Genomic DNA, 72,089 nt, shown 5'->3' with positions numbered 1-72,089 from the left:
CAATTATAGTGAATAACTTGAAGTCTGGGGGTTGATTCCCATGCATTCTATCTAATATCATTTAAAACTAGAATGAAAAAGCCCAGTGTCTATGAAAAGATGTATTTTTAATATTCTTTTGCATGTACCCTTTAATATCTTTTGATATTCCATGATTATATTCATGTTTATATGATAATTATTAATGATCAAGATGCATGCTATTATTTTCAGCTAAAGCCATTTAGTACTTCATCGTTTTAAAAAAAAAAATCTCTCAGATTTCCTATGATAAAATGGTGCTAAAACAGAATCACTTTTAAGTACTTGCCAACAGCTCATTTCTATTTTAGTTGTATAAAAATATCTATTTATATATAATTTTTACAAGTTCCATGAATGTGAAGTCTTACTTGCTAATAAGCCTGAATAAAATATTTCTTTCCAACAGTATATTTTGAAATGCTTTATGGAGTTGCTACTTCAACTTCGGTTGTACATTTTTTAAGTCAAGAAAATAATTCAGCTAAAGTCTATTACTGCACAGTTATCTTATTTGTTACACTAGCTTTGAAGCTACCAAAATTTCTTTGAATTATAGCCTCAGAATTTAACCAAGGTCTCCTACCCTAACCATCCATGGCTGAAATCATCCTTAATAATTTTCTCTGACTTGATACATAAACAGCAATATATTGACTTTATATTCCATCTAGATATGGCTAATAAATTTGGGTTACTCAGCTTTAAAATTGTTTGGGGAACATAAAACTCATTTAACTCATCAATTCTGTGGTTGTAATCACTGTCATTTGGCTTTTTGGAGTATAAATAACTTGCTGCAGTTAAGCTACTGAGCTTTTGTTTTATCAATTTTATCAGCTGAGGGATTATTTCAGATACATGCAACTGTACAGTAAAAAAAAACCAAACTTTATTTTTTCAAAATATATGCACTCTGTAGTATAAATATCTTTGTAAAAAAGATTCTATAAAATATACAAATATTTATTGTGGCTTAAATTACTAAAGATGATATGTAGTAATAACTTTTCTCCTAAAAAAATTGATATTTTTAAACAGGTGCCAATCCGCAGTGTTAGGACAAAGAAGTTGCCTAATATAAAGTTATTTTCAAAGAAATTAATTTAAAAAATCAATATGTGACTCATTATCTTGTTATTCATATTTATGTAGAGAAAATGAAATTCTATTTAAACTTACCATTGAAACCTTATAATACTTTATATTAGTTCTAAAAAAGGTAAAATCTGGGTAGTTAATTTTTTTTAACATCTTTATTGGAGTATAATTGCTTTACAATGGTGTGTTAGTTTCTGCTGTATAACAGGGTGAACCAGCTATACGTATACATATATCCCCATATCTCCTCCCTCTTGCATCTCCCTCCCACCCTCCCTATCCCACCACTCTAGGTGGACACAACGCACCGAGCTGACCTCCCTGTGCTATGTGGCTGCTTCCCACTAGCTACCCATTTTACATTTGGTAGTGTATATATGTCCATGCCACTCTCTCACTTCTTCCCAGCTTACCCTTCCCCCTCCCTGTACCCTCAAGTCCATTCTCTATGTCTGCATCTTTATTCCTGTCCTGCCCTTAGGTTCTTCAGAACCATTATTTTTTTTTTTAGATTCCATATATATGTGTTAGCATACGGTATTTGTTTTTCTCTTTCTGACTTACTTCACTCTGTATGACAGTCTCTAGGTCCATCCACCTCACTACAAATAATCCAATTTCATTTCTTTTTATGGCTGAGTAATATTCCATTGTATATATGTAACACATCTTCATCCATTCATCTGTTGATGGACACTTAGGTTGCTTCCATGTCTTGGCTATTGTAAATAGTGCTGCAATGAACATTGTGGCACATGACTCTTTTTGAATTATGGTTTTCTCAGGGTATATGCCCAGTAGTGGGATTGCTGGATCATATGGTAATTCTATTTTTAGTTTTTTGAGGAGCCTTCATACTGTTCTCCATATTGGCTGTATCAATTTACATTCCCACCAACAGTGCAAGAGGGTTGGTTCCCTTTTCTCCACTGGGTAGTTAATTTGGAAAAAAAGGCAATACTTGTTTCATTTCTCTTTAATGTTTTTACATTTTAATATGAAAACACCTTTCATATGTATACAATTTCTCTAACTTTCAAAGTTTAATAGTATTCTCCATACCACTTTAATTATTTATCTCAATGAAAGCAAAATGTTTTGCAAAATTTGTTTCCTTTTGTGTAATACTATTTGAAAGTAAACAAAATGTTTCATTATAGGATCTTACAACTCCTAAAACCCATTTTTCCATTACTTGAAATAATACCCTTCTGGGGAAAAAAAGGCAGGCTATTCATATATATGTAATGGGTGTGTATCTTAGTGTACAGAGATCAAATTACAGTCACTTGGTTTATATATCTAAAAAATACTACCCCTTCGCAGTTGCATGATTAGTTAATTAATATCTGCTCATACACTGGAAAAATGGAAAAGGGGTTCTCAGATATTATTCTTCCACCCACCCTATTTTTACCAGACATGCACAGAGGCACGCAGACATACATACACAAGCACAGGCACACTTTTACTATTCTCAGTAATGAGCACTCATTGCATACATGTTATGTACCAGGCATTCTTCATTTGTGAACTTTCATTTTCAACACAATATTTACAGATAGAGAAACAAGCAGAGAGGTTAAGGAGCCTCTGCATTCATCCCCTCACAAGGGATGGTGCAGGGATTTGAACCCAGACAGTCTGGTTTCGGAGTCCAGGCTCCTAACCATGACGCTCCTTGACAAAAGATTTTTGAAAGTTACACTTGTCAACTTTTCATTAAAATATGCTTTTTCCCCTGAAGCTCTTGTTCAAAATCAATATATCTCTTATGTTTAAAGGTCGGTAAAAACAAGCCATATATTTAAATCAGTGAAATGACTACATCATACATTAAAATGATTGATAAAATGATAAAATTTGCTATTCAGTATCAAAATTGAAAGCTGCATTATTTCTTAAATTCTTGCATGCTCCCCCTTCCTTTAGTAATAAGCTTCCCTTAACTCAAAAGAGGGAAAAAAAGGAAGAAAAAATAAACTTTCAAATTTCATAGTACAAAAAGCAACTCAAAGTGTTCATAGCCAATTCAATGATGGGATGGAAATACACTCTTTCATTTCTTACATGCAGATTTCAATATATTCTTCTACATTATGTAAACCTGTTCTAGATATGGTTCAAACCTATGCAAATAAATTACCCATTTCACTTGAATCTGTTTTTATTATATGAAATATGGGGCTAAATAATAACATACTTTGGTAGGAATAAAAGACTGAAATTTACAAAAATGGCATAGACATTTGTAGAGTATAAAAATGATATGTTGGGCTAAATTTCAGGTAAATTTTGTATTAAACTATGAGATTCTGTATGTTTCTTGATCCTTTACATTCAACTGGGTATTTGTCCATTCTCTTCTAAGTTTTAATGGTCATTATCTTTTCATTTATTCTTTCTTCCTAGTAAAGGACATGTACAGTATTTACTATATTTATTTCAGCTTAAAATTTATCAGAAATGTAATGGAAGCAACACACGTTCTGAGCTGAGTACACATGACAGACCTCAGATAAATGTTTTAGATTCCAAATAAGAAAAACTTAATATAAATCAAAAGTTCATACTCAAGCTTGAACTAATTGTGAATTTACAAAAATACTGCTTCCTTTCCTCTTTTTACATTGTTTTTACATCTTTTTACATTGTCATCATTAGCACTGTAAGTTACTGCTTGAGAAAAATGAACAATTTTTGGGTTTCTGTATGTCTAAGTAAAACTGCTTTTTGAATATTGACTGCTATAATATTATCACCATTTTAATATTGCAAAAGTAACATGAAATAAACATTATGACAAGTAAAGAAAAATATAACAACTTTAAAAACGTGTTTTCTATTTTTGGTATTAATTTGATATGAGAGAAGCTTATCTGAAATAAAGATAAAGATACAGCCAAGAGACAGTTGTCTGTCTGTGGTTTGCTGGTTCCTTTACCTAAATATATACCAAAAAACTCAGCATATCTCCTCTGCAATGATATAAATCCTGAAATAATACAGGTGGTATCTGAATTTCAAGCTGGAAGCTCTTTTGGATATATATTTAGATGTGCCGGGTTCTTTCAAATATGCTTTGATGGGCTTCCCTGGTGGCACAGTGGTTGAGAGTCTGCCTGCCGATACAGGGGACACGAGTTCGTGCCCCGGTCTGGGAAGATCCCACATGCCGCGGAGCGGCTAGGTCCGTGAGCCATGGCCGCTGAGCCTGTGCGTCCGGAGCCTGTGCTCCGCAACGGGAGAGGCCACAACAGTGAGAGGTCCGCGTACCTCAAAAAATAATAATAATAATAAATAAATAAATGCTTTGATGCTGTAAAAGTCAGAAACGCTTTTAGTAGAAGTTCTGACAGAACCATTAATATGACATGGGCCTTTAGCTTGCCAGCCAAGATATTGTTCACAAAATAATTTTTATTTTATTTAAAGACATTATATCATAGAGATATAGAAAGGCTAAATAGGCACAATAAAGATTCATGGTTGTTTCTATTGTTCTTAGCTTTCAGGTTTATAGTTCAGAGTGTTCAAGAGGTAATGCATTTTTATGCATTTTTAACCATTTTATTATAACAAATGTATGCCAATTTCTAGGAAACTGAAATGCCACTACTTCTTTTTACCTAGAGCTGCCATGTTAATATGCATTGTGATATAAACGAAAAGATTTACATTAAATCAGTGAATAGTCCAGTGGTTATCTGAAAAATTTGGATATACTTAACAAGGATAAGATATATTGTATGATATAATTTTAATTCTCTTATTCAATATCTCTGTTACAAAATTTAGTTTTATTGATGGCTGAAGTATTTTAAAGTTGGAAGAACACTGTCGCTTGCTTTATTTTCCCCCTTCCTTCCTAAGTCCTTATTTCCTTCTGTCTTCCCTTTCCTCTCTTCTCTCTCCCACCTTCTCTCTTCCTTCTCTCCCTCTTTCTATCTTTCTCTTCCCTCCTTTCTTCCTTTTTCACTCTCTCTCTCTCTCTTTTTTCTTTTTCTGACATGAGCAAATTATGTAGTTTGTAGGCATTTGAGCATCTATAATTCAATCAAGTAACTGGTTTTCAACTGAGGAGAAACAGAAAATCAGAACAATCTGTGGATATTTCCCAAAATAAATACATATACTCTGCAACCCCAGGGATTATGATAGTCTCACATATTGCTATCTGAGAATGAGAAACATGTATACTTTGAAAAAAATTCCTGGGTGATTGTGCTATTATTCTCTACATATCTCTACTCCACATATCCAATTGGGAACCAGTAGTTCAATAATTTTAGGATATCATAAAGAAGCCCTGCATATGTGATGAAGATAATTGCATACAACTATACATAAATCTGAGTTTTCAAAACATTTCAGGGACAACTGCAATGATAAGTTTTCCAAAAAAGATTTGAAGATTAGATAGAAATACAGAATAACCTCTTTACAGTTGAATATAAATTCTTGAATATTCTCTATAAACATAATAAATAGGAATGCAAATCTCACACATTTTATGAGTTTGTATGTGCAGATACAGAATTGTGTTAGTATGACCCAAATTTTGACTTAGATGTGTAATAAAATTGAGCAAGTTATGGGTATGATGTTAGCTATATTCTAGTACTGCTTAGTTTAGAATTTATCTCCATCTATTGTTTAATTTCATAATACCTATATATTTATATTTTTCAATATAAATTAATAATTAGCATTGTCATGTCTATCAGCCTCTTGTGAGATTATTAGTGGGAGTTAGCATTGTAAAGTCAGATTACCTCTGGGTCAAGTAAGAAAATTGTTTTATTATTTAATAACTGAGAACAAATTCTGGTTATGGTGATTTCAAGACATTTCATGCCTTGCCTGAAACAGCTGACACTCTTTATCCTAATCCCTTTACTATCACATAAACCCCATATTAAATATTAACAAGGGCTATAATACAGGGAACAAATAGCTAGGACATTTAGAAAATAGCAATTCAGAGAAACCTTATAATGTTTAAGAAGATTACAAAGTTTAAAATAAAAGTATCAGTTTTTAGACAATATGTCCACATGATGTTACCTAGAAAATAAGTGCAAAGATATTTGTCTTATTTCTAGGAAAGTCAGAAATTTAAGATAAAAGAAGAACACAATATGTTAGAAAACTGAATCAAGCTATCTATAAAACCAACTGAACTTAGTACTTATTGATATTATTATTAATGTTTATGATTTAGCCAAGGAAGTTATAGTTTTCTAGAAGTTACCTTTTGAGGAGTCTAGAGGATGGTCATGGGTGTAGTCAGTGAAACTAAGGCTACATATCAGGCTATGACTTCAGCAGATGCGTCAGCAAGTTGAAGGTCCCACCTTGTGCCAATGTCATGGAAATTTCTCTTTTTCTCCTTCTTCTTTACTTTGAGCCATGCCTAAAAGGAACATGCATTGATATGACCTAATTAATCTGCATAATTCCAATTTTTATCTTCAAAGATCAAATCACCCAACAAGCCTTTATCATAATCCACAATCTACCCTATGAAATGAGCATATGGGATTTCAGTATTTTAAGGGTTATAAATGAGCCTTGAGAAACAATGATCATGAAGATAGTGAAAGATCATTTCCTGTAAAAATATCCTGAGGAGTGCTAGTTAATGTCAGTATTACTGCACAATCTCACTGTAGAATACTCACAAAAAATAATCGAATAAAACCACAGGAAAAAACAGAGGCATGGCAAGTGTTAAAGGGAAATAAGTGTGTAGTTTGATTAAAGAAAAAGTTTGACCACTGAAGATTAGAAACAACCTTCCCTGGGACAGTAAAATGTTGAAGTTGCAGGTACCTGGTAGAAATTGGAAAACAGATAAAATGATGATTACCAAATTTAAAAAATAACACCATTTCTTTTCATTTTTGTGAAATCAGTGAGAGTTTCATAGTATCTGGATTGTGAGTTCTAGCCCTACAGATTGGCTTAAAACTGTAGCATGGTGAACCCCAGCAGTATAGGAAGGAGGACAATTATGGGGACTGCAATCAATGAGTTATCTCAGAAAGGAACAAAGTCAATGAATACTAAATAGGAAGACTACCCTATCTCTAGTTATTGTAAGCCTGAAGGCAAACATCTATAAAAATCAAGAATTTGTTTGCAGAGTGAGAACAGAAAGATTTTCCAGACTCATACAACAGCAAGTGAATTAAAGTTTTTTTGGTGTTAATTATAACTATTAATATAATTCTGTTGCAAAAGTCCAAATTCCTTATTTTAGTTATTTCCAAGACTGCAAGGAAAAGGAGACATGCTGATGAAACTAATTACCTGGTAAAAATTATTTTAAAAAATTATACTGAAAATGGTGCTTAATTAATAGGAATCAATAATGCGATTTGATGGCTAAAAAGGCTAATGTCATCTCAGGCTGAATTAATTGAACCAGAGCATCAAATCACAGGAAATAATAATTTTCCTGTACTTGAGTTCACTAAAAATTAGTTTAAAATATACGTATCTCTGAGACTTAAACTTTGGGTGAAAAAAATTCTAGATTGTATCAGAAAAGAGGGCATTAGAAATCATAAAATAAGCAAAACAGTTTTCTCCTAGTGATTGCATGTCTGGAGATACTTTGCCTGTCTGTCTGAACTGCTTTTTCTCCAGATTTTCTCATGATGGCTCTTTCTTATCATTTAGGTTTCAGCTGAAATATCACCTGCTAAAAGATGCTTTGATCATTCACTAAATCATTTCATTAGTCTTTTCCTTCCCAGGACACCATCTTCTCATCATCTTGTTTATTTATGTTCACAGCAATAAACGTTATTTTATTTTTACACATCTATATATTCTTCATACAGAGAATATGATTTATGGGAGGGTAAATTTTCTTTGCCTAGCTTACTCCTATATCTCCTGCCAAGCACTGCACTCGGCACATAGTAAACCATTGATATATATGAGTGAAAAATGTTTTAATAGATTGACGATATTTGGACTAGAGAAGTTTAAAGGAAAATATAATAGCTTAATTGAAATTGTCTTTATTGGTTCAGAATACAGAGTGAGAAATAATAGTGTGAATTTGAAAGGGGACACATTTCATTTCAATGTAAGAAACAGCTTTACAACTAAAATATCCTTCAATAGAAAGAGTTGCCTTGTCCATAAAGAAGTATGCCAAAAAATTCAAGTAGAAACTACACATTCATTTGTTAATTGAACTGTATAAGAGTGACAGTGGCCTAAATAAGCTTTAAGAACATCCAAACACTTAGACTTTATTGTGGTGTAATCCATAATTTGTTACACACTTATTTCAAAAAGAAATTACTAAAAAGTATAAAAAAGAGAACTTATCGGCTCATATACCTAAAAATTCCTGAGGTGGACTTAGCTCTTATCAGCTGAATTCAGCAACTCACTCTTTCTCTCCCCATCACCCACTTGATATTCTCTTTTGCTGGCTTCAATATGTATAACTGAATCACTTTGCTGTACACCTGAAACTAACACAACATTGTTAATCAGCTATACTCCAGTATAAAATAAAAAGTAAAAAAAAAAAATTACTAAATTATATCCTGCCTGCTTAACCATCCCAGAGAAAGTGAATTTGCCTTTCACAACAGTTCTAGCAATTCCTGATCATTGACTTTCATTGGTTCAGTATGAGTTGGATGAAGTTTTCTGGGAAGACCCAAGCCTGAGCCAATCCCTGATCTTCCCCAAACTAATAGCAAGAACCAATAACTGGGTGGTGGGGACATGGTTCTCAGAGGGGGAAAAAAAAAACCTCTGTTACTAGGAAAAGGGGAGATCGATGTCTGGCCAGTAATACAATGGCCATTCACTGCAGGACTTCTTCCTGCATTTGGGAAATTGGTAAATAATTCTGAGGTTACCTTCATGACTTCACAACCATAATTTTGAAATTCTGTTCTCCATCTCCTTCATTTTAATTCTTCATTTTAAATTAGTTCCTCATTTTACTATTTCCTGATACAATCTTCTTCCCTTATATATTGGTTCATTTTTATTGCCCATTAGTGGTTCCATCATATCCTTCTTGATGCACAGTGATCATAACCACATAGTCATTTATATAAAACTAGAGGATAACATTCTGTTGAATTTCTAATACCTTTCTGAGAAATCATTTCATTAGTCTTTAAGACTGAGGCTAAATTTTAGATCCATAACACAATCAAAAATATTTTTCAGACTTTTTCTGATATTATTATCTAGAGCTCAGTACTCAATTCATTTTACAAGTGTTCATTTAAAAATACTTTATATTAGAATTGCTCTCATGTAAAATATTTTGGTATATACCCCCAAAAATCTCTCTCTCTAGAGATACACAGATAGATATCCAGATTTAATCTATATAAAACTAGTCACCATAATGACTGATTTCTGAGATGTTACATTAAAATACCTCAAGTTAAAATATACAAAACATATTCTACAGAAAATTTATCTTTAATTTATCTTTAAAATTTATCTTTAAATTTTATCTTTAAAATTTATCTTTTATCTTTAGGCATCACCTTCTTTCACGGAGGATTTCCAGCAAAACTGTGGAACAAGGACAAAAAAACCCTCTACTAGTCCCTCTCTATCCCACAATCTCTCAGCACACAGCCTGCTTTCCTCTCTCTCTGCCCCTCACTTTGCCCTGCAACTCCATTCAGCTACTATAACCTGATGGAATCCAGTCTCTGTTTCTCTCTGATACTCTTTGAGAATCAGCAACTTGATTACAATGATAAAATAATTATTTATGGGCTTCCCTGGTGGCGCAGTGGTTGAGAGTCCGCCTGCTGATGCAGAGGACACGGGTTCGTGCCCTGGTCCGGGAAGATCCCACATGCCACGGAGCGGCTAGGCCTGTGAGCCATGGCCGCTGGGCCTGTGCGTCCAGAGCCTGTGCTCCGCAACGGGAGAGGCCCCAACAGTGAGAGGCCCGCGTACCGCAAAAAAAAAAAAAAAAAAAAAAAAAAAAAAAAAAAAAAAAAAAATTACGTTGTTCTTTAATCACCAGATTTCTGAAGATTTTGGGTTACCCTCAAACTTGGGTGTTTCATAATATATGTTCTCCTTCAGAAAATGTATTAAACGTCAAGTGAGATGATTAGGAGCACCAATCACTAAGGAATCACCTTTAACAAATCTGCCAGCTTATCTTTAGGAGCAGTATCCTGTTTCAAAACAGACAACATAAAATAAAAGTTAAGACTCTGGAGTCAGACTTTAGGAATGCACAAATGTTGTCCACTTAAACACTTCAACTGCCTTATCTATTACATGAAAATGACATTAATTTAACTATATCATAGAACTGTCGGGAGCAAATGATGTAACACATAACACTTAATAGTACTGGTTTTTACTATTTCTTATCTGTAGTCAAAAATGATGATTACTCCGTTATCTTGTGAACACCTATGGCAATGTTTTTGAAAGGATGCTATCACATTCCAGGGGGTCAGCGATGATTTTGTTCCTTTGACCTTCTATTATGCTCTCAAAACACGTTATTTACTTCTTATTTCACTACTTTTCATATTTTATTTTATTTTATTTTATTTTTATTTATTTATTTGTTTGTTTTGCGGTACGTGGGCCTCTCACTGTTGTGGCCTCTCCCGTTGCGGAGCACAGGCTCTGGACGCACAGGCCCAGCGGCCATGGCTCACGGGCCCAGCCGCTCCGCGGCATGTGGGATCTTCCCGGACCGGGGCACGAACCTGTGTCCCCTGCATCGGCAGGCGGACTCTCAACCACTGTGCCACCAGGGAAGCCCATCATATTTGATTTTGATTATTTATGTAATGAACTCATTTCCAAAACAGAAACACACCCACAGACATAGAAAAAAAACTTATGGTTACCAAAGGGACGTGGGGCAGGGATAAACTGGGTGTATAGTATTAACAGATGCATACTACCATATATAAAACAGATAAACAACAGAGATTTATGGTATAGCACAGAGACCTATATTCAATATCTTGTAATAAATTATAAGGGAAAAGAACTGAAAAAGAATATAGGTATATATATATATCCCAATCATTTTGCTGTACACCTGAAACTAACACAATATTGTGAAACTAACACAATATTGTAAATCAATTATACTTAAAAAGAAAAAAAAAATATTTATGTGGCTGACTTCTCATTTTGACTAAGTTTGCCTTGAGGATTTTTCTCTATGCCTTCATCTCTTTATCACTCCTCTCTAAACTTCTATCCCTTAAAACAAATGCACACATACACAAAAGTGCACACACATGGTCTAAAACATTAAGAAGTTGGTGATTGCTTAGTGAATGCATACATACAATATTAAGCACAATTTGATAAAGTATCTTTAGTTTGATGGTGGAAAAATCCCCCAACATGTTACAAGAGGAAATTTCGGATGGGGATTCCAACAGAGAACAGCTCAGTGAATTGAGATCACAAAATCAGGAGCTGCTGGGGGAATTATAAATGACCAGCCAAGCGAAAACACATCATGAACGTGATTCAAGAAAGAATTAGCTTTAAAGACATGAAAAGCACAGACACATGCAATGCTAAATAACATCAATAACTGTCAAGTAACAAAATTTCTGCTCTTTACCTCTTTTCTCACCAATTCCCCTACTGCTTTTCATCTTAGAGCAGCCTACCACAGCCTAGCAAGGGAGAGAGGAAAGTAATAATCTAGGCAGGAAATAGAAACCATGCATTCAGCTCTTTCCTTCTGTAAGCTTCCATTCTGGAAGACTCATTCTGCTGGAAGGGACAAGAATTAATTTTGAATGAAGTTCTTAGTTTTTAATTTTTATGCTGGACTGGCCTTGTTAATTATTAAAATGACATCCTTCTTCTCGTGTGGATGAAGACTGAGTGTAACCAAGAGTTAAAGAACCTGTCAAAACTTTCATTTAAGGCGGGATAGTTCTGTTCTTACAGAGCAGGTTTAAATGAGTAGAAAAGGGAGGGAAATACATTTGTTTTCTGACTATACTTCAAGGTCTCCACTTGTTCAATTACATATTTCCAGAAACTACTTCAAATTACAAAGCATTACCAAACATATCTTTCAGTTGTTATTTGAATGGAAAATCTAAAAGATCAGCCATCTAACATGAAATTTCTTAGTGTTATCAGAAAAAAAAAATTTGAGTCTACAGAATCAAATTTCTTATGTTGAGGCATCTTTCTAGGAAGGATTTTAGAAATACTCATAATCCATTGAAATGTCAACGATATAAAATTGGACTACTGTAATGTAAATGGAAGTATCAGTAATTTGTTTTTAAGCCAGTATCTACCAATCCCCAAGACTGCCTACTTTATTTTTGTATTCCCAGTTAAAAATCAATGCTAGTGAAAAAAATCATTAATGATTGAATGCATGAACGAATAGATAAGTGAATGAATAAATGAAAAAAAAGTACCTGAAACTTGTGAAAGGCATCTGAAAAAAACACACTTGGCAGTGCCTACTTTATTATTAAAGTGAAAAAAGATGTGATCTGAGCTTCCTATGATCTGAACTGAAGGAAGCTATATGGATATAACAAGATTTTATATGTTCAAGTAGATTCAACATTATATTTGGGTCTATTCAGAATACTTAATGCAGCTAATTCAACATTATGAACTTTCTGTCTTATTTCCTGAGAGTAATCTGAATCTGTGTTACTATGAAAACAGGTGAGAGAAACCTTCCATTACTCAAACTCCATGCTGGCTGAGCAGAGAAATAGAAGCTACAAGAGGGAATTGTAGAGTAGAGTTCAGAGCAGAGTCCCTCAAGGGAGAATATGGTTTTTGTAGAGAAGGTCTGATCACTATTTGTATTCATCAGTGGCTCCATGGCTTGCTCCTAGACATATGGCAGGAAATGTATGCAAGGGACGAAATGTGATGTGGGAAAACATTTTCAAAAGGTTACTAAAAGGAAACAAATGTAAAACATGGAAGCTGAGATGCCTTTTCCATATTTAACCCTTCTCCTGAACTCAGTATTATAAAATAAGTGAAGCTTAGGCTTGATGATATCACATGGCATCTCCAGGTGTAAAAATGGAGGAATCCCATTTTCTTATTTGGAAAATTAATGAGCATATTAGAAAATGGGAATATTATTTCCATTTGGAATTAAATGAGGGTGTTTGTGACAAATACAAAGCACTGTAATAACATGCTGTATCCGCATTCATTTAAGCTGTTATTAATAGAGATATTTTTAAAAGCACTGATTGCATCCTACTATCGGACCATTTTTCATGCTTCTTGAAGTGATCCTAAAAGAGGTTGACTAATTTAATTTTTTCCCCAAAAATCCACAAAATGCGATGCACTGAGGTACAATTTAAAATTAGTAACTATTTATTTCATCCTGATCAGGTACTGTCTACCTGACTACTCTATGTAAGTTTTAGGTATAAAAGTCTTGAAGGCTGGAGTTAGTTTTTAAATTTGGTGATTTTCCATTTGAAGTAAACACATAAGTAAATAAAACACAGAAAACACTAACTAACCAAACACTGGGTATAATAAAAACTGTCCATGGCAAGGAGAGCGGGCATAAGAAAAACAAATGTATGCATCAATGCAGACTCCAGGAAACACATCAGTATTTTCACACAATGGATAGTGTATTGAATATACACTTGGAGTCCTTGTATTCACTCAGACTTGCCTATTATTAAGTGAGGCTGGCAGGTTTGTGACAGGTTCAGCCTATCAAAGGACTAAATTTAAATATAAATTTAAATATTTCAATTCTTCTGAGAGATGCAGTGTGGCAGCTGGAGAGCAGAGCCTGAGCTACACCGGTGAGGAAGATGCAGAGAATAAAGTGACTCCTGGCAATTAACCACACATGTCAAGGAAGAGTCAAGATGATCTGTTGAATCTGACAAAATATGGAACTCCTCGTGCCCCTGAAGAACAGGACATCCAATTCCTCTGGTACTATTGACTGAGTTTGTTCTAGTCAGAGTGCCACTGGGAAGGGATACCAAATGGAAAAATAGGAATTCAATAAATATAAGTTAATTCATGACATTCTACAATACTGTGGATTTTAACGTAATTTTTTAAAAAATCAATAAAAGGAGCAGTACACTACATTGAGTTTGATATATAATTACAAAAAATTGTATTTTTGTTCCCTTTGTTTTGGGATTTTTTTTTTCACGTGTACATTAACTCTATGACAATTCGAGGCAGCTGGTGTCTTCTGATTTGTCACCATTTGTGTTTCTTATTCTGTTTAAACTCATTCCTATGCTCTACTTGGCTCCCACATTGTTAAAAACTTCAGTTATCATTTACTCTTCACCCTTCCCTACCCCTAGCATCTAGTGTGTCACTAATTTTATCAGATTTGCTTCTGAAATATCTAATCCCACTTCATTTCTGATTCCCAGTTTCTATTTATCTAATTTCTCCTCTAAAATGCTGAAGTTATTTTCTAATGTAGACCTGATTACAACACACCCCTGAATAAAAGAGCCTTGAATATCAGCACAAAGGAATTGTACTTTGTTAATTTAAAAACATGGTGATAGTTCCTGTTTTGACATGAATATATTATATAAAACTAAAAGAATGTAATTAAAGGAATCTACATTATTACCCAGTGTTTTATTTTTAGTAAAAATAAAACATGTTATAGGAATTTCCTGGCGGTCCAGTGGTTAAGCCTCAGAGCTTTCACTGTCGAGGGCCCAGGTTCAATCCCTGGTTGGGGAACTACTATCTCACAAGCCAAGTGGCTCAGCCAAAAATAAAAAACAAAAACAAAAACAAACAAACAAGCAAAAAAATGTCACATATATTTTGGTTATATGAATTTAAAGGATGTCCTTCAGCACAGTCACTGTTTGTCACTTTTGCATCTTTTTGGTAATGAGGCACCGATTTCTTGCTCAATTAAAGACATACAAATATCTTGATGGTTCCCTAAAGTCTTCATCGTTTAAGGCTCTTCCCAGTCTTTCCAAGCCTCCTTCCACTCAGTATTCTGCACATTCTCTTCATCCCTTCCTTTGTCAACATCATTCTCTAGCCCCATCTGATGGCGCAATTTTGCCAGAGAAATTTGTCCATTTCTATTGTTTTTTTCTCTTTTTACATATTGTTTCTTCTGCCTGAAAAGAATTTTCCCTTTCTTTCCTAATTTTTGAATTCTTATTTGTTGTTTAGGGCCATTCAAACATTTTCCTTCTCTGAGGATGTCCACAACCTCATCAGGGGAATGAATCACTCTGTCCTGGGTAAGGTATTACAGCAAAGTGAAAACATATAAGAACTATTAATTATTTTCTAGTTGATTTTTAATTTCCTGACTGCCTGATAAATTAAGAGCTTTCTTAGACTATATCATGGATTACATGTGTTGTATTTTATTCTTTATGTTATCCACTGTCTGAAGTGCAATATCAAGTACTTGGTAAGTCTTCAACAAACATCTATTATCTTTAATGAATGTAAGAGAGAATGTGAATAAGAGATGAGAGGTTTTGTTAGGAAATTATTGCATTTAAATTTCTGTATCTCCTATATATACACTACCAAATGTAAAACTGATAGCTAGTGGGAAGCAGCTGCATAGCACAGGGAGATCAGCTCGGTTCTCTGTGACCTCCTAGAGGGGTGGGATTGGGAGGGTGGGAGGGAGATGCAAGAGGGAGGGGATATGGGGATATATGTATACATATAGCTGATTCACTTTGCTATAAAGCAGAAACTAACACACCATTGTAAAGCAATTATACTCCAATAAAGATGTTAAAAAATAAATTAATAAAATAAAATCCTAATTAAATATTAAACATAATTTTTTTTACCTTTTTAATTATGGTTACCTCCCTCATTTCATACTTCTTCCAGCCATTCCCAAACAAGATCATTGACAAACACACGACCCTGAATTACTGAAAAATATCTTCTTTCAAGTAGAGTTTGCAATTGTTTCTATATAGGGAGCCTTCCCCAGGAGGGAGAAACTCTATAATGCAAGTTTGGACTTTGACCACTCAATATTCTCCCCAGTCACTCTCTAAATACTTATGCCCTCAGAACTTTTTTTGTTAATGGAAGATTAATCTGAAAAAAAAATTGAAGACTATGTCTAACATTAAAGGTAAATAAAAGCTTTAAACATAAATGACTTTCAAGAGGCACTTATAGTGTCTCATAGTCTTCCTAAACTTCTGTCCTCCATAGAAAAATGTTCAGTGATGAAATTAGGAAGGAAGAGAATAGGCAGATGGGAGGGTAGTAAGGGATAGATTTTCAATTTGCTTATACTAATTCTAATTCAGCAGAATATTCATGGCAGACAATAAACACTCAATAGATCCTTAATATAGTCAGCCCTCCATATCCGCAGTTGGTTAACTCTGTAGGTTCCAGATATGGAGTGACAACTGTACTACACCATTATATGCAAGGAACCTGAGCATCCAGGATTCTTTTGTACCCACAGGGGTCCCTATGGATACTGAGGTACCACTGTAATGGATTCAGTAAGTATTAGTTGAATATCTATTATTATCAAGACCTTCCGAGGCCTAGGGAATTCCTATTTTAGTGAAGAAATGCTGTTTGTTGATTCATTTATTCAGCAAATACTTAAGGATCACATACACTGTGCCAGATACTGAGTAGCACTCTGGATGCAGGGGAGAAGCAGCCAGCTGTGACTCCTGAATTCCACAGATCTTCCAGGCTGGTGTTTAGAAGAATATTTAAATGCTATGGATAAAGATTGAGAAAGCATTTAATTCTACCTAAGGGAGAATGAAATAACATGCAGAAATTTGTGGAGAATCTATTGATGGATAAGCCAAGTACTGCACACAGATGTGTCATTTATGCCATCCTGCTGATTTTATTATAGTGCTATTTGTTTCTGATATGCTTCTGATAATTTTGCATATATTAAAATAGAACATTTTACTATGGTACAAACTGTAATTTTATTTAAGTGTTATTCTATTATATCTTTCAGCCAATATTTGTTCTAACTTGCTGTCCTTAATTGAGTTTATTATGAAGTATGGTTTACACCACTATAAACACTACCTGCCATTTTTTTTTTGTTTTGATTAACATCTGTGACTCATATGTCTGACAAAAGAAAAAGCAAGTGATAGTGTTTAACCTGCTGCAAAGAAGTAAAAGATGTGTCACACAGGATATTAAAATGGAACTCATATAGATGGGAAGACCCATCAGAAAGTGACTGAAAAAACAGATGGCAAAGATTATCATACAATCTAGGAGTGGTGGTGGTGGAATTTCATATTGTGAAACATATCAGGAAATTTAGTGCAACTTGGCAATATGGCCAAAGAATTGTATAAAAGGTAGCTGAAAGAAAATACGATTACAACAATCATAAATTTTCTGTGCTCTACACACATGCACTATGCTGCAAACTTATTCCTATGGGGATCATGCTATGAGGGTCCCATAAATGACTAACCTGGTTAATAAGACCATGTCCAACAATGCAGCCCCTGCATTCAATGAGTATATGTGAGCACAGTGCTCTTTATGTTTCTTATATCAGGACAGGAAAATTCTAAAAATAAGTAAAATTTAAGCTGAACTTGGGACAATAAATTGTGTTTCAACAGATGGTCAATGAAGAGAAGAGAAAATTAGTCAGAAGAAATGACCTAGATATGTATGCCATATTCTGGGACTTTGAGAATGGTACAAGATGAGGCTATGACCAAGATAAGGTTTGAGAATGGGAGAAAAATATAGAAATTTAAAGAAAAAGAGTTGTAGAAATTATTATTATTATTATTTTTTATTTATTTATTTATTTTTTTGCGGTATGCAGGCCTCTCACTGTTGTGGCCTCTCCCATTGCGGAGCACAGGCTCCGGACGCGCATGCTCAGTGGCCATGGCTCACGGGCCCAGTGGCTCTGCGGCACGTGGGGTCTTCCCGGACCGGGGCACAAACCCGTGTTCCCTGCATCGGCAGGCGGACTCTCAACCACTGCGCCACCAGGGAAGCCCGCCGAGTTGTAGAAATTAGTATTGAATTCAGATGTTATTAAAGTATAGGTAGTTATTTTAAATAGCTTTGATATGAAGTTGAAAATATCATTAATATAATCTAATGAAAAAAAGGGAAAAAATGGAAACAATTTACTTTACATGAGCTTACATTTTTTTTTACATTTCCTATTCACTAATTTTACAAGTTGTCTTAATATGCATCTTTCTTATATGTCAATCTCAACTATCTAGAACACAAGCAAGAAACAAGAAGTAAGGTAAAATTACTATAAATAACTGTAAAATTTTCTGGAATTTATTTTATTGACAATAGACATCCTCTCCTTTATTTAACAGTTTAAATTCTTTTTCTGTGCCAATCCCACTTCTTAGTCCACAAGAAATCAAAAACAATAACTTTAAAAGGTAGTAGTGGAGATTTCTGCTTCTGGATATGAGGCAGTAGCTTGCAGGAAAATAAGACCAACTAAAATGAAAAAGAAAAATTTCTTTCTAGAATTGCTAGCCAGGATTTGAGGGAACCAAAGAGAGGTGGGCTGAAGTTTTGCAAGCTGCTCTAATCACAGTACATTTGTCAGTTTGGGGGAAGGCAAAAAGGCTATGAGGTCAGACACAGAGCTGTTACTAAGAGGACAGAAAACCAGCAGTGCTTTCAGCAATTTCATAAGTCTTGCGAGAAAAAGGATAATTTCGAGCTACAGTGGCAGGCAAAACTTGGAAGGCCAAGATCTCTGAAAAATTGAAGCATGGAGAAGTAAGGGAAAATATTGTGATTTTTTTGACTTTGGGGCATCCACTGAATTCTTAACCTACACACGGAAAGAAGTAGAGAAGCTAAAGACAAATTGCTCAAAAAATCACAAAATTTTTGACAATCTTAAAATGTTGAAGAGATTTAAAAAATTAGAGGACATAGTGAGGAGAGGGGCTCTTGGTAAACACACTGTGAGTAGTTCAGTTCTTGATTGGATTAAGATATTCTGCCCTGCTCTGGTTATCCAGCAGAAGGAAACATGAATCCTCTCTGGAGCAAAATACAATTATTCAGAGTTTCTACACTTATTAATGCAAAGCGTCCCATAATCAATAAGAAATACTCAATTTGTATTCTTCAATTTGTTAATATGGTGTATCACATTGATTGATTTGTATATATTGAAGAATGCTTGCATCTCTGGGATAAATCCCACTTGATCATGGTATATGATCCTTTTAATGTGTTGTTGGATTTGTTGTATTTTATTGAGGATTATTGCATCTATATTCATCAGTGATATTGGTCTGTAATTTTCTTTTTTTGTAGTATCTTTGTCTGGTTTTGGTATCAGAGTGATGGTGGCCTCACAGAATGCGTTTGGGAGTGTTCCTTCCTATGCAATTTTTTGGAAGAGTTTGAGAAGGATGGGTGTTAGCTCTTCTGTAAATGTTTGATAGAATTCACCTGTGAAGCCATCTGGTCCTGGACTTTTGTTTGTTGGAAGATTTTTAATCACACTTTGAATTTCATTACTTGTGATTGGTCTGTTCATATTTTCTGTTTCTTCCTGGTTCAGTCTGTGCAGGTTATACCTTTCTAAGAATTTGTCCATTTCTTTCAGGTTGTCCATTTTATTGGCATAGAGGTGCTTGTAGTAGTCTCTTAGGATGCTTTGTATTTCTGCGGTGTCTGTTATAACTTCTCCTTTTTCATTTCTAATTCTATTGATTTGAGTCTTCTCCTTCTTTTTCTTGATGAGTCTGGCTAATGGTTTATCAATTTTGTTTATCTTCTCAAAGAACCAGCTTTTAATTTTATTGATCTTTGCTATTGTTTTCTTTGTTTCTATTTCATTTATTTCTGCTCTGATCTTTATGATTTCTTTCCTTCTGCCAACTTTGGGTTTTGTTTGTTCTTTCTCTAGTTCCTTTAGGTGTAAGGTTAGATTGTTGAATTGAGATTTTTCTTGTTTCTTGAGGTAGGCTTGTATAGCTATAAACTCCCCTTTTAGAACTGCTTTTGCTGCATCCCATAGGTTTTGGATCATCGTGTTTTCATTGTCATTTGTCTCTAGGTATTTTTTGATTTCCTCTTTGATTTCTTCAGTGATCTCTTCATTATTTAGTAACATATTGTTTAGCCTCCATGTGTTTGTGTTTTTTACATTTTTTTCCCTGTAATTGATTTCTAATCTCATAGCGCTGTGGTCAGAAAAGATGCTTGATATGATTTCAATTTTCTTAAATTTACTGAGGCTTGATTTGTGACCCACGATGTGATCTATTCTGGAGAATGTTCTGTGCACACTTGAGAAGAAAGTGTAATCTGCTGGGTTTGGATGGAATGTCCTATAAATATCAGTTAAATCTATCTGGTCTATTGTGTCAATTAAAGCTTCTGTTTCCTTATTTATTTTCATTTTGGATGATCTGTCCATTGGTGTAAGTGAGGTGTTAAAGTCCCTCACTATTATTGTGTTACTGTCGATTTCCTCTTTTATAGCTGTTAGCAGTTGCCTTAGGTATTGAGGTGCTCCTACGTTGGGTACATATATATTTATAATTGTTATATCTTCTTCTTGGATTGATCCCTTGATCATTATGTAGTGTCCTTCCTTGTCTTTTGTAACATTCTTTATTTTAAAGTCTATTTTACCTGATATGAGTATTGCTACTCCAGCTTTCTTTTGATTTCCATTTTCATGGAATATCTTTTTCCATCCCCTCACTTTCAGTCTGCATGTGTCCCTAGGTCTGAAATGGGTCTCTTGTAGACAGCATACATACGGGTCTTGTTTTGGTATCCATTCAGCAAGCCTGTGTCTTTTGGTTGGAACATTTAATCCATTTACTTTTAAGGTAATTATCCATACGTATGGTCCTATGACCATTTTCTTAATTGTTTTGGGTTTTTTTTTGTAGATCCTTTTCTTCTCTTGTGTTTCCCACTTAGAAAAGTTCCTTTAGCATTTGTTGTAGAGCTGGTTTGGTGGTGCTGAATTCTCTTAGCTTTTGCTTGTCTGTAAAGCTTTTGATTTCTCCATCGAATCTGAATGAGATCCTTGCTGGGTAGAGTAATCTTGGTTGTAGGTTCTTCCCTTTCATCACTTTAAGTATATCATGCCACTCCCTTCTGGCTTGTAGAGTTTCTGCTGAGAAATCAGCTGTTAACCTTATGGAAGTTCCCTTGTATGTTATTTTTTCATTTTTCCCTTGCTCTTTTCAATAATTTTTCTTTGTCTTTTTGTCAATTTGATTACTATGTGTCTCAGCGTGTTTCTCCTTGGGTTATCTTATATGGGACTCCCTGCCCTTCCTGGAATTGGGTGGCTATTTCCTTTCCCACATTAGGGAAGTTTTCAACTATAATCTCTTCAAATATTTTCTCAGGTCATTTCTCTCTCTCTTCTCCTTCTGAGACCCATATAATGCAAATGTTGTTGTGTTTAATGTTGTCCCAGAGGTCTCTTAGGCTGTCTTCATTTCTTTTCATTCTTTTTTCTTCATTCTGTTCCACAGCAGTGAATTCCACCAGTCTGTCTTCCAGGTCACTTATCCGTTCTTCTGCCTCAGTTATTCTGCTATTGATTCCTTCTAGTGTAGGTTTCATTTCAGTTATTGTATTGTTCATCTCTGTTTGTTCTTTAATTCTTCTAGGTCTTTGTTAAACATTTCTTGCATCTTCTGGATCTTTGCCTCCATTGTTTTTCCAGGGTCCTGGATCATCTTCACCTTCATTATTCTGAATTCTTTTTCTGGAAGGTTGCCTATCTCCACTTCATTTGGTTGCTTTTCTGGGCTTTTATCTTGTTCCTTCATCTGGTACATAGCCCTCTGCCTTTTCATCTTTTCCATCTTTCTGTGAATGTGTTTTTTGTTCCACAGGCTGCAGGATTGTAGTTCTTCTTGCTTCTCCTCTCTGCCCTCTGGTGGATGAGGCTATCTAAGAGGCTTGATGGGAGGGACTGGTGGTGGGTAGAGCTGACTGTTGCTCTGGTGGGTAGAGCTCAGTAAAATTTTAATCCACTTGACTGTTGATGGGTGGGGCTTGGTTCCCTCCCTGTTGGCTGTTTGGCCTGAGGCAACCCAACAGTGGAGCCTACTTGGGCTCTTTGGTGGGGCTAATGACAGACTCTGGGAGGGCTCACGCCAAGGAGTACTTCCTAGAACTTCTGCTGTTAGTGTCCTTGTCCCCACGGTGAGCCACCGCACCCCCCCCCCCGTCTCTGCAGGAGACCCTCCAACACTAGCAGGTAGGTCTGGTTCAGTCTCCCCTGGGGTCACTGCTCCTTCCCCTTGGTCCCAATATGCACACTACTTTGTGTGTGCCCTCCAAGAGTGGAGTCTCTGTTTCCCCCAGTCCTGTCGGAAGTCCTGCAATCAATTCTCACTAGGCTTCAAAGACTGATTCTCTAGGAATTCCTCCTCCTGTTGCCAGACCCCCAAGTTGGGAAGCCTGACGTGGGGCTCAGAACCTTCACTCCAGTGGGTGGACTTCTGTGGTATAAGTGTTCTCCATTCTGTGAGTCACCCACCCAGCAGTTATGGGATTTGATTTTGCTGTTATTGCGCCCCTCCTACTGTCTCATTGTGGCTTCTCCTTTGTCTTTGGGTGTGGTGTATCTTTTTTGGTGAGTTACAGTGTCTTCCTGTCGATGACTGTCCAGCAGCTAGTTGTGATTCTGGTGTTCTCGCAAGAGGGAGTGAGAGCACATCCTTCTACTACGCCATCTTAGTTTCTCTCTTCAAGAGGTATGTTTTTAAATTAAAAAACTGAGTCTTTGAAACTTTGGTATTATTATGGTACTATAGTTAATACTTACTTATAGGAGTAAAAATGCTATTATGGTTTTTTTTTTTAGGAATACTTTTCTTGTGGGGCTATAGACTGAAATATTTTTGAGTATGACAAATGGTGTTTGCATCAAAATAATACAGGAAGTATAATGACAGTGTTCTATATCTTGCTTTGGGTGATTCTGAAATGGATATGTATAATTGTTGAAGTTCATCAAACTGAAAGCTTAAGATTTTTGAGTTTAGAGCATGCATCTTATATCTAAATAAGAAAAAAATACCAAAAAGTAACTAGCAAAAAGTCTTAAAGAATATAACAACGACTGATGACTTATACTATCACAATCAAGACATGAATAGCTACAGTGATGAAAACTGTGTGTTTTGGCCTAGGTATAGAAAAATGGACGAATGGAAGTGAATGGAACGTTAGAAACAGGCTCAAAAATGTATACTGATCTGATATAATGAAGTTTATCCTGTAGTGAAATTAGAAAAGAATGGTTCTTTCAGGGATGGTTATGGTTCAACTGGATATACATGTGAAAAAAAATCAATCTTACCTGCTACTGCACAATATATTAAACAATTCCAGGTGGAAAAAATGTAAATGTGAAAGGTAGAAAAATAAATCTTCCAGAAAAAATTCACAGGACAGTATCTTCATGACCTTGGAGTATACAGATTTTTTTTTTAAACTAGGTAACAAAAATACTAACCATAAAGAAAAAAACATAATAAATAGAGCTACAGTTACACTAAGCGTTTCTGTTTATCCAAAGAAACCATTGAGAAAATGGATAGGTAATGCACAGACTAGGAGAAAATATTTGCAATGTGTACAGTTAATATAGGCTTACATAGACTATTATAGGAAATTATGCAAATTGACAAAATAGAAAACTCCATAGAATACTAAGGAAAAGATTTGAATAGGCCTTATAGAAGAGGGTATCCAAATGTCCAGTCAACATATAAAAAGGTGCTCAACCTCACTGACCACAGAGAAATGCAAATTAAAATCGAATCATTTCAAATGCAATCATTGAACCACCTCCAGAATATTATATTAAAAAGAGATGATACCCAGCTTTAGTGAGAATGTGAAGTAACTGGACTTTTTAAATACTGCTGGTGGGAGTGTAAAATAGTAAAAATAACATGGAAATTGTTTGGTATTATCTATTGATGCAGAGCATACACTCATTTTGTGACCCAGCAATTTTATTCTTTGGTGTATACTCAACAGATAAGTATAAACATATTCAATAAAACATATACATGAATTTTCATAGTTGCATTATGCATTGAAACTAATAACTGGTTATAGCCCAATGAACACTGACAGAAGAATAGATAAATATATTGTATCCTATTTGTAAAAGCAAATATTTCCTAGTAATGGGAATACACAAATTGCTGCTATACAGAACACCATTCATAATATTGAGTGAAAGATCTAGACATCAAAGGGAATATATGGTACCAGTTATATATAGCTCAAAATAGGTAGAATTAATATATGATAGTGAAACCAAGTAGAACCCTGTGGGTCTCCTGGGCACAGAAGCCTTTCTGTCCCATCTTTCTTGTTTGTAGGGAACACACTCCAGCCTGTATGACCTTCCCTGAGTTCCAAAGGGCAGAGTGGAACAGTTGCTAATCACAGGAGGAGCAGCCAAGAAACCATCTGAGGGAAGATTAAAGGGACCAGAGAAGCTCATCAAGAAGATTACCTGAGACCAGATTAGAGGAGTGCAGGCCCTGCATATACCTTAATCTTATCAGCAACCCCATCCTTGAACTATTACTATAAAACTCATCAAATCCTCCCAGGTTGGGACACGTAGTTTTCGAGGGAAGGAGCTGCTGTATCCCCCTTTGCCTGGCAAAGCAATAAAGCTATTCTTTTCTACTTCACCAAAAACTGTGTGAGACTCAATTTGGCACTGGTGCACAGAGGCCGAGATTTTGGCATCAGTAGAGGTCAGTAGGGCGTGTTTGTAGGGTAGTAATTTGGAGAGAGCATACAAGGGCTTTTGGAATGCTGATAATATTCTATTGTTTGAATGTGTGTTAAGAAGACACTGAGAACAACAAAAAGAGAACACAAGATTTTCACAGTTTATCATTTGTTAATTATATATGAATATAAGATGTAAGCCTTTTCCCACAAATGTACACACACATAATATGCTACGTATTAGAAGAATACACAATGAAATTAGAAAACACACATACACACACAATAAAATTACCAAAAGATTTGCTAGAAAAACTGTGGATCAGAATTCTTCTAGAAAGCAGTTTCATCAACTCAAAAATCAGTGCAGGAGGCGAGCGAGCGCGGTGCCACGAGCGGGTTGCGGGCAGCGGGGGACGGCAAACTTTGCTGTTCTCCGCGCTTCCCCGGCCCGGCCCCTTCTCCCAACGCCAACGTCGCCACCCCACTTTCCTCCAACCCCGCACACCTCTCCCCACCCACCCCACCTCCCGTTGTTCCTCCTCGCCGCCTCGACTCCGCTCCGGGGAAAACTTCAAAGCGCCGGATCGCACGCTGCCTGCTTACTCCCCGGCTGGGGATTTCAGATACATCAGAAATTCATCTACACGTGGAACAACTCCTACAGAACACCTACTGAACGCTGACAGAAGACTTCAGACCCCCCAAAAGGCAAGAAACTCCCCACATACCTGGGTAGGTCAAAAGAAAAAAGAATAAACAGAGACAAAAGGATAGGGACGGGACCTGCACCAGTGGGAGGGAGCCGTGAAGGAGGAAAGGTTTCCACACACTACAAGCCCCTTCGCGGGCGGAGACTGCAGGTGGCGGAGGGGGAAAGCTTCGGAGTAGCGGAGGAGAGCACAGCAACAGGGGTGTGGAGGGCAAAGCGGAGAGATTCCGGCACAGAGAATCGGTGCCCTCAGGCACACACCAGCCCGAGAGGCTTGTCTGCTCGGCCGCCGGGGCGGGCGGGGCTGGGAGCTGAGGCTCGGGTATCGGCTTTCAGTCGGAGCGCAGGGAGAGGACTGGGGCTGGTGGCAGGAAGAGAGCCTGAAGGGGTTAGTGCACCACGGCTAGCCCGGAGGGAGTCCGGGGAAAAAGTCTGGAGCTGCCGAAGAGGCAAGAGACTTTTTCTTCCCTTTTGTTTCCTGGTGCGCGAGGAGAGGGCATTAAGAGCGCTGCTTAAAGAAGCTCCAGAGATGGGCGTGAGCCGTGGCTAAAGGCCCGGACCCCGGAGACGGGCGTGGGACGCTGGGGCTGCTGCTGCCGCCGCCACAAGGCCTGTGTGCGAGCGCGGGTCACTGTCCACCCCGCCTTCCGGGGAGCCTGTGCAGCCCGCCACTGCCGGGGTCCCGGGACCCAGGGACAGCTTCCACGGGAAAGCGCACGGAGCGCCTCGGGCTGGTGCAACGTCACGCCGGCCTCTGCCTCCGCAGGCCCGCCACGCACTGCGCGCCCCTCCCTCCCCTCTGCCTGAGTGAGCCAGAGCCCCCGAATCAGAGGCTCCTTTAAACCCGTCCTGTTTGAGCGAAGAACGGACGCCCTCCGGCGACCTACGCGCAGAGGCGGGGCCAGGTCCAAGGCTGAGACCCGGGAGCTGTGAGAGCAGAGAAGAGACAGGGAAATCTCTCTGTGCAGCCTCGGAGGCAGCAGATTAAAGCTCCACGGTCCACTTGATGTGCCCTGCGTCTGTGGAGTGCATGAATGGACAGCGAATCATCCCAAATTGAGGAGGTGGACTTTGAGGACAAGATTTAAGACTTTTTCCCCTTTTCCTCTTTTTACAACGAATTATCCCAAATTAAGGAGGTGGACTTTGAGAGCAAGATTTTCGATTTTTCCCCCTGCTCTCTTTTTGTGAATGTGTATGTGTAAGCTTCTGTGTGAGATTTTCTCTGTATAGCTTTGCTTCCACCATATGTCCCAGGGTTCTCCCTGTAGGTTTTTTTTTTTAATAATTACTTTCTAATTTTAATAACGCTACTATATTTTATACTTTATTCTATTTTACTTTACCTGCTCTTTATTATTTCCTACCTTCCCTTCCTCCCTCCCTCCCTCCGCCCCTCCTTTCTTTCTTTCTCTCTTTCTTCCCTTCCTCCCTCCCTCCCTCCCTCCCTCCCTTCTTCCTTTCACTCTTTCTTTTTCTTTCCTTCCTCCCTCCCTCCCTCCCTTCTTCCTTTCACTCTTATTCTTTCCTTCCTCCCTCCCGCGCTCCTTTCTTTCTTTCTTTCTTTCCGTCCTTCCTCCCTCCCTCCCTCCTTTTCTTCTCTCTTTCTTCCTTCCTTCCTTTCTTTCCTTCTTCCTTTCTTTCTCTCTCTCTCTCTTTCTCCTACTAATTCTTTCTTTCTACATTTTCTCCCTTTTATTCTGAGCTGGGTAGATGAAAGGCTCTTGGTGCTGCAGCCAGGAGTCAGTGCTGTGCCTCTGAAGTGGGAGAGCAAACTTCAGGACACGGCTCCACAAGAGACCTCCCAGCTCCACATAATATCAAGCAGCGAAAATCTCCCAGAGATCTCCATCTCAACACCAGCACCCAGCTTCAGTCAACGACCAGCAAGCTACAGTGCTGGTCACCCTATGCCAAGCAACTAGCAAGACAGGAACACAACCCCACACATTAGCAGAGAGGCTGCCTAAAAACATAATAAGGCCACAGGTACCCCAAAACACACCACCAGACGTGGACCTGTCCACCAGAAAGACAAGATGGATCCTCAACCACCAGAACACAGGCACTTGCCCCCCCCACCAGGAAGCCTACACAACCCACTAAACCAACCTTAGCCACTGGGGACAGACACCAAAAACAACGGGAACTACGAATCTGCAGCCTGCAAAAAGGAGACCCCAAACACAGTAACATAAGCAAAATGAGAAGACAGAAAAACACACAGCAGGTGAAGGAGCAAGATAAAAACCTACCAGACCTAACAAATGAAGAGGTAATAGGCAGTCTACCTGAAAAAGAATTCAGAATAATGATAGTAAAGCTGATCCAAGATTCTATTTCCAAGATCAAAAATCTTGGAAATAGAATAGACAAAATGCAAGAAACAGTTAACAAGGAACTAAAAGAACTAAAGATGAATCAAGCATCAATTAAAAACACAATAAATGAAATGAAAAATACTCTAGATGGGATCAATAGCAGAATAACTGAGGCAGAAGAACGGATAAGTGAGGTGGAAGATAAAATAGTGGAAATAACTGATGCAGAGCAAAATAAAGAAAAAAGAATGAAAAGAACTGAGGACAGTCTCAGAGACCTCTGGGATAACATTAAATGCACCAACATTCGAATTATAGGGGTTCCAGAAGAAGAAGAGAAAAAGAAAGGGACTGAGAAAATATTTCAAGAGATTATAGTTGAAAACTTCCCTAATATGGGAAAGGAAATAGTTAATCAAGTCCAGGAGGCAAAGAGAGTCCCGTACAGAATAAATCCTAGGAGAAATATACCAAGACACATATTAATCAAACTATCAAAAATTAAACACAAAGAAATCATATTAAAAGCAGCAAGGGAAAAACAACAAATAACACACAAGGGAATCCCCATCAGGTTAACAGCTGATCTCTCAGCAGAAACTCTACAAGCCAGAAGGGAGTGGCAGGACATAATTAAAGTGATGAAGGAGAGAAACCTGCAACCAAGATTAATCTACCCAGAAAGGATCTCATTCAGATTTGATGGAGAAATTAAACCATTTACAGACAAGCAAAAGCTGAGAGAGTTCAGCACCACCAAACCAACTTTACAACAAATGCTAAAGGAACTTCTCTAGGCAAGAAACACAACAGAAGGAAAATACCTACAATAACAAACCCAAAGCAATTAAGGAAATGGGAATAGGAACATACATATCAATAATTACCTTAAATGTAAATGGACTAAATGCTCCCACCAAAAGACACAGATTGGCTGAATGGATACAAAAACAAGACCCATATATATGCTGTCTACAAGAGACCCACTTCTGACCTAGAGACACATACAGACTGAAAGTAAGGGGATGTAAAAAGATATTCCATGCAAATGGAAATCAAAAGAAAGCTGGAGTAGCAATTCTTATATCAGACAAAATAGACTTTAAAAAAAAAAGACTATTAGAAGAGACCAAGAAGGACACTACATAATGATAAAGGGATTGATCCAAGAAGAAGATATAACAATTGAAATATTTATGCACCCAACATAGGAGCACCTCAATACATAAGGCAAATACTAACAGCCATAAAAGGGGAAATCGACAGTAACACACTCATAGTAGGGAACTTTAACACCCCACTTTCACCAATGGACAGATCATCCAAAATGAAAATAAATAAGGAAACACAAGCTTTAAATGATACATTAAACAAGATGGACTTAATTGATATTTATAGGACATTCCATCCAAAAACAACAGAATACACATTTTTCTCAAGTGCTCATGGAACATTCTCCAGGATAGATCATATCTTGGGTCACAAATCAAGCCTTGGTCAAGTTAAGAATATTAAAATTGTATCAAGTATCTTTTCCGACCACAATGCTATGAGACTAGACATCAATTACAGGAAAAGATCTGTAAAAAATACAAACACATGGAGGCTAAATAATACACTACTCAATAACGAAGTGATCACTGAAGAAATCAAAGAGGAAATAAAAAAATACCTAGAAACAAATGACAATGGAGACACGACGACCCAAAACCTATGGGATGCAGCGAAAGCAGTTCTAAGGGGGAAGTTTATAGCAATACAATCCCACCTTAAGAAACAAGAAACATCTTGAGTAAACAACCTGACCCTGCACCTAAAGCAATTAGAGAAAGAAGAACAAAAAACCCCAAAATTAGCAGAAGGAAAGAAATCATAAAGATCAGATCAGAAATAAATGAAAACGAAATGAAGGAAATGATAGCAAAGATCAATAAAACTAAAAGCTGGTTCTTTGAGAAGATAAACATAATTGACAAAGCATTAGCCAGACTCATCAAGAAAAAAAGGGAGAAGACTCAAATCAGTAGAATTAGAAATGAAAAAGGAGAAGTAACAACTGACACTGCAGAAATACAAAAGATCATGAGAGATTACTACAAGAAACTCTATGCCAATAAAATGGACAACCTGGAAGAAATGGACAAATTCTTAGAAATGTTCAACCTGCCAAGACTGAATCAGGAAGAAATAGAAAATATGAATAGACCAATCACAAGCACTGAAATTGAAACTGTGATAAAAAATCTTCCAACAAACAAAAGCCCAGGACCAGATGGCTTCACAGGGGAATTCTATCAAACATTTAGAGAAGAGCTAACACCCATCCTTCTCAAACTCTTCCAAACAATTTCAGAGGAAGGAACACTCCCAAACTCATTCTATGAGGCCACCATCACCTTGATACCAAAACCAGGCAAGGATGTCACAAATAAAGAAAACTACAGGCCAATATCACTGATGAACATAGATGCAAAAATCCTCAACAAAATACTAGCAAACAGAATCCAACAGCATATTAAAAGGATCATACACCACGATCAAGTGGGGTTTATTCCAGGAATGCAAGGATTCTTCAATATACACAAATCAATCAATGTGATACACCATATTAACAAGTTGAAGGAGAAAAACCATATGATCATTTCAATAGATGCATAGAAAGCTTTCAACGAAATTCAACACCCATTTATGATAAAAACCCTGCAGAAAGTAGGCATAGAGGGAACTTTCCTCAACATAATAAAGGCCATATATGACAAATCCACAGCCAACATTGTACTCAATGGTGAAAAACTGAAACCATTTCCACTGAGATCAGGAACAAGACAAGGCTGCCCACTCTCACCACTCTTATTCAACTTAGTTTTGGAAGTTTTAGCCACAGCAATCAGAGAAGAAAAGGAAATAAAAGGAATCCAAATTGGAAAAGGAGAAGTAAAGCTGTCACTGTTTGCAGATGACATGATACTATACATAGAGAATCCTAAAGATGCTACCAGAAACCTACTAGAGCTAATCAATGAATTTGGTAACGTAGCAGAAAACAAAATTAATGCACAGAAATCTCTGGCATTCCTGTACACTAATGATGAAAAATCTGAAAATGAAATCAAGAAAACACTCCCATTTACCACTGCAACAAAAAGAATAAAATATGTAGGAATAAACCTACCTAAGGAGACAAAAGACTTGTATGCAGAAAATTATAAGACACTGATGAAAGAAATTAAAGATGATACAAATAGATGGAGAGATATACCATGCTCCTGGAATGGAAAAATCAATATTGTGAAAATGACTCTACTACCCAAAGCAATCTACAGATTCAATGCAATCCCTATCAAACTACCACTGGCATTTTTCACAGAAGTAGAACAAAAAATTTCAAAATTGGTTTGGAAAAACAAAAGACCCCGAATAGCCAAAGCAATCTTGAGAACAAAAAACGGAGGTGGATTAATAAGCCTCCCTGACTTCAGACTATACTACAAAGCTACAGTAATCAAGACAGTGTGGTCCTGGCACAAAAACAGAAAGATAGATCAATGGAACAGGATAGAAAGCCCAGAGATAAACCCACGCACATATGGTCACCTTATATTTGATAAAGGAGGCAGGAATGTACAGTGGAGAAAGGACAGCCTCTTCAATAAGTGGTGCTGGGAAAACTGGACAGGGACATGTAAAAGTATGAGATTAGATCATTCCCTAACACCATACACAAAAATAAGCTCAAAATGGATTAAAGACCTAAATGTAAGGCCAGAAACTATCAAAGTCTTAGAGGAAAACATAGGGAGAACACTCTATGACATAAATCACAGCAAGATCCTTTTGGACCCACCTCCTAGAGAAATGGAAATAAAACAAAGATAAACAAATGGGACCTAATGAAACTTCAAAGCTTTTGCACAGCAAAGGAAACCATAAACAAGACCAAAAGACAACCCTCAGAATGGGAGAAAATATTTGCAAATGAAGCAACTGACAAAGGATTAATCTCCAAAATTTATAAACAGCTCATGCAGCTCAATAGCAAAAAAACAAACAACCCAATCCAAAAATGAGCAGAAGACTTAAATAGGCATTTCTCCAAAGAAGATATACAGACTGCCAACAAACACATGAAATAATGCTCAACATCATTAATCATTAGAGAAATGCAAATCAAAACTACAATGAGATATCATCTCACACCAGTCAGAATGGTCATCATCAAAAAATCTAGAAACAATAAATGCTGGAGAGGGTGTGGAGAAAAGGGAACAGTCTTGCACTGTTGGTGGGAATGTGAATTGGTACAGCCGCTATGGAAAACAGTATGGAGGTTCCTTAAAAAACTAAAAATAGAACTACCATATGACCCAGCAATCCCAGTACTAGGCATATACCCTGAGAAAACCATAATTCAAAAAGAGACATGTACCAAAATGTTCATTGCAGCTCTATTCACAATAGCTCAGAGATGGAAACAACCTAAGCGTCTATCATCGGATGAATGGATAAAGAAGATGTGGCACATATATACAATGGAGTATTACTCAGCCATAAAAAGAAATGAAACTGAGCTATTTGTAATGAGGTGGATAGACCTAGAGTCTGTCATACAGAGTTAAGTAAGTCAGAAAGAGAAAGACAAATACCGTATGCCAACACATATATATGGAATTAAAAAAAAAATGTCATGAAGAACCTAGGGGTAAAACAGGAATAAATACACAGACCTACTTGAGAATGGACTTGAGGATATGGGGAGGGGGAAGGGTAAGCTGTGACAAAGCGAAAGACAGGCATGGACATATATACACTACCAAACGTAGGGTAGATAGATAGTGGGAAGCAGCCGCAGAGCACAGGGAGATCAGCTCGGTGCTTTGTGACCGCCTGGACAGCTGGGATGGGGAGGGTGGGAGGGAGGGAGATGCATGAGGGAAGGGATGTGGGAACAGATGTATATGTAAAGACTGATTCACTTTGTTATAAAGCAGAAACTAATAAATAAATAAATAAAAATAAAAATAAAAGAAATAAGGGCAAAGCTACCTGAATATGCCTTATATAAAAATCAGTGCAGTGTTGACCTATTGTATTTGGTGAAAGTATAATAGCTCTACAAACTTCAAGAAGCTTTGAGAACATTTTCTTTTAATACAGCAAAATATGTTATTGATCTTAAAGGTGAAAAAGTGTGATAAAACAAGGTTAAATGCTATTTGATACATATGTTTTTTTAAGATTTTTTTACTCTCTTAGTTTCCAAAGAGCCATTCCCACTCAACCCCGACTTTTTTTTTCCCCTTCTGATAAGTATTACCTTGGTTCCTAGAGAAGACCAGGTAGAACTTTGACATCTCAAAGGCACAGAGAAAGAATGCAAGTTTCTCCAAGAACTTTTGTTTCCTAACACCAAATTTGTTAAAATATCTATAAGTCTTTTGAGACGAATAGGGAGGTTTGGGGATTTGTAAAAAGAAAAGCTGGGCATTTTGTGTTCTTGTAAAGGCTCGATTTGTAAAACAAGTTGTACAAGTTGTCCTCAATTTTTAGAAGTTGTTTTTAATTCCTCAAAGCATTGGGTTGCAGCCTGAATGATATCAAGGGCCTGACCCGCCCATCCAACTGCATTATCTTCAATTTGCTTCTTCATATCAGAGAGAAGATCTTCAACTAAGATGGAAATCAAAAGATTCCTTGTTCTAGATTTAGGGCTATTTGCCTTTGGAATATTTTTCTTTTTCTCTGGGTACAGAGTTTCATTCAGATTAGGGGAGAGGCTTAAAAGAAGTCCCTATCAGGCTCTTAGGCTCTGAATATCAGCTTTTAATTTGGCCAATTTCTGACCTTAGAGTTACTTAAAAAAAAAAAAAAAATCTTTCAACAATCTTGTCAAGTTCCAGCCAAGCCAAAGAAAGAGTATACATTCCTGGCAGTACTGAATAATCTCAAAACCTTCTACTCTCCCAAGATCCAGAGCCACTCCCAAAGATAACCAAGAAAAAAATAACTTAGACAGTTCAACCCTGAAAGCTGGCAACAGTTAGTAGGCCCCTAGCCACAAATGGGGTACAGCCCACATTTCTGACCAGTCATATTTTGCAGCCCCCAACCTGATGGTTGAGCTATTTACATACATAAGAACAGACAGTCTGGATACACCAGGCAGGCAAAAGTCAAGCCAAGTTCTCAGGAAATGAAATGAGACAAACAAGAAGTATAGCGGTCCCTGGGAGAGAAAAGATTGACAACACTGGGTACCTCAAAACTGAAGTGACAAGAGTCTGGATTTGGAAAGGAAGGGGCAACATGAAATTTTACTGTCTTCTCTGAACCATGAACCAGGCCCTACAGAGGAACAGGAGAACTGACTCTAGTAAGAATTGTCACCCTTCACAGGCTTCTGCTAGTTTTCCCACGATCCCATCTTCAGACTCTGGAGTCACTGGGTTTAAAATAGAGACTGTAGCCTTGATATCTACCAGAATTTGGCAAGGTTTTCTATTAATTTTAATTTCATTTTCTCCTTGGTTGTTTAAGGGAATAACTGGCAGCAGTTTACGAGAGAATCCCTCAGAGTCCTGTCAACTCTGGGAGGGACTCATATGGGGGCTCTCGTTTGAGGTTGGATATGGGGACATTCTAGTTGGTGTGAAAGAATTTGATAAAATCTTTGAGGACAAACGTTTTTCCAGTGTCCCAGTTAATTACAAATGAGACAGATTTCCGGGCCAGTGTTTTGATGATGGACCCCTAGGAAAGTGCAGTGAGGGAGGCACAGGTGCTTTAGCTTTTTGGCCTTGGAGCCTTTGCAGTTGTAAGGCCACTAACTTGGTGGACTTTGGTTTATGGTCTTGTAGTCTTTTCAGGGTGGAAAGACAATTCACATAGAGGTACAGTAGACTGAGTACTTAGGTAAAGGAGGATAGAGGGGAGTAGCAGCAGTCAGGTAAGCCATATAGTGCTCTGCTTTAGGTAACTCTTGCATCTTTTTCTTTTCTTTAGCCTTTTGCAATGAATCTTTCAATTAAGCTATTTGGGAATCTTGAAGTCTTCTGGAAGCTTCTGGATATCAATTAAAATGGGTATTCTATTCTGTTTGTTGATTTGGGAAACTTTGCTTTAAGATGCACTTTTTTGTTTTGTTTTGTTTTGTTTTGTTTTGTTTTCGGTACGCGGGCCTCTCACTGCTGTGGCCTCTCCCGCTGCGGAGCACAGGCTCCGGACGCGCAGGCTCAGTGGCCACGGCTCACGGGCCCAGCCGCTCCGTGGCACGTGGGATCCTCCCAGACCGGGGCACGAACCCCCGTCCCCTGCATCGGCAGACGGACTCCCAACCACTGCGCCACCAGGGAAGCCCTAAAATGCACTTTTTAAATGAATGATTGTCTAACTGGTACATTTTCCATAATGGCCATTGTAATTCTAGGTTGTCTTACTAAGATTTTGCCATTTTTGTATATTATTTATAGCTTTTGGGACCACAGTTCTTAGACAGAAAATAAGCAAGTGTGCCAGAAGGTGGTGCATTCAATTCTTTGAAACTTGAGGATCCCATTTCTTTAGCTAAGCTTTGGGTCTCTCAGAGCCAAATTAATACCTAATAAGAATGTGCTGCTGGGCTGGGGGATTTTGTGGTGTTTTACCTTGTTGCATGGAAATTTTCTTGAGGTTGGCAGTGACCTAGTGTCAATCTAACCCACTCCATGAACAACTTAACCTAGCACAGGAGACTTAGAGTTAGGTGGGAGCTCTAACAGCTCTTAAGTGCTCAACTTGTGACCACCAGTTTTGTGGCTTTGGCTTCTGAGATTTCCATTAGCAATAGATCTATTATTCCTTTCACAATAAGATTTCTTTGCAGTGGTGTACGCCCTGATAATGGTCTGACTTGTGTCTACTTAGATTTTAATTTTTATGATCAAAACAGTCTGAATTTCTTGTCTTAATTTACTTCTCCAAGACCTCTAGTGGTTTATGCTGTGAACTTACTTCAAAGCTTTGCAAGTCTCCTACTAGCTGCCACCCATTGAGAACTCTAAATATACCTACCCCCGAACCTTTCTGGGAACTTTAACAAATCCCAGAACCTTGCCAGGGTCTCAGAACTTTTCTGGGACCTTTAACAAACCCTGGAAACTTTCCTGGATCCCAGAACATTTCTGGGAAATTTAATAAACCCTAGAACCTTTCCAGGGCCCCAGAACTCTCTCTATACATAGTTTGGATTGGAGAACTGCACACAAGGGGGTTTTGCTCACATCTGGGACTGACTTACCCAAGGCCCAGGGGTAAGAACAAGAGGAACTCTGAGACAAAGGGTTTAGTGGGTTTCTTGCCTGCCTGTCTCCGTGTCCCATAGGCCTTAGCAGCCAGCTTTGGATCCCATTCATTGTCACCAAAAACAAATAAAAAATTATTAAAGAAAACAACTTGGGTTATACAAACTTCATGTGTACAAACGCTTCATGAAGCAGACCAGTCTTTATTTTGGAGAACTGCAAAATGGGCAGAAGGCAAGAAGCTTTTATAGAATAAAGAATAAACAAGAAGAAGCCTAATAGAAAATATCTGATTGGTTAGGGCCTCATAGTCAAGCTTGCTTGGGGTGAAAAAACCCAGAGTTGGCTTGGTGTTGGAAATGCCTGACTTTGTGATCAAGCAGACTGTTTATCGGGACACAAAAGTTATCTAAGTTTCCGTTTGCTGACATGGCACCCTAGGCAGGACATCTTGGCACCAGAATTTTATTTCAGCAGCACCGAAGCTAGTTTTCAGCCAGAGTTTCTGCCAAGTCCTGAAACCTTGAGGTTCTGCTTTAATGACTGCATAAAGGAGGACAGAAGATAAAGCTTCCATCTGCCTAAGGTGCAGAATTGGATTGGTGACTCCAGGTAAAGCAGAACCCTAACCTTAATGAAAATTAAACACACTGCACGGAAAGAGACAGACTGGAAAACTTTCGAATCTTGGCCTTGGAAATGAATGGAGCCAAAAATACCCCCTATGCATCCATAATCAAAAGATGGCTTTGATTTAGGCTGAAAACCTACGAAGATAATACAATTCTGCAAGTGATTAATATATTTTAGCATATTACAAATGAAAAGGTAAAGATCATATTATTATCTTGATAAATGATGAAAAATGTGCAATTAAATTCAACATCCATTCTTTTTAAATATTTTTAGCAAAAGAGAAATAGAAAGTATTTTTTAACTTAGTAAAGTACATGTTCAAAAATAATTTAAAAATATCACACTTGACTGAGAAAAAAATGAAAACATTCTCTTTAACATTAGAAACAACACAAGGATTCCTGCCATCACTACTCCCAATTAAACATATTATGAGGTCCTTGCCTGTGCAGGCAAGTCAAAAAACAAGGTAAATATAAGAAATGGAAAATAAAGTTTTTATAAAATATGCTTCTCCACAGGAAAAATCTGCCTAAATCTACTGATAAATTAATAGAATGAAATGAGAGAGTTTAGCAAGGCTCAAAATACAAAAATCAATGCATTTCTAAAATCTAGCATCCATCTTATTATCATCCTAATAAGAAAAAGTGATCATTTAGAATAGCAACAAAAAATAGAAACAAATCTTTTTTCAATGTGCAAAGTTTGTAGGGAGCAAATTATTAAACTTTACTGTAAGACATTAAAGAAAATCTGAAGAAATGGTAGAAATGTAACTATTTCAAGGATTGGGATACTTAACATTGCTATGATACAGACTTAAGCAACTGATAGAAACTGCAATTCTAGTAAAATTCTCAATATGGTTTGTTTCACTTAATTTTAATACATTTAATTTAACAATTTGATTCTAAAAATTTATAACTAAGAGCAAATAATCAAAAATATTCAAAGGCATTCTAGAAAAAGAACAATGTGCAGAGACAGGTCCTTCCACATATTAAAAAGCAGCCATAAAAATATAGTAACTAACACAGGGAAGACTCAATATAGACAAAACACGTAGACAAAAGGCACTGAAAGAGAGCTTAAATATAGACTCAGCATATAGAAATAGATGGATGCATATATGGAAAACTGATTTGAGATAGAACAAAAATGGCAGAGTGGTGTGGAAACAATAGATTCTTAAATCGCAATGTGACAGTAATACCGGTAACAAAAAAGATGGTTGGTTTGGAGAGGGGGGAATATGAGAACTCATTACTTTCTTCTTTTCATTTTCTTCTTTTACATTTCCTAAATCCAAAAAAATAAAAAGAAACAAAACAACAAATGCCATTAAAATGTGGTGAATGAAGGTAAGGAAGTAGTAATTATAAATAACTCTTGAAGTTTGGCTATGAAGAAAAGCAGAGAATTTAGACACTAGTTTGAGGGAAGCAAGGACAAGAGGACATAATTTTTGATGTTGGAATGTAGAGTATGTTTACAGGCTGATAGGAATGATCCAGTAAAGAGTGAAACCTTGATGATGCAGGAAAGTAAGGTGATCAATTATTTAAAAGTTTGTCTGTATTGGGAACTCTTAATCCTCTAAAATTTGATACAAATGAAACAGTTAAAATGCAGATATTGTGACCATGAGCTGGAATAGTACTAGGTTCTTTTCCAAATCTCTATTATATGTTTCAGAAAGAGTGGATATTAGCTGAAAGAAAAAAATGCTGGAATATTTCTGGAATAATTTTGGAGATGGAAAAATGTAATGCAGGAATCAGTGTGAAATACATGAGTATGGATACCATGAGACTAAGAAGATAATTTGATACAACATTACTTTCTTTAGTTTCAGTGAGGAAGAGATTCTTTCTTGATAGAAGTTAAAAAGTTCTTTGGAGTTTCTTATTTATAGAAAGTGCTGCAGGTTTACAGAACTACTGAAGAATTTATAAATGCATGGGGTGGGAGGTGGAATACGAATGAAGTTAACATTATTTTAATTCTTCCTTGACACAAAATCCTGTGTATCTATTGTGTTGTACTTTTTAGCTGACTATAGCGTCATGATTCTAATTTATATTAATTAATATAAAAATTATTTATGGGCAGGTTTAAAAAAATAAAAAGATGTTGGTAGGCATTACCACTGTTCACCAAAATACGGTGCTTCTGTATTTCTGGACATACAGGAAGATGCACTTCTCCATCCCCTTGAATCAAAGAGCAATCATGTGACATACAGGAAGACTGCACTTCTCCATCCCCTTGAATCAAAGAGCGATCATGTGACTTGTTTTGGCCAATCTAATGTGAGGAGAACTGAGGCATTTTACTTCTGCTAGAAATCAGTGATCGATTTTCCAACCTAATTCCTTCTTGCTTCAGTGATTGTGAAAGTGTAAGTTGATGTGGGGTGCCATATATTCAAGAACAGCCTGGAATGCTGAATAAATACAGGGAGGGCACATGGTCTTGGGGCCTGTCCTATATCCACAGTGATGTGTATGCAAAGATAAATATTGGTATGAGCCAAAGAAAACTTTTAGGGTTGTTGCTACCACAGCACAACTTAGAACTTCTTGAATGAATTAAGGAGCTAAAATAGAAGGTGAAGCAGAATTAAACCCCAGGAGAAGTAAAGGAAACTGGATAGAAGAAAATCTAAATCTTCTAACTATTCTTGAGTCTTAGGGAGAGAGAATTTCTATATGTAAGAAACAGTAGAAAGCCCTATGACATGCTATATAACTTAAGCTATTTATTCCCCTCTAGTGGTACGAGCTTGAGTGTTACCCTACTTATTCATCTGTAATTAATACCTTAATGAAATTTTATCTCATTTTTAAAAAATTCTCTTTTAAAAGCCTTTGTTGCACTGGGGCCAGAAATGCTGAAGTCTAAGATTTTGTGCTCTAAAATTAGAAAATAGAATATGACTAAAAGAAAGTTTCAACATGCATATCCTTTGGAAAAAAACAGAAACTTCTAGCATTGTATTAATGGTTTGTGGTGAGGTAATCTTGTAAAATTTACAGTGCCTAGGGAAAGATAATTAAAAATTAAATAGCTGGTACTGATTCTTAATATTTTAAGAAAATATAACACATCCCTGATCCTTTTGTACTTATGCGTTGTCTTTATCATTTTATTTTAGGCACCTGGATCTATTTTACCAAAATTTTCTAAAAAATCCTTAATGCTCACTACTGAAAATATTCCCACCAAATGATTTCAGAAATAATCTTTATGGTTGGGAAGGCACTCCTGCATGTAATAATGAGAAAAGATTGTCAGTGAATTCCCAATAATAACTTTTTAAAAGTCTCATACATTGCCTTTCCTGTTTCACTCCTTATTGACTTTTAATATTAAAACAAACAACAATATTGTTTTTATTTCAAGGGTCAATTTACAGAAAACAATAAACTGTCTAAAAGTAATACAGCACTATTACATAAAATCAAACAAGAAAACAAAGCTGTAAAATTCAGATTACCACTGTTCTTATTTTGGCTTGCTGGTGGGAATTTTTTGATGAAGTCTTTTAAACTTCATCAAAAAAGCCTCATACCAGTCAATGATAGTATGCGGGAGAAGAGGTTTTTCTATGTTTAAATTCCATTAGAGCATTGTGGGTTTTCATTTCCTAAGTGGACCTTTTAACTTCTGAAGTATATCTTTTGAGGTCTAAGCTTATTTGCTCTCAGAAAAAATATGGTTTCAGTGACTTAGAAAAATAAAAATTTAAGACAGTGGTAATTTTTAAAAACATGTACTTATGAAATATTTCCTAACCATGAACATGTAGCTAAAATTCATTTTTAAATTATTAGTTATAATGCATAAATTTCAATTTTTAATTAAATGGAATTGGCTAAACTGAGCATCAATCAATTGCAATTTTTTCTTCATTTTATTTACAGGAGGAAGCACTAAATAATAAGAAAACAGCTCATAACAGCGATATGGTAAAAAGAAAAAAGAATATTGAGTCATTTAATGATTCTTTTCCAAATTTTGCTGCTACATTTTAATAAAGGCCAGATTAAATTCTAGAGCCTCATGCAAGACAAAGTTTACTTGACCTACATAAGGTCAATGATAAATTCACACTAGATAAATACATGATTATATGAGATAAAAATGCATAAAATAATGCTAATTTGTTTATACCAATTGTATTGATTATATATGTTCAAAATATTGCAAAACAAATACCTTCCTTAGGGATTACATCCTTCTTATTTACTAACTTGACTCTGAAGCTTCCGGTTAGATGTGGAAGATTGAACGGTCACTAACATTTACCTCCTTTTTTCATGAAAACTCATTAAAATAGGAATTCAAAATATATAAAACCCATAAGATCAAAGAGAACAAGGTAGGAAATCCCAGCAGTGGAGAGTCATGGTTCCTTGCTTACAACATATTACCTCCAGGGGCATGACTGATATGAAAAAGAATTGTTTCCACAGCTCCTGGAAACTTCAGTTTTTGAAGAATAAATCAGATGGGAAGCCGAAAACAGGAGACTGTATAAAAGTCTGTCTTTGGACTTCTCATTCCCAGGCACTTCCTTACAACTGATAAAGGTAATTTATATTTTGAGACCAGAAAATGGGGACATCCCACATGGCCCCACCCATATCCAAAAATCTAAACCTAAATCAGCTTTCACTTAATGGGAAATTCCTCACTGTCAAGGAAACTTAAAATATGCTAATCACAATCTCCCAAGTCTAGAAAATAGCACCTGCTAGCCTTATGAGGAAATCTCTGACCTCCTAGCCAATCATGCCCTATTTCTGAGTTGCCTCTTCTAATATTCTCTAAACCCAAAATCCCTCAGGAAGGGTGCTCCACTGGTTGTGAGGCAGTGCACCCACCACCCCCATCCATGGATTGTTTCCCCTTGAATAAAGGACATGAAGCTTGTTACTAAATTGTTTTAGTTTTGTCATTTGAATGTTTTGATATGACATGGGACCCTATGACAGGTGCTAAAGATTCCGGGGACTGCTCCTTGATGCAGATGAAAGTACCACCAAGCCCTTTGATTCACTGTCTTTGGCTACTCTCAAGGGGTCTCCAGTAGCTTCTCTCAGATCAAGCACCACTTACTTTGCATTCTGAGCTCTTCAAGCTTGTTTGTCCTAACCCTTCTGGATGGAAAATTGGGGTGTGAGAGACTGAAGACTTTTCACAGTGAGACTCAGTGGGCCACAACATTTGGGTTTGTGGTCAACCTCATCAACAAGGTAAATGCTTTTGGGAGTTCTTGACAGGTCTGAAGAACTATGCACAAGCAGCCAGAAACATTAATGCTGGTTGAATTAGGAAGGCTTATTTCAACAATAGAAAATAATGGGAACCCCTTTATTTCAATCTAAGAAAGCAAGATGGCAGCTGGTAAGGGACTCACAAAGCCTGGAGGTAAGTCCACAGAATAAACCACTGGGGGTCTTGCCTATTTCCTCCACTTTTCTTTCCTTGACTTTCTCATATTTTTTTCAACATCTTAAGTTAATGTTTAATTAATTCTGTTCATTTTTAAAATGCAAGTATTTGACTTTATCTCAGAAAACAGTTGTGGCCACTAAAGCATTTGAAAGTATTCCCATTTTCAAAAATAATTTCTAATTGTAGGTAGAGCATTGTAATTGAGCCAAGTTTTTAGAGGAATGTTATTTTACTCAAATGAATAATTTTAGTGAAATTTTTGTCAGTTAATTTATAATTTTATTACTTTTTTGAAAGAAGGTGTTACTGAAACAGTTTCTGTTCATTGGAGTTTACTGAGATTTTCTTCATGGTCTAATAATATTTGAATCTGTTTAGGAAAAAATAAGAGCTATCCTACAAAGTTAGCTTTATTAAATGTGCTTTACAACACACAATTGTTTATGCCAATGGGAGTAGGCAAAAGCAAAGATTATATTTTCTATTCATTTTGTCTGTAAACTATATTTTTACACAGAGAGCATGGATATATGTATTTTGCATTTATTTTGAAAGATTGCAGGTGGCTGGTTAATGTCTCTTATTTGTGTGTACTTTATGTTTGTATGTCTAAAAATTTCTGACATATAAATTCAACAATATGTAGTTCAGCCAAATGTTCTTTTCTATGAGGATTATTTGCCCTCTTTAATACTTTTTGCCTTGAAATATACTTTGCTATTGTTTATTATTCTAACTAATCTTGCATCTTTTTGTTTGAATTTCTTTGGTGAAATTTTGCTCAATCTGTTTCTTATAATTGTCAATATTATATATACTATAAATAATAGATATATTGATCTTCAACAAAGTTTTAAAAACCTTTTTAAAGAAGTTTTTCACCATTTGATTATTTTATAAATGTTTTGTTTTTTTATTCTGTTTTGTGATTTCTGTTCTTGATGCTTTCATTGCTCTGATTTTATGTTATGGACTATTTTTCTTTATACTCTTTTATTTAACCTCTAGCAAAATTGGGTAGTATACATAATGTTTTAAATTTCATTAGTGGTCATTTTATGCTTATGCTCATTGTTAAATGTGTATGCTAACTCAATATTTTTTTATGAGTTTTAAGAATAAGGAAGGATCTAATTATGCCCTAAGAATTGGGATTGCATTTGACCAGAACTGAAAATTAAACTACATTTATTTACAGAAATACAAGGTTTATTTTTCTTATAAAAAACAAATCTGGAAGTAGGTCATGGCTGCCATTAGTTTAGAGGAGTACAGAGGGGGTCAATGTCCCCAGTATTATTTTGGCCTTTCCCTAATGATCTGAAGATGGCTTCTCAAGCTCTAGTCATGAAAGATCTGTGGTTAAGGTATGAAGAAAGAGTCATCCAGATGTTTCACAGGAGTGACCCCTTGTCTGGAAGTCACTAACATCACCTTACCTGAGATGAGGAATGTTTTTCCTTGTTATCCACTTCCATACTCCTTCTTAGGAATTTTATGGTTTATTTTCTATCTTCTATTTGAGAAGTTATTTCTCTGATTTAATGTTTACTTTACATTTTATAAAATGATATATAAAATTATTTAAACAAAACATATTTAAGTTCTCTGAAGTGATTTTTAGTTGTGTCTTTTGATATATTACTGGTAAACTGTGAGTTATATTTTATATATTCCATAGAATTAATATCACCATGCTATCTTTGCAAATTCTTGGAGTCTCTAACATTTCCTTGAAGGTTCAGAAAGATTTCTCAATATTAGAAAACAAAAATGGTCATGAATTTTGTTGTTGAGAAATCTTTAGGCAGTATGATTTTTGTTCTTTCCTAAGTCACATTTTTTCTTTTTGGTTGGATGTTAGTTTTTCTGCATGAATACTTCTATATCATTTTATTTTTTAAAATTAAGGTAAAAATCCACCTACCTATTTCAAGGGTGGAGACTTATTTTTACTTATTTTGAGAAATCTCAATGAGTCATTACCATTTATCAGTTTTAGTCATTTTTAAGATCACTGTTTTTTAAAAATCTGTTTTAATTTGATTATTGTTTTGACTCTACTAGTTCTGGTTACTTCTGAATGTCAGATATCCATTTCAAGATTTCTAGCAACCTCTTACATGTTATTTTGATCTCCTTGATATTTTCCTCCATGTTCAGTGGGTAGTTCTCAAGTTTGTCTCAGTTTTCAGATATTACTTTCTGTAGTGTTCAATTCTTTATGATCTCTAAATTTTAATATTGCTATTAACGTGTTAATTACCTTACAATATTTTTTCTCCCACATAATCTTTTCATGCATTTTAGTCCCTTTCCTTTTCATTTGTTTGTTACGTTATCTCATTTTTCATCATAGTCTCTTCTTTGACATATTGTCAGAATTTTAAAGGCTTAGTAATTTCATCATGCTTCTCTTGTTGTATTGAACTCAAGTCTCCCTTTTTTCATGGTGCCGAATCTTTTAATGTGCAGATTTATGTAGCTAGGCCAGCAGTCCACAGTGTGGTTTTATGTGGAGGCTGCTACCAAGCATAGATGATAGTAGCAAAGCTAATCAGAACCTCCTCTGGCCTCCACCACCACCCAGGAATTTAAATTTGAGTGCACGAAATACTTTCAGGTGACTATGGGGGAAGAAGGAGAGGACATTCGGAGAGACATGTGAGTTATGTTAATATCAGGAAACTAGAGTAAAGATTAGGAAATTGGGTTCATACTGTCTCCAGAGGTTCAGTCATGGATCCAGTACCCGTATTTTCTACCAATTTCTTTCAGGAACGGCACCATTCACGACAACTAGGTATCCATGAAATTTCTTCTTATGTATTATTCCACCTACATTTTTATAACAGAAAGGTCTAAAGGTCTATCTTGTGTTTGCTGAGTCAGTTACAGTTTCTTGATTATTTCTACTTTTGGTATTATGCTTAGAGGGACACTCTCAATTTCAAATCCAAGAGTATTCACATATTTTGGTGACTTGTATAGTTTCAGGTTTTGCATCTTTAGTGTATCTATATTTATCTCACTACATGATAGGTGGTCAGGCTTAACCTTTTTATCCTATGTAAATAACTAACAATTGCCACCACCCTGTATATTAGTGCATTGTACCTAATAATTTATATGCCTTGTACACAATGTTGTTACTAATATTTCAGTGATTTCTTGAAAAGTGAACTCAAGACAAGGTTGAGGAAAGGGCATTGTATATTATTTTTTGCCAGAGTTTCTTCTACTTACTTGATACATTTCTAAGGCCACTGTGCTTAAAATAAACTCTTTCTGCTAAATTAAATATAACTTTTAATTGTACTACCTTCATACAATATCATTAATCAGAAGCCTGTCTCACGTTCATACAAATGTGCTCTAAACATACAGCTTTAACCTCCACTGATTCAAGGACTCTGTCATTATCCCATTTTCCAGGGTGAGGTAATTTCTAATTACTGCACATCCTGGTGTTTAATTTCATGTGATAAGCTTGAAACTAATAGATGAATGGTTCTGCTTGTAATCTGAGGACAAAATAATTTGGATAGAATGGCAGGTAAAAAAGCACTTTAAACAAACTACAAAGATGAATTTCACAAAGCCAAACATATTTTGAATAAGGTTTACCTATAATCTTTCTGCCTGAAAAAACAAAACAAAAGCCCTTTTACCTTTGCAAAACCCATTAAAAATAGATTAAAATGAAAAAGACAACCACTTTGCTGTTGGTTAACATACAATGTCTTTTAAAAAAATCACAGACATCTAATGTTTTGTATCAGATATCTAATTATTTTTTATTTTGTTTTTTGATAGTAGTGAGGCATTTAAAAACATATTCAAATGAGTATTCAGAGTCAAACTCAATTTTACTCTATCTCTTTTCAAAAATGATTCCTTCACAAATCATTCCTTTCTCTGTTCTAAATTTCTCTCTCTCTCTCTCTCTCTCTCTCTCTCTCTCTATATATATATATATATATATATATATATATATAATATCCACTGATGCTTTATGAACTTTAAAATATATGATTAGTGTTATAACTGTTCAGACTTATCAGTAGTATAAGGTTAGCAAAACACTCCTCTATGCAGTGTACATTTGTGAAGCAGAGGGGTGCTTTTACTGCTGAAGGAGTCAGGGGTGAGATGCAAGTTGTCTAAAGAAACACACATTATATTTAAGCATAGTTTGATATTCCCTTGCTGTTCACTCTTTTGAGTGTAAAAAGTGTTTTTTGCTAACTCCATTTTGCTGCTCATGGAAAGCTGAAAAATCAATAGCTGCAGGATGATGAAACCTAAATCCATTTGATTCCTTTCCACCATTGCCATTATGCAGACAGTCAAGTGTGATGTATTTAGTTCATGCAGTACTTATTACTCTCAAGCACAGCTTCTCATCAGGGAAAAATTAGACCAGATGAGGAGTAATCAAGAAATTCTGGAGAGGCTGCAAAGAGGTTCGTTTTAAAGGCTTCTTTTTTTTTTTTTTTTTCTCTGTCTTTGGATCTCAGTCTTCTGGAAGAAAGAAATGTTCAAATCTCTATCACAAAGTTCCAGAAAGTTCTGTAGAAATATTTTGTGTCACTATTTTCTCCAATATTTTTATTTAGTAACAATCATAACAATAAAGAACACAAGCTGAATAAATAAATGCCAAATTAAGAAATTTACCCCCATACTAAAGCTACCAGAGTTATCGCTTTGACAGAACTGACTCACCCCCCACCCCCAGATGCTTAAACTGATTTGGATATTTTCATTTTTACTGAACAGACCATTTAACTTATAGACAGATAATGCAAAGTGGTTGTATAATCCAGAGATTCAGAGCATGAAATGCCTGGGTTCAAATCACATTTCTGTTAATTACTAGCTATTTGATTAATCTGGAACACGTTGTCCTCTCTGTCAATTTTATCACCTGTATAGGGAATCGTAATAACAATAACCTCAAATTTTTGGTGAGAAAATAAAATAGGTAATCAATATAAAGCATTTAACAAAGTAAACATTCAATATGAGTTAGTTGTTATTATTAATCGCTTCTGTGGCAATGATTGAGTTTGAATATGCAGCAACTCTTTTCTATTTTACCAATGCTTTTGAGATCTGAATTGAATGTTATAGATATTTAACTGATAAAACCTCCTATATCACATTTCTGTAATGAATATGTTACTATAAATGATCAAACGATCATCTGGTCCAGTCTCCTGTTTTACTAGCTGAAATTCTAAAATAAAAGAGGGTCTAAGTGATTTGCCTGAAAGTAAACTTCCATGATTGGTGGACATCCAAGACTAGAGTTTGGATGTCCTGACTTTCAGAAGTGTCTCCTGCCTTATACTCCCATCTGTGAGTCCACCTAGACTTTCTTCTCTCTACCTTCTCAGATGGGAGGACAAGATAGGTTCCAGATTATAGAAACTAGAATTTAAGGTGAACACTTGGTCACAGGGCTGTACGTAAACATTATCCTTACTACAAGTGATATAACTGGCTGATTACTTGGGAGGAATCAGGAGTTGGCAAGAACCACTATCTCTCTGACCAATGAAGTAAGAGCCATTGTGGTAGGAAAAGCCAACTGCAAGATACTGAAACTGCCATACTCCTACCAGACAAAATAACTAAAATAAGGCAGTGTTACATCTCTGGAAGAGATCAGTCTACCCTCATAGACTTTAAGGATGTTGAAGATGAGGCCTCCATCATTTCTGTGTTCAATTCAACTGTGTTGGTTTTGCAGAATCCAGATGGATTGTAACAAGCAATAGTGGATTACCATAATTGTAACCAGTTGTTAGCCCCTATGATATTTATAGTCCTAAAGAAGTATCTTTACCTAAATATGTCAAGGCAGCCTTGGACAAGTAGTGTGTTACTATTACTATGATAAATACATTTTTTTCACTCTCCATCAGTTGAGAGGATCCAAAACTCTGCCCTTTGTGGAAAGAACACAGGAATGTACTATCTTGCCCTAAGTCTAGGCTAACACTACTTGTTTCCGCTCAAAAATAATCTGCATTACCTTGATTATCTTGACATTCTGCAGAACATCCCACTGACTCACTACTTTAATTACATCATGAAAATTGGACTCAGTAGCAGGAAATGGCATATATTTAATATGTCATGCTAAGACACATGGATGTCTACTTGTCGGAAATAAACTCTACAAAAATTCAGAGATATTCTGTATTAATACAAGTTTTTTGATTGTATAGCTAGGGAGGTTATGTAATGTGGGCAGGAGTGTGTCCAGTATTCAGGGGATATACTGGACTCTCTATTGTTACTTCTATGCTTTTGTTGTGACCATAGCCTAATAAGGACAAGGCAATAAAGAACTCAGAGCTTTATGGGATTCTTTAACGAAGAATCAGCCCACTATGAGAGCAATCTAGCCCAGCTGAATTGCTGATTCAGGCTAAGAAAAATCTAGCATGAATTCAATGACCATTGCATATAGTTTGTTGTATTATATACAAAAGATAGTTAGCCCCCAGTTTGAAAGTGCAATGACAGAAAAGACCAAAATGGTGCAAAAGGTGGACAGTATCAGATGCCTAGGTTGCCTCACCCTACATCTTCTTTGTCTCATATATAATTCTAGCTCAGGCTTTGTGGACAGTCCTGCATGGGCTTTTGCAACATCTGGTGTCAACAGTATCTTGATTCAAGGATTCTCCAGAGCTGCAGACACAAATGGGAGTTACTCTCAATAGTAATCCAAAAACAAAGAGCCGTCAGTGCCCTTGAGAACAACCCTTAACCAATGCCATGGTGGAAGCAGATGCGTTAAACTCAGGTGGAAATGTCCTCCTTTGAATATCCCAACTGAAACTGAGCCTCTGTTCACAGCAATGAGTATTATTTCACACTTACGGTCTTTTCTCCTTCCCTCAGTTCTCCAAGTTTTGAACTCCTGCTCACTGAAATTAATTCCTAAAAATACCTGCATCTAAGTCCTTGTTTTGGGCTCCGTTTCAAGGGTTTCCCAGGCAAGACATCCTCTGCAAGTAAATCTAACATATTAAATTATGTAGGCTGGTAAGAGAAATATATATTTTTGTAGGGCGATTATATCACAAGTTCAACTGATGAATAAAAATATTTCTTTCAATTATGAGACCTACACTTTGTCATATGATTCTTTTCACATAACTACTTCCATAATCAATTTCATAAAGTAATTTTAGTATATATATGTATATTATATGTATACACCCCCCATATATATCAATATATATGAAAGGCAAATTTATAACATTTATTCCCTATTTATTGATCACCACTATACATTTTAAACCAAGTTTGTTTCTTCCCTTGAGCTAGTTCCACCCAAAACCCTGCTACCTTTAGTTTCAAAACTTCTCAGCCTCTGAAATTTTAAAGAACTATATTACATCATAAATGAATTACAGAAAAACAGAGAAAGGTCTAGTACTTACAAATGTAGTTCAGGAATCGTGGGAGAATTAGATAAGGGAATCAAATGCTTCACTGTTTGAATAATATATTTGTAATGATATTAAATTTAGTAGGATTAAACACATAAGAGAATTGTTAAACTCATGTGCAAATTTACTTTAGTTACCTCTTATTGTATATTGTTCCTGGAAACACTCTTATTATATTGTGAATCTCTGTGGCATGTATTCATTAGAGTCTTTTATTACATTTTGGAAAGCCAGAAGTACAATTTATATCAATTTGCTTTCCATACTTCTTAGGGGATTTGACTGAATATGAAGAAAGTTCCTGCATGATATACTGTTAATTGGGATATATACCTGTACAAACTCACTTGTTAAAATGTCTAACACTTTCAGATAATTCACTGTTGAATATAAAAGACTACCTGCCAGCATCACAAGGTCTAAAAATATTATCTCTGAACAAGCACACACACACACATACACACGCACACACCCCTTGATTTTCTTTGATACACTTTTGCATTTGGAGGAGGAGAGGCATAGATAATCAGAAAAGTACGGGAAGGAAACTTTCTCATATGATCTATAGCAAGTCATTTACTGAGCTGTGTTTATTATATACAGGTATTAGTCCTTAAAGGCTCTCTGAGTAGTAGGTTTTATTTTCTTATTTTTTTAACAGGTGAAGATATACATTGGGGCCTGAGGTTAGACAATTTGCCTAGGTTTCACAGCTAATAGGTGGTGAAATAAAATTGAAATCCTTCTGACTTTGTTTTAAATTTTAATATTTTCATAACCACTTATTTCTTTTTTTGATGAATGTATTAGCTTTTTGCTTTAAAAACTTACTTATTTAAGATTTTGGCATGCAATTATTGTGAATTGATATCTTACATAATTTTGTTATCTAATATATTTCATTCCCTCTTTGCAACCTCAATCAAGACATTTATCAAATTATGTTAACAAAAGGTTAGGCTCATCTAAAACTTTTTCCAGACTGTGTGTTCTTTAAAGGAAATGATTTCATAAATTGGATTATAATGGTGTACATGAAAGACATACTTTTCATTGATTAACAGTAAAGGTGTATGATTGTATCTCTGTCTTGTATATTATACTCTATGAATTTGTTTCTTTAATATTGCTATACATATGGGGAAAATAAATTTATTTTAAATATATTACTATTTATACACTTGATGAGTTATTTAAAGTAGGTAAAATATTCAAAAAATAATTTGACTTTGTACTTTGAATACTGAAATGGCCAAGAATTTTCAAGAGATGCAAGAAAAAAGGAATAAATTACATATAATGAGAGAAGATTTTGAACTACTGATTTGAAGAAAATAAAATATTGATCTATGTAATATGACTATACCAAAGTACAGACTTTTAAAACCAGGCTTAATTAAATATCACTTTGCCTGGTAATTTTTCTGGTCCGAAGACATGACTTCATATGAACTTGAAAAGACTATTCTATTCCAAATGGAAAACTAAATGAAAGGCCAATAGACACATAAAAATGCTTTTTTCCTTTTGTGCCTCTACAGTGAAATCATATGTGTTATTACTAGCAGAGAGAGACTTGAAAAATTCTGAAGTTACTTCACCGTTTGTTAACTAATTCCAATAATTTGACAGATATTTCTATATTGTCAAGAAGTTCTTCCAAAGCCTAGTACTACTTTTTTTTCAGTTGTTTTCTAAGACTGTTTTCTCTTAACTGATGTCTGGTCCTTGATAAGTATTATAACAAAATATAGCATTTAAGTTTTGTAACATTCCACATCCTGTTGCCTGGTTTATGAAGGAGGCCAACAGTATATTCCTACTTCAATTCTCATGATTACGTAGATCTAAACTTATCTCTTACATGAAGAAAATGAATTTTTTTCTCCTAGGTATTTAATATTTAACAATTATTTATAATATTATTATTAAATATATTTTTTAAATTTACTAAATTTATTTTTCACTTTACTTTGTAACTTTGATTTGGTTACAAAAAAACTGAGCAATTTTAATTAATTTTTCCACCTTACCACATTTTTTTAAATGCATTCTGTAAGATAAGGAATCTCTTTAATAGCTAATGTAAACACAAAAATATGATCTCTAGAAAGTACATTCCAAATGCCCTAACACCTTTGAGAAACCCATATTTTCATTTGAAAGAAGATAAAATAAATTTGACATTCTTAATTGTAATGAAATATTAAAAATCAAATGTGCTAGGATCAAGTTTTAAAAATCCCACTATACACATATATTAATCTAGGTAGGCACCTTTAAATCTTTGTACTGGCATTCTTGAATCTAGAAATTCCTAGACTTTAGGAATAAAAATGGAAATAATACTGTATAATTTCCAAGTAAACTCCTTTTAGTCATGAATATATGCATGCAAATACCTTCTATAAGTCAGAATTGCCTTGCTAAACTGAGAGCAAGCTTAAATGGAATAACTCCTTCCAAATGGGAAACTTCCTCTAGTTAACAGATTCAAACTTCTTAACCATTGATGAAGTTCGGAGTAGAATACTGTCATCTTCATGGATGCTAAGGCCCAGGCATAAGGGAATAACTAATTTGATTCTAAATGAAGCTGCATTCTCTTAGATTTATCAGTCCTTTGTAGCTAATGTATATCTTTAAAATGAAAATTTTTACAGAGCAAATATCAAAGACCTATGTAAGATTAATTCTTATTTAAAGGAAAATGAGCTCAATATTTTGTCTACTATATGTTCGTTAATAAGTTAAATTCTGAATAGATTTTTTAGCATTAGTACTTAACAATCAGTTTGTATAAGTACTATTCCTTTGAGGAGGTGGCATAAACCATTAATAGTCTGCCTTGAGCAAAATTCAAACAAATAAATTTCTTTTTCTGGTTAACTGATATAAAGGGATGATCAATGAGTACTTGTGCTACCTGGCTTTTGATCATGTGAGGAGAACACAGGAAGACACACATGAGAAAAACACTGTAGTTAAAAGGTTAAAAGTGTGGGTTCTGTAGCTTGACTGTCTGGATTTTGATTTTGACCTTCACTTACTGGCATTTGAACTTGGAAAATTTACTTAAGCTCTGTGCACCTCAGTTTTTCTTCTGTAAACTGGGTGTAATAATAGCACACACTTAATGTGAATAATGCCTGGCACATAGTAGATGCTCAATAAATGTTAGTTATTAATATTATGAGAAATGAAATGTGTGTATTTAATGTTCAAACACTGGAGATTTCTTTTTTTCTTAGTCACTATTTTAATTAGTTTGATGTTTGTATCCTAAAACCTTCCTAAAATTTTGAACAATGTTTAGGAATAACATTGAAGTTAATTTTTCCTGAGAATGTTATAATGTTCCTTGAAATAAATACCCTGGGTTATATTAATTTAGCTCAATATTGTGGTAGTACTTTTTATGTTGTATTACTTTAACAACATAGAAGGTTAGAGTTGGAAGCAAACTTAGAGGTCATTATTTAAAAGAGGGTGGGTCTAGACCCAGACAGATATTATAACCTTCTAAAAATCACCATCAAGGAAGTAAAGGACCTGCAGCAAGAACATAGGCCCTCTGAGACTTAAATCTGTGTTTTTCTGGTAAAACTACTCTCTCTTCTCAGCTCTTAAATTGCATTTTTTAAAATAAAAATGCACACATTTTTCTTCTTTATATATATATTCTTTAGAAATGAGAAATGCTATTATGATTGGAAAATAAATGTCAGGCTAATTTATATGTAGACAGCATTTTCCTAGTTTTTTTTATTCTAAATAATCCTTATACTGTTGAACAAATGGTTAGACATTTTTCACATCTCAGGTTATAAGACCAATACTGCTAAATCATTAATCATGCCCAGAAGCAATACATCAAAGGAATCAACTATTGTAATGATGATGACTTCAATTAACTATTTTGTAGTCCACTAATGCATTTCATTTGAGTATTCTAAGAACTTTCCAGGCATCATTACCATAATCTTCAGTATTCCTATTTGGTATTTATTTCAGGTCCTGAACATAATAAATAGAAAAGCACAGTCCCTGCAGTCAGATAACTTTCATTTCTTAGTAGAACATACTGCAGAATAATATGTGTTGATAAAAGGAAATATTTGTACCAAAATTTGACTACTGTAGATTAGTGACAGGTCTGTGTTGGCTCTTTACCAGAAAGGAAAGAAGAGGGAAAAACAAATGAGTGATTTTTTTTTTTTTTTTGGTTGTCAGAAAGCCAGACAACAGCTCCTGCTAAATATTAAAGCTGCTACAATCTCTAAATGAAGGTGAGATATGCACTTCCTTCACAAAATACATGTGAGAAAGATAACAAGTAGTATTCATGACCTTTAACTCTGGAAAGCTGACACATTTACTAACAATAGGATCCTGGATCTTGTGATAGTCTCCTTATCCAAATTAATTCTCTTAAACCTAACCTCTATCTTATTCCACCAAGCACCTCCTTCTATAAAATAATTTCTCCTTTAACAGCTCTGTGTTTTTGTGAGTCTCAATATATGTTTGGGTTTAACAATAACTGTCAACTTATTTAAAGTGTATCTGGCAGTTCCTGGTAGGCAAAGTAAATGAGTGAGCATATGCATATACGCCTATTATTTTAAAACCTAGTGGTCTCCCTGACTAACTAACAAGTTTTCTTGACATGTGAAAACGCCACAGAAATTCATCTGCATTTGAACTTTGTCTTAAGTGAAAGAATCCTGCTTATCTTCCTGGGAATAGGAAAAAAAATGATGTTCATGCTCAGTTTCTAATACTTTAAGAATAATTCCAAAAGGGAAGAAAATGGAGTTTATCTACAAGCTACTGAAGGCAATGCTGTGACCACCTATGTCTAGGATCTCTGTACTCATCTCTGAAAAAATGGTGACATTTCTGTAAATTTATAATGCATAGTTCCTTTATATTTTCTCCTCTGTCTGGAATGCAGTGTATCTAAAGTATAGTTTAACTCCTTTCTCACAAACAGACAAAAATAGATCCGAATGACATCTGTGTGAATCCTATACATTTAACAAATATTAGTTACTATGATTTCTGTCCCACTTAACAGGTAGAGACAAAAAGTATATACACTTCGAGTAAATTCTTTAGAATTTTCTTTCAAGTGAATCATTCTCTTTCAACTATATCTACCATGCTATTTAATTCATATTTTAAGTATTTTTTCAACATTTGTATTTTTTATTTAAGAATATTTTGTTCTTTTTCAAATATGCTTATTGACTGCTCACTTGTTATTCTAATTTTCTGTTCTTAAACATCCATTCATAGGAATGTATATACACACATTTCAGATAACTTTAATATCCAAAGTAGTGAGTAGTCTAAAATCTGTCCATTTTGGGGCTAATTCTCATTCATGATATTTTGCTTGATTGTATATTAGTTGATTCTTGATTTTGCACTCATATATAATTTTATGGGTAGGGGTAAAAACTTTAGAATACTAGTTCTTTCTTTTCAACTAATATATAAACATGATTTAAATTGATTTATTTGTTGTTTTAATGAAATAAGCTACCACATTAATAACTAATTCTTTAGATATTATTTATACAACAGAGAAGTCTGCCATCATAAATCATTTTGGTGAATACAACAATTTTTTTATTGGAAGTCATCAGAGTCAGCACAAAAATCAATTAAAATTAAATCAAACTGTAGGTGCACACATTTCAAGACTTTAATGAGATTAATATACTTACATTAGGTTTACTCTTAATACTTAATTTGAATCTTTAAATAGTGTGCAGATAAAGCTGAATATATAATTTCTATTCATATTTTTACCAAAAATACGTGTATCATGGAATATAAATATGATTTGCAAAGATGCCTTAATATGTAATATCATATACATTCATTTCTACACCTAAAAGGTCAAAGCTAATTTGATAGTTTAGAGTGTTTTATAGTCTATTTAAAAGCAAATAGAAACTACATGTTGTATCACATAAAATTGAGAGTCCTTCTATTCAAGGTCAAACAAAAGTCACGTTTATTAGTAAATAGATGAACAAATAGTAAATTAATTCTGATTGTTTCTTTATGGGAACACTCTGCATCCTATAAATATGCATTCAGGGCATCCTGATCATACAATGATATTATAAAATCTCACTAAATATTTATTGCTTTCTATATCTTTTAACGATTTGATTGTCAAAGTATTGTATTAAAAATCATTACAATATTTTATTCTTTATGCCTCTGTAATGAGATGAAAATCTCAACCAAACAGCTTCCAGAGTAAAAACTATACTGATAAATTATGTTTCTATCCCCCAAATTAAGCCCACAACTAATTTACTTGAATTTTTTAATATAATATTTATTTTAGGTAATAATGTATCTTTATATTTAAAGTTTTAACAGTACCATTTTTCTCCTATCAAAATTTTGTTTAGCCCAGAAGAAATAAGAAAGGTACCATCTCTTGAATCTAGAAGGAAAACACCCCATCAACAACTATGTGCCAGGGAATGTACCACATATGTTACATGCATTAGGGCATTTAATGTCATTTAACAACTAACCCTACGAGGTAGGTACTAGTATTATGGCCAGTTTACATAGGAAAGAGATATGGCAAATTGACTCTTCAACCTCTCTTTATCCCTTTATTTTAGCTTGAATCCTTATAAACTCAAGTCTGGAAATATAAAGTATACATTGTAAAGATCTCCTTACACTAGACTTTGCATGTAACCCAGCTTATACCAAGCACACATAGCCTTGTGAGTCAAGGAAGTTAAAAGTGACCCCTTTAAAGTGGCAACTGCATAGCTCTCTTGAAATCTTTGAGCAAGGTGTTTTGTTTTCCTTCTGAAAAAGCTATAATAGTGGCTCTAGCGTCCAAAGAGTCCCTGCATTCAATGTTGCCAAGTATCCACAATGGCTGCTTCCTGATTTAAAGCTTTCTTCGTTGTGAAAGATGTAGCATGGTTCTTAGCTCAGCAGAACTGTCAGTTCCCTTGCCAAGCCAGCTTTACAGTATGTCTTGGGAGTCTTTCCTGATTATTCAAACTAAGTTCTCCGGTTCTTGAACACTTCTGTATATCACTTAATCCCTAAAATGGATTGCTTTCTTCTTAAATCTTGAATGGATTAAGTTTTATGCAACTATACTCTGGTCTGTAAATCAGAGAAGGAAACTGAGACAATTAAAATGCCAAGTAATATTAGTAACATGCTTAAAGCTAGTTACAGAACCAGAATTTGAATCCAATTGGTGTGGGAAGAGAGCCCCAAATCCTAACTTACACAGCTTTTGCCAGTAAATCAAGTATTAAGAATATCAAAGAATACAGACAGGTGACATGCTATTAGAAAGAGGCATTTGGGGAAATTTAATGAAAAACTGAATAATGTTTGTACTTCAGTGAAATGCAGCATCTTATAAATTATCCCCATATAATTCTGGGAATTTTAAGTGGTAATTATAAACCCAAACATATCAATAAATACATTAAACATTAATAGAGTAAACATTTCAATTAAAAGTCAGAGATTCCTGGAATATAAAAATGTAAGACTCAATTATAAGTTATCCTCAAAATATGGACTTTAAATATTCACCTACAGATTGGTTGAATGTAAATAGATGGCAAAAGACTTTCCAGAAACATGGAAATCATGAAAAAGCAGGAGTGGCAATATTAATATGACATAATATAGACTTCAAGAGAAAGATTATTACCAAAAATAAAGAGGAATAATTCTTTAGGAAGATAGAATAATTGTAACATTATTTTTTATAATAACAGACTTTCAAACGGCATGAAATAAGAATTCACAGAATTAAAGGGAGTAATAGACAATTCAAAAATTATATTAGAAAAATGTAAAACTCCTTTCTCAACATTTGAAAAAACAACTAGACAAAAGAATATAAATAAATAAAACAATCATAGAGACACAGGTAATCTGAACAACACTACCAACCACCTTGACCAATTGGTAATTATATAACACTACACTATATGAATGCAAAATGGACATTCTCTACAAGTACTTGGCCATAAAACAAGTGTCAGTGCATTTTAAATTATTGGGGTATCATCTCAGATCAAAATAAACTTAAAAAGAAACCAGTGACTTTTTTTTCCAGGTGTCTTATTTTGTGAAATTTGTAATTAAGACGTAAACCCCCAAAGTCTTTACTAAATGTGCAAGGTTGAGTAGAATAATAACAATGTTTTCTTCTTAATTCAAACACAAATGTAGAACCTTGGTTCTTAACTCACAATATCAAATTCTGACTGGAGGGTAATAAGAGATTTACCCTTCAGTGAAGAAATATACCATTTAGTGAAGAAAATGTATCTTTAAACCTTAGAAAATCTCAAAACTTAAAAAAAATTATTTAAAGCATTAAAAAAACAATATTTTATGAGAAGAAAAATTTTCTTACTTTTTTACTTTGAGAAAATTATAGATTAGTATGACGTTGTGGCAATAGTACAGAGAGGTCCCATGTATATGTACCCCAAAATTTCCCTCACTGGTTACATCTTACATAACCATAGTACATCAAAACCAGGAAATTGTCATTGGTGAAATGTGTGTATATGGTTTTATACAATTTTATCACATGTACATAAATATTCAGGATATTTCTCTATTATGAGACAGAACTATTTCATCACCTCAAAAATCTTTTATGCTCCTCGTGTATAGTCACACCCATCCCATTCCAACCCACCATACCTAACCCTTGGCAATCAGGAATCTGTTTTCATCCCTATATAGTATGTGACCTTTGCAGATTGGCCTTAAGTGAACCAACTGAGCATTATAACTTTGAGATCTATATAAGCTGTTGTATGTTCCAATAGTTTGTTCCTTTTTATTGCTAAATATCATTCCATGGTCTGGTTTCTCTACTCTCTTCCACTGATCTACACATCAACCCTTTTGATAATACCGAAGAGTACTGATTATCATAGCCATTTAATAAGTCTTAAAATTAGGTTTGTTGAATAATTCTGCTTTATTCTCTTGCAAAATTGTTTTAGCCTTTTTAGTTCCTTTGCATTTTCTTGTAAATTTAGAATAAGCTTGCCTGTATAAACAAATATTCTGAGATTTTAATTGGAATTCTGTTAAAATACATCATTTTGGGGAGAACTACCTTTACTGTTAAATCTTCCATTTCATTTGTTAACAAATTTATGGATACAGAATTGTATTACCTTATTTTCCTTTAGATGACTTCAAGGTATGTAAAGATGTTCCCTGTTTCATTATTGCACCTAGCATGAATTTCTTTTGGTTTACCTTGCTTTGGATTCCCTCAACTTCTTCAATCTGTAAGTTTATGTCTTTTGTCAAATTTGGCAAATTTCTAGCCATTTTTAATTTACTTCAAATATTTTATGAGCCTTACATTCTTACTCTTCTCCTTCTGGAGCTTAGTTGACACAAATGTTAGATCTTTTGCTATAGTCTCACAGGTCCCTAAAGTTTTGTTCATTTATTTTCAGGCTGTTTCCTTTCTGTTGTTAAGACTGTATGATTTTTAATGTTCTGCTTTCAAGTTTAATGATTCTTCTATCATCTTATTCAGATACTGAGTCCATCCTATGAATTTTTTAATTGGGTTATTGTCCTTTTTAATTTTAAATTTCTACTAGATTCTTAGTTATATTTTTTCCAGAAACATTCTATTTCATTATTGAGACTTTATTTTTAAATTTGTTTTAAGTGTATCTAAATTTGCTAGATGAACTGTTTTTATGATGCCTGCTTTAATGTCCAACATCTCTGTTATCTCATTGTTGTCTATTATTTTTCATCATTCAAGTTGAGGTTTCCTTGTTCTTGCTAAGATAAGTGTTTTTCAATCATATCCTGGATATTTTGGGTACTATGTTATGAGACTCTGCATCATATTTAAATCTTCTGTCTTAGCAGGCCTTTACTGGCACCACACTGGTAGGGTAAAGAAGATGGTGCTTCATTACTACTTTGTGGGAATAAAAGTCAAAGGTCCCCTCTCAGAGACACTGAAATGTCCTCTGACATGTCAACAGAGGACATTTCAGTGGGTGGGGAGGGTGCCTCAGTAGTGCCGGGTGGCGGTGGAAGAGGGCAGCTTGTTACTGCTTCCATATGGCTTCCTCAGCATTGTGTGGGGCAGCCTCTTTCCTGCCTGACGGAAATAAAGTCCCAAGTCCCCAGTTGGGTTTATCTGACTTTTATCATCACCCCAGTAATGAGTAAGGGCCTTTGCTGAAGAGTGTAAACGTGGAGTCACTGGTTTATCCGAGGCTGAAGTAGGATGGTTATTGTCCAAATGGTTTGTGTCTTGCTAATCTGCCCTCTTCCTAGTCCTTTTCTAGAGAAAGAAGTATTTTTCTTTTTTAAAATTTATTTTTAATTTTTGAAAAATTTTTTTATTGTGGTAAGACCATTTAACATGAGATCTACCCTCTTAACAAATTTCAAAGGCTTCTTATGTTTGCTCTCTACATGATAGTCAGGGTTATTATCTGTACTTAGCAAGAGGAATAGAGAGAAATGCATCTAGTTAACCTTGTCTCAGAATCAGAACACCTGTTGGACACTTTAAACTGGTATCCCTGTCTCCTTCTACTGCTCTTCCATCTAAAAGGGAGATTTAAATTCATTAAAGCAAGAAAACAAGCTACAAGTAAATCAATTAAAAAATAGAATAGGGCAGAACAACAATTCCAATTAATTGTTCTACCTGAAAAATATACTTATATCTTATAAACATATATATATATATATATATATATACACACACACATACATACACACACATACTTTTAATGTTCTCACTTTGCAGGTTGGTTTGATCTACCTTCACTTTTTAAGGCATTATCCCAGTGTTCAGTTGTTACTTTCTTTTATTTCACTGTCCTCTTTTGCATAGCATGGTCTTGATACAGATTTTTATGTTTTCTGCATTTATAATATTCAAGTGTCTCTTCCACAATAAGCAGTAATTTTATTCAGCCTTTGACTGACTGAGATAGAGCTGATTTGGGGTTATTTGAGAATTATTTTCATTTTTTCTTCTGTTTCAGACTCCTGCCTAAAATATTTATCATTGTATATTTCCAAATCAATGATAAATCACTATCTTCATTGAATAGTTTTATAGTGAATTGTACAAGTAAATATTTCTTTTTACTCATTTAACGAGATCTGTGAATAATTTAGGCAAAAGAAAACAAAACTCATATCAAAATATCACATTTCTGTGTCTCAGTGTCTCAATCAGCAATATGGCAAAAACTAGATGCATACTAAATCACTGGGTTATGTACATAATAATGAACTATTTCTAGAGTTATTGTATCTAAATGGAAGAAGGGAGTTATGAAAACAGAAACTCTCAATTTCACTTTTTAATAACAAATACAACTGTAATAATATAATACTTTGGTAATCAATCTTTCAGGAGAGTATGAAAATTCAATAAGAAAGCATTTTGTTTGTTTAAAAAGACATTAAAACTATGATCAAAACTGTAATTATAAAACTGTAGATTATAGCTACAGTTTATTGGCCACCTACAATACAGTTTTCACTTAACAGTATAATTTAATTTTTACCAAAACCCTTGGCAGTACATATTAACTCTGATTTGCTTATGAAACAAATGAAGCTAAGGGAGTTTAAATAACTTTTCCACTGTTACAGTTAATAAATACAAGATCCAACTCAGGTTTATCAGTCCAGACTTACTGTACAATGCAAACATACCTTCTAACATTATTAACTGCCACCTTACAATAGGCCACATTAGTTATTTTAAGATCATTTAATTTAGTGAATAACATTTAAATAAAGGCAAATAATAACGTATTTCTTTAGTTTTGCCAGATCTTTCCCCTTCTTTCCTTCTTTCCTCTCCTTTTTTTTTTTTTTTTTGAGAAAATGATATGTACAATATAGTTTTCTAAATGAAGGATAAGTAGTATTCTTCTCGTGAAGGATGATGCTTCACAAAGATAGAAGAGTGAATAAGCAAATCTTTCTGAAGTCCTGCTGCTTTCTTGAAGGCAGATTTATCATGAAGTGCAGATAAGATTTTTTTAAATGCTTCTATGGAAATTTATATGAAAGACATCTGAGCACCTTTTAGAATAGAGAGTGCCAGAGTCTGAAATATAGGAATAATGTGAGCAACATCCTCTGCTATTAGTGTCTTAACTAAGTATATCAAGATTTTTTAAATATCAGATGTTTATTTCAGGTATTATTTTTCAAAAGCTGTAAGAGGCATAATTCTATCCTTTGAACAAAATAGAAATTTTGTACACTTTTCCCCAAGCATCAAGGTATAAAAGCTATTGCTCATGTTCTTCTGTCTTCCTTCCCATACTGACCTATAGGGAGAATGGTTTTCCATCTGTCTAGTTCCTAGGAATTATTATTATGCTTCTTTTTTAAGAAGTATGAGATAACTCATCTTAGGGAAAATGAAAAACTGTCTATGTCCTCTGTGCAAAAATCTTGAAAACACTGAATTTATGACGCCTGGGAGAAGACTCAAGCAGAACAAATTTATGTGCAGGGTTAGTCTTCCTTTGAGAATTTATGACAACCCACCACCTCCAAATTCCAGAGGGAAAAAAAAACTATGTTCAATTCAAATTTTATATTTAAAATTTTTGATTTAGTGAAAAATTATTTTATATTTTTTGTTACAAACAAAAATAATCTTTTAAGTAATATAATACTTGAAGTATTTCTTAATTGAAGAGTGGTGTCCAATGATTGAGAAATATAACAGAGGGGAAAAACAGCCATTTGATATAGAATGATTATAAATCACAACTGAAAATTCTTGTAAAACCCTAAATAAATTCAATATTATGTATTAGAGTTTTGTCATGATTCTATTATTACTAATAGTAATAATAGTAGCTAACACTTATTGTGTGCTTACTATATGCATTTAATTAAGTTCTTTACACCAATTATCCCACATATTTCTTATTTGGTAGAAATTTTAAATATTTTTATTATGTATATGATAAAATTGGGAATTATAAATCACATAACTCATCAATTGGAAAGAGACTCAAGATTTGAACACAGCTGCATTATCTCCAAAACTTACAGTCTAAGCCACTGCTGGACACTCCCTCTAAATGGTGCTGAGGCCAGTAGAGATATGCCCACATTTTAAAGACAAATATCCATTTTTATACAATTTTCTTAACTCCATTTTCACTGATTTGCATTTTTCAGATATCATTCATGAACTCTGACTGTTTTGAGAATAAATAATGCTGCTGCTTTCAGTTGACAACTGATATAGTCTCTTGGCATTTTCAGTCTGAATTGGAGGAAAGTGTAATTTCTCAAACTTCTCATGGGAGTTTAAACATGTAGTCTTGGGAAGAAAACAGAAAGTACTTCCATTGGTTATATAAAATGTCAAACAACGGTATTTATTACTGATATTTTCAGAGCCCCACTGGATATCACTATGATACAGCAACAAAAAAGAAATGCAAATACCTGTGTCCAAAATATATGGAATAAGTTAATTCTTTCTTTAGAAGATATCTAAAGTGAGCTTTATCTTTTGCCTCTAACTGCAACATAGCATTATACAATTTTGTTAACTAGAACGTTCAAGGCTCTGTCCTTAAAAATACTTTTATTTCGTGATTCAAGTCATCACACTCTCACAATAAAACTAAATATTATTTCCAACAAATAAGTTACTTAACAGAAAACAATTCATAATTTTTGAAGCATTCTGATTTTTGTTGTCTTCACGTGTTTTCATGGGAAAATTAAAAAGATTTTATCGAGCACCACTAATCACATGCTGTTTCAAATTGGAATACTTATTGGCATCTCTTGACTGAAACAAAAGTGACTTGACCCAAGAAAATAAACTAGTATGTAACATTGCATCACTAGATGTCTCTTTTCAAAGGTGTAGCTTCCAATTGCATGTTGTTTACAAAGTATCGTAGAGGAAACAAAGGAACTCAGAAAATTTTCTATTCATTTCATATATGCAGAGAAATGTTCAGCCATGGAGGATTTCATCAATACTTCACTTGCAGATTCAAGAATTTAGAACACAGATTCTGCAAGGTGAAGTTCACATGGAGAACATCTATTACTATGAAGCCCAGGTGCTCTCAGTGCAGTTGAAAACACCTGGCAGCTGATGGTCATGATATCCTGGTAAAGTGGGGTACCTGACCTGTACCCTGAAGGACAAGAGAGTGATGGCTCAAGGCACTGCAGCATTTCCACCATTACTCATAAATTGTTCCTGCAGTTTTAGCAAATTTTCAAATGCAAGTAACGAATATAGTGTCTACACCATTTCCACACAAAGGTTTTGTGAAAGTTGTTGAGACTAACATATTTGTAAAGGTAGAATAATTATTCCTCATGCTCCTAGAAATGCAGTGATTCCGTGCCTTTAGAACAATCTGACTTCAGGAAACTATTAATGAATTTCCTGCTCTATTTTCTAAGTAAAACGAAGTGTTTAAGGTGAATTCAGTGTCTTGTGATTTGTGTTCATATCTTTGTACTATAAAATTAGAAATGCATCCTTTGTTTTAAAGGGGGAAAATGAAAATGTTGACTTCCATTCAATCAAATCTCTCTATATATATATCAATACATCTATATCCACATGTCTATATCTATACATATAGATATATAAATGACCATATATATATATATATATATATATATATATATATATGTGCAAGAACATAAACTAATTAGTAGCTTTGCATACAAAATAAACTAGTGAGTGATGTTCCTTCTCTCAATGGGCTTATAAATAAAAAAGGTTAGGTAAGACTGTGAAAACTATGATTACTCTGAGAGGTGAACTTAATCAGTGCTAATGTTTACTGGCTTGATTCCTCAATATTCTTCCTAAACACAGCATCTCTGTAAACCTCAACCCTTTCTAACCTTATCAGTCATTAATGATGCTGCTTATGATAGAATAAACAATCATTTCTTATCCAAGACCATTGAAACCCTTTCAATTGGAAATTCTGGAGATCCTGTAATTTTATATCCTCATGTAAAGGGATTACCTCAAAGTTGTCATGTTTTTATCATTTAGTACATCCATTCTTTTAGTAGGCTTTTAGTAGATATATATTACCTGTTACCAACCAAGAAAGTAGTAGAAGCAGCCAAAATATTGAGTAAGATGCATATCCACTCTCAGAGAAATTGCAGTCTAGTGCACATATAGCACTGATTTCAGTATCAGACAGAACCTAATTACAATATTTGTCCCAAAACTTACTTAAATTATGTCATAGAGATGTTAAGAGAAATTATATAATATTTGTGATCCTCATTGCACTGTAAGGCACAAGACAAACAGTCAATAATTAGGATTTTACAATATAACATTCAATAATAGAATTCAAATTATGTCAATAAAAGAACAACCTCAAATATTTGTTAGATATTTTTCTGATGAATTATACAACCAATATTCTAATTATTTCTTTGTCTGTAGCTATTTTGTCCTCATCTTTGAAAAAAATCTCAGAAGCCAAGTGAATAATAATTTTCTTCTAACCACAAAAGTTGTCCAAGTTGAATTAATTTGTATTTTCAAACCTTTTTGTTTAACACATATTTGGCTTTGTGAAAAGACATCTCTTTACAAGTTAAAATTATGCTAAAAAGGAAGCATATTATATATTTGTGTAATTTTTTAAGTAAACTTAAAAAATAAACATAAAAGTGCACTCATCATCAGAGTTTAGTTTTACAAATTTTCAGGAAGTAAATCCACTCATGTAACCAGTACTCAGACCAAGAAAGAGAACACTGTTAGTAATACACCCTTGCACAGTTTTGTGCCCTTTTTGAACTATATATAAATAAAATCATGCAGGGTATATGCTTTTGTGTCTGGCTTCTTTCATTTGATATTATATATCTAGCAGTAATTATTCATTATCATTATTATGTAATATTTTATTGAATGGATATAGCACAGTTTATCTATTCTAATGTTGATGGACATTTGGTTGATTCCAGATTTTGATTCTTATGAATTGTGCTGCTGTGAACATTCTTTCACGTGTTTTTACTGAAAATATGGCTGCATATCTGTTCAAAACAAAATGTACTCTTCTGAGTTTGTTTGTCTCAATATTATGCTTGTGAGATCCATCACATCGCTGTTTATAGTGGTAGTGCATTCATTCTCTGTAAACTCAGAGTACTGTGTTTTGATATGTGTTTTTCTTGCTGGTTTCCCAGTGGTTGAACATTTTTCTGATTTAGGTTGAATTTCCCTAGAATGAGGTTTGCTCCAGAGAATGTCTGTTAATAGCCTACTTATTCTTTGCCTCTTTACTGCAACCCAGAAACAGCTCCCTTAGTCAGTTTAACACTTGGCAATCAATGCTTAAAGACCCAGAACAAAGAACTATTACTGCTTCCATCATGTGAAAACCTGAGAAAATACTCTATACAAAGAGTTATAACTCTTGTAGAATTTTTTAATTAAGTAGCCATTGACTTTATGCTTATTTTATTAGCTTTTCTTTTTAGAATCCTTTATAATTAAGCAAAGTCAATGCCTAATTTACTAAAACCTTCACTTCTTAGTGCTCTTTTATCTCACACTTGGATTACCTTCTTGTGTTTCTAGAAACTTAGAAAGTTATGGGAAGAATAAACTTTGATTAGACTTATTCAAAATTAAAGTTCATGTAAAACTGGGGAAAGAATTACTCACTTGCATCAATCCTATCTGGTGGCTCTGCGGTTCTCACTAGCAAGTTTCATGCTGGATGGTGCTTTAGACATTGTTTACTCTATTTTAAATAATCAAGTCATTTATATTTTATCTTATATTGATTTTAAGTCTCTGATACAATGTAAAGCTGTATTTTCTTCTTCTCTTAAATAAAATTTTATTAATTAAGTAAAATTTTACTGCTCAAGTATGATATTTATTTTGAATTTTAGTCTTTTCTAGTATTAATACACAATTTCAACATTCCTTAGAGATGTTTGCCAATAGTGGTGTTAAAAGTAAGTGTTTAGGCCACTGCCAGAGTCCCGGGATCCAGGGACAACTTCCCCGGGAGAATGCACGGCACGCCTCAGGCTGGTGCAATGTCACGCCGGCCTCTGCCACAGCAGGCTTGCCACGCACTCCGTACCACTCCCTCCCCCTGTCCTGAGTGAGCCAGAGCCTCCAAATCAGTGGCCCCTTTAACCCTGTCCTATCTGAGCGAAGAACAGACGCCCTCTGGTGAACTACATGCAGAGGTGGGGCCAAATCCAAAACTGAACCCCCGGGAGCTGTGTGAGCAAAGAAGAGAAATGGAAATCTCTCCCAGCATCCTCAGAGCAGAGGACTAAACATCCAAAATCCACTTCATATACCCTTCATCTGTGGAATACTTGAATAGACGACGAATCAACCCAAATTGAGGAGTGGACTTTGAGAACAAGATTTATTATTTTTCCCCTTTTCCTCTTTTTGTAAGTGTGAATGTGTATGCATCTTTGAGTGATTTTGTCTGTAAAGCTTTGCTTTCACCATTTGTCCTAGGGTTCTATCCGTCCATTTTTTTTTTTTTTTACTTAAAAAAATTTTTTCTTAATAATTATTTTTTATTTTAATAACATTATTTTATTTTACCTTATTTTATTTTCTTTTCTTTGATCGTCTTTCTTTCTTTCTACTTTTTCTCCCTTTTATTCTGAGTTGTGTGGATGAAAGGCTCTTGGTGCTGCAGCCAGGAGTCAGTGCTGTGCCTCTAAGGTGGGAGAGCCAAGTTCAGGCCATTGGTCCACAAGAGACTTCCCAGCTCCACATAATATCAAATGGTGAAAATCTCCCAGAGATCTCCATCTCAACACCAGCACCCAGCTTCACTCAACGACCAGCAAGCTACAGTGCTGGACACACTATGCCAAACAACTAGCAAGACAGGAAGACAACCCCACCCATTAGCAGAGAGGTTGCCTAAAATCATAATAAGTCCACAGACACCCCAAAACACATCACCAGACGTGGAAATGCCCACCAGAAAGACAAGATCCAGCCTCATCCATCAGAACACAGGCACTAGTCCCCTCCACCAGGAAGCCTACATAACCCACTGAACTAAATTTAGCCACTGGGGACAGACACCCAAAATAATGGGAGCTATGAACCTGCAGTCTGCAAAATGGAGAACCCAAACACAGTAAGATAAGCAAAATGAGAAGACAGAAAAACACACAGCAGATGAAGCAGCAAGATAAAAACCAAGCAGACCTAACAAATGAAAAGGAAATAGGCAGTCTATCTGAAAAATAATTCAGAATAATGATAGTAAACATCCAGAATCTTAGAAATAGAATAAAGAATACGCAAGAAACATTTAACAAGGACCTAGAAGAACTAAAGATGAAACAAGCAAGGATGAACAACACAATAAATGAAATAAAAAATACTCTATGGGCTTCCCTGGTGGCACAGTGGTTGGGAGTCAGCCTGCCGATGCAGGGGACGCGAATTCGTGCCCCGGTCTGGGAGGATCCCACGTGACATGGAGTGGCTGGGCCCGTGAGCCATGGCCGCTGAGCCTGTGCGTGCGGAGCCTGTGCTCTGCAGAGGGAGAGACCACAACAGTGAGAGGCCCACGTACCGCAAAGAAAAACAAAATACTCTAGAAGGGATCAATAGCAGAATAACTGAGGCAGAAGAACGGGTAAGTGACCTGGAAGATAAAATAGTGGAAATAACTAATGCAGAGCAGAATAAAGAAAAAAGAAAGAAAAGAACTGAGGACAGTCTCAGAGACATCTAGGACAACATTAAAAGCACCAACATTCGAATTATAGGGGTTCCAGAAGAAGAAGAGAAAAAGTAAGAGACTGAGAAAATATTTGAAGAGATTATAGTTGAAAACTTCCCTAATATGGGAAAGGAAATAGTTAATCAAGTACAGGAAGCACAGAGGGTCCAATACAGGATAAATGTAATGAGAAACACGCCAAGACACATATTAATCAGACTATCAAAAATTAAATACAAAGAAAACATATTAAAAGCAGCAAGGGAAAAACAACAAATAACACACAAGGGAATCCCCATAAGGTCAACAGCTGATCTGTCAGCAGAAACTCTGCAAGCCAGAAGGGACTGGCAGGACATATTTAAAGTGATGAAGGAGAAAAACCTACAACCAAGATTATTGTACCCAGCAGGGATCTCATTCAGATTTGATGGAGAAATTAAAACCTTTACAGACAAGCAAAAGCTGACAGAGATCAGCACCACCAAACCAGCTTTACAACAAATGCTAAAGGACCTTCTCTAGGCAAGAAACAGAAGAGAAGGAAAAGACCTACAATAACAAACCCAAAATAATTAGGAAAATGGGAATAGGAACATACATATCGATAACAACCTTAAATGTAAATGGATTAAATGCTCCCACCAAAAGACACAGATTGGCTGAATGGATACAAAAACATGACCCATGTATATGCTGTCTACAAGAGACCCACTTAAGACCTAGAGACGCATACAGACTGAAAGTGAGAGGATGGAAAAAGATATTCCATGCAAATGGAAACCAAAAGAAACCTGAAGTAGCAATTCTCATATCAGACAAAATAGACTTTAATATAAAGACTATTAGAAGAGACAAAGAAGGACACTACATAATGATCAAGGGATCAATCCAAGAAGAAGATGTAACAATTGTAAATATTTATGCACCCAACATAGGAGCACCTCAATACATAAGGCAAACACTAAAAGCCATAAAAGGGGAAATTGACAGTAACACATTCATAGTAGGGGACTTTAACACCCCACTTTCACCAATGGACAGATCATGCACAATGAAAATAAATAAGGAAACACAAGCTTTAAATGATACATTAAACAAGATGGACATAATTGATATTTATAGGGTGATCCATCCATAAACAATAGAATAGACATTTTCCTCAAGTGCTCATGGAACATTCTCCAGGATAGATCATATCTTGGGTCACAAATCAAGCCTTGGTAAATTTAAGAAAATTTAAATAATATCACGTGTCTTTTCTGACCACAATGCTCTAAGACTAGATATCAATTATAGTTAAAGATCTGTAAGAAATACAAATACATGGAGGCTAAACAATCCACTACTTAATAATGAAGAGATCACTGAACAAATCAAAGAGGAAATCAAAAAATACCTAGAAACAAATGACAATGGAGACACGGTGAACCAAAACCTATAGGATGCAGCAAAAGCAGTTCTAAGAGGGAAGTTTATAGCAATACAATCCTACCTTAAGAAACAGGAAACATCTCGAATAAACAACCTAACCTTGCACTTAAAGCAATTAGAGAAAGAAGAACAAAAAACCCACAAAGTTAGCAGAAGGAAAGAAATCATAAAGGTCAGATGAGAAATAAATGAAAAAGAAATGAAGGAAATGATAGCAAAGATCAATAAAACTAAAAGCTGGTTCTTTGAGAAGATAAACAAAATTGATAAACCATTAGCCAGACTCATCAAGAAACAAAGGGAGAAGACTCAAATCAATAGAATTAGAAATGAAAAAGGAGAAGTAACAACTGACACTGCAGAAATACAAAGGATCATGAGAAATTACTACAAACAACTCTATGCCAATAAAATGGAAAACCAGAAGAAATGGACAAATTCTTAGAAATGAACAACGTGCCAAGACTGAATCAGGAAGAAATAGGAAGTATGAACAGACGAATCACAAGCACAGAAATTGAAACTGTGATTAAAAATCTTCCAACAAACAAAAGTCCAGGACCAGATGGTTTCACAGGCAAATTCTATCAAACATTTAGAGAAGACCTAACACCTATCCTTCTCAAACTCTTCCAAAATACAGCAGAGGGAGGAACACTCCCAAACTCATTCTACGAGGCCACCATCACCTTGACACCAAAACCAGACAAGGATGTCACAAAGAAAGAAAGCTACAGGCCAATATCACTGATGAACATAGATGCAAAAATCCTCAACAAAATACTAGCAAACAGAATCCAACAGCACATTAAAGGGTTAATACACCACGATCAAGTGGGGTTTTTCAAAGGCATGCAAAGATTCTTCAATATATGCAAATCAATCAATGTGATACACCATATTAACAAATTGAATGAGAAAAACCATATGGTCATCTCAATAGATGCAGCGAAAGCTTTTGACAAAATTCAACACCGATTTACGATAAAAAACCTCCAGAAAGTAGGCATAGAGGGAACTTTCCTCAACATAATAAAGGCCATATATGACAAACCCACAGGCAACATCATCCTCAATGGTGAAAAAATGAAAGCATTTCCACTAAGATAAGGAACAAGACCAGGTTGCCTATTGAACATAGTTTTGGAAGTTTTAGCCACAGCAATCAGAGAAGAAAAGGAAATAAAAGGAATCCAAATTGGAAAAGAAGAAGTAAAGCTGTCACTGTTTGCAGATGTCATGATACTATAAATAGAGAATCCTAAATATGCTACCAGAAAATTACTAGAGCTAATCAATGAATTTGGTAAAGTAGCAGGATACAAAATTAATGCAAAGAAATCTCTGGCATTTCTATACACTAATGATGAAAAATCTGTAAGTGAAATTAAGAAAACACTCCCACTTACCAATGCAACAAAAAGAATAAAATATCTAGGAATAAACCTACCTAAGGAGACAAAAGACCTGTATGCAGTAAATTATAAGACACTGATGAAAGAAATTAAAGATGATACAAATAGATGGGCAGATACACCATGTTCTTGGATTGGAAGAATCAATATTTTTAAAATGACTCAACTATCCAAAGCAATCTACAGATTCAATGCAATCTCTATCAAACTACCACTGGCATTTTTCACAGAACTAGAACAAAAAATTTCACAATTTGTATGGAAACACAAAAGACCCCGAATAGCCAAAGCAATCTTGAGAACGAAAAATGGAGCTGGAGAAATCAGGCTCCCTGACTTCAGACTCTACTATAAAGCTACAGTAATCAAGACAGTATGGTACTGGCTCAAAAACAGAAATATAGATCAATGGAACAGTATAGAAAGCCCAGAGATAAACCCACGCACATATGGTCACCTTATCTTTGATAAAGGAGGCAGGAATGTACAGTGGAGAAAGGACAGCCTCTTCAATAAGTGGTGCTGGGAAAACTGGACAGGGACATGTAAAAGAATGAGATTAGATCACTTCCTGACACCATACACGAAAATAAGCTCAAAGTGGATTAAAGACCTAAATGT

Source organism: Hyperoodon ampullatus, assembly GCF_949752795.1.
Source record: "Hyperoodon ampullatus genome assembly, chromosome: 1".
In the NCBI taxonomy this organism is placed as follows: domain Eukaryota; kingdom Metazoa; phylum Chordata; class Mammalia; order Artiodactyla; family Ziphiidae; genus Hyperoodon; species Hyperoodon ampullatus.
Note: the sequence above shows the minus strand (reverse complement) of the source record.